At 44.8% G+C, this 60,948-nt stretch overlaps 1 long non-coding RNA gene across 1 annotated transcript; it reads right to left on the bottom strand.

Moving 5' to 3' along the window:
• Positions 1-8,084: 8,084 nt before the first annotated feature.
• LOC128316310 (uncharacterized) lies at positions 8,085-21,159 on the bottom strand. Its single transcript, XR_008299966.1, has 3 exons — positions 17,344-21,159; positions 15,668-15,795; positions 8,085-11,460 (listed from the first exon to the last, which is right to left on the bottom strand). It is a non-coding gene; the product is annotated as an uncharacterized LOC128316310 (long non-coding RNA).
• Positions 21,160-60,948: the final 39,789 nt, after the last annotated feature.

The following is a 60,948-nucleotide window of genomic DNA, read 5'->3' as shown; positions in this document are numbered from 1 at the left end:
CACATTCTGTCTCTCTTTCTCTCTCTCTCTCTCTCTGGCTCTCTCTCTCAAAATAAATAAATAAACTTTTTAAAAAGTCTGTAAATCAGAGGACCCCTGTGAGGACGAAATAAAGTACACGAATGAAGAGCTGAGCACAGTATCCGGCCTGTAGGAAACACTGGAGAAATGTTAGCTAAGACTCCTATGATCACCATCCCCATCCCCATCACTGCTGCTACCCATGAGGACCACAGAACAGAATGTTCCAATGTGGAACTTGCCTGACTAGGGAAGAAACACACACAATCAAGGACCGGCTGAGCTATCATGAGTCCTGCACCCCCTCAAGTATAGCTGAAGGGAAACCCTTATCTCCTCAAATTCAGTAACAAATGTTTCTCCGGTGAAAACGGGGGGGGGGGGGGGGGGGGAAGGAAAGTAGAATATTCATTCTGTCGTTAGTTGTATTGGAAGCATTTAAAAACCCGTGCTCATCAGAACATGCCCTCCTCTCGTTAGAGACGTAATTCGAGAAATTGCACTAAAGCATTTGAGAAGGAAAGAAAGGCAAAAAGGGCGGGAAGCCTACCCTGGGAACTGCACGGGAAATCTTGAAAAAGCTATCCATGTCCTGGGGGGAGAAAGATAACCCTCGAGAGCTGAGACGGGGACTCACAGATAAGGGAGGAAGAGATGGGCCCTGGGACAAAAGGGAAACGGAGCAATAAATAGCAAGAGAAATCTAAGTGACAGAAAACACGCAAAGAGCATGGACACAAGTCGTCTGTTGGGAGGCGGCACCTGTTCCCACAAGAAGGACGATGTAATCAGCACCCAGCTAAGGAAAAGTCGGGACTTAAACCCCACTCAGGGCCCCTTTGCTCTTGTCCTACCTTTTACAGCTGAAACAGGAAGCTCCTCTGGGTGGTGAACAAAAGAGCGAGTGAAAAGCGTAACACTCGAGCTGCCAGGCACTCTGGGAAATTAGAATAAAGTTGGAAAAAATCCCCAGACATGGTGCCGGCACCTGTAGTAAGAGATTCTCTGGCAACGCTTGTTTTGAAGAGGAAGGGAGGCTCTTTGACTCCAAAGGACAGGAAGGTCAGCGTACCCCAGGGTGAGTCCCAGCTGGAAGAAAGAGATGTGGACTCCCCCCTGGGGGTGCCGGGAAAAGGGGGTCCTGCTCAGAGGACTTACAGTGTTCCCCAGGGCGAAGCTGTGCCTGGATAGAGGGGGCCATGTGGCAGCCTTCCACCATTTGCCACCCTCACCCCCAGTGGACAAGAAGAGCTGGTAGGAGGAGGGATAGAAAGGTAACGCCACGTTCACTCACTCACGTGTGCCTGGTTTCAGCCCAGCTGTCAAGAAGGGGCATCACTACCACCACCCTGGTTCTGGCCCTCATTATTCGCCCCGGGACCCCTATGATCAGCCTCCTTAGCGGTCTTCTTTGACGTATCCCTTCCCACCTAACTCTCCCTCCACCCCCCAGCCTCTGCCACCAGAGCAATCTTTCCAATGTTCAAATCTGATTATGTCACTTCCTGCTGAAACGCCTCCAGTCATAGGGTGCCTGGGTGGCTCAGTTGGTTGAGCATATGATTCTTGGCTTCGGCTCAGGTCTCAGTCTCACAGTTTGTGGGTTCAAGCCCCGTATCAGGCTCCACGCTGACAGTGCAGAGCCTCCTTGGGATTCTCTCGCTCCCTCTCTCTCTGCCCCTCTCCAACTTGTGCGCGCACGCTTTCTCTCTCTCTCTCTCTCTCTCTCGTCTCTCTCTCTCAAAATAAATAAGTAAACTTAGAAAAAAGTCTCCAATGGCCGGGCGCCTGGGTGGCTCAGTCGGGTGAGCGTCCGGCTTCGGCTCAGGTCATGCTCATGCAGTTTGTGAGTTCAAGCCCCTCATAGGGCTCTATGCTGACAGCTCAGCGCCTGGAAATGCTTCAGATTCTATGTCTTCCTCTCTCTCTCTGTCCCTCCCCTGCTCACTCCCTGTCTTTCTATCTCTCTCAAAAATAAACATTAAAAAAAAAATGGCAATGCAAGCTAGTGGAGCCACTGTGGAAAACAGTATGGAAGTTCCTCAAAATATTAACAATAGAATCACCCTATAAACCCATAATCACACTGCTACCTGAAGAAAATGAAAACACCAATTTGAGAAGAAATATGCACCTTTATGTTTATGGCAGCATTATTGACAATAGCCAAGATATGGAAGCAACCTAAATATCCATTGATACATGAGTGGATAAAGGAGTGGGGTGTGTGTGTGTGTGTGTGTGTGCGCGCGTGCGTGTGCGTGTGCATGATGGAATATTATTCAGCCACAAAAAAGAATGAAACCTTGGCATTTGCCATGACATGTCTAGAGTATAATGTTAAATGAAATAAGTCAGTCAGAGAAAGACAAACCCCATATGATTTCACTCATATGTGGAAGTTAAGGAAGAAAACAAATGAACAAAGAAAAAAAAGAGACAAACCAAGAAACAGACTCCACAATAGAGAACAAACTGGACGTTACCAGAGGGGAGGCGGGTGGAGGGATGGGTGAAGGGGATTAAGAGTACACTCATCACGACGAGCCCTGAAAAATGTATAGAATTGTTGAATCATTATATTGTACGCCTAAAACTGACATAACACTGCATGATAACTACACCTAAATTTTTTTAAAGTAAAACAAAAGTCTCCAATGGCTTCTCATCATCTATGCGGGTCAGCAACTATGACCTGTGAGCTAAGTCCAGTCTGCAAGTTAAGAATGGTTTTTGCAGGGCGCCTGGGTGGCTCAGTCGGTTGAGCCTCTGACTTGGGCTCAGGTCACGATCTCGCGGTTCGTGGATTCGAGCCCCACGTCAGGCTCTGTGCTGACAACTCAGAGCCTGGAACCTGCTTCGAATCTGTGTCTCCCTCTCTCTCTGTCCCTCCCCCACTCACACTCTGTCTCTCTGTTTCTCAAAAAGAAAACGTTAAAAAAATTTTAAGAATTCAAAAAATTTTAAAAAGAATGGTTATTGCATGGTTAAGGACCGTACAAAAACAAAAAAAAAGGTATATGTGCATACAGAGATATATGTTGCCTGCAAAACCTAAAGCATCTAGTATGTGGTTCTTTACAGAAAGTCTGTCAATGCTTCTAATCCTGGTAAAAAAAAAATCGACACACGTACAAGATCTTTCATGATCTTGCCCCATCTGTTTTTCAACTTCCTTGCCCACTTTGGTCTTTGCGCTTTTTTTTTCTTTTTTAATTTTTTTTTAATCATTTATTTATTTTTGAGACAGAGAGAGACAAAGCATGAACGGGGGGAGGGCCAGAGAGAGAGGGAGACACAGAATCTGAAGCAGGCTCCAGGCTCTGAGCTGTCAGCACAGAGCCTGATGCGGGGCTCGAACTCACGGACCGTGAGATCGTGACCCGAACGAAGTCGGACGCTCAACCGACTGAGCCACCCAGGCGCCCGGGTCTTTGCTCTTTACGCTCCACGGCTACAGAGCCACACATGGACCCTGCAAATGCCGAGTGTTTCCACCGTGTTCTGTCTCCCTTGTCCTGAGATGCCAGCTCCTGGCCAACAGTAACACATCTGTCTCAGTTCGTTCACGGCCCCGCGCACTGTCTGAGACTGGTCGTTTATTTACCCAGGAGCGTGGCTTCTCGAACCCGGTCCCCTTGCCCACCCTTCTCGACAGCAGTTTGTAACTGGGAGCTCCTTGAGGGCAGGCCGTGTCTTCTCATCTCTGCAGCCCACCCCCCTCCCCCACTGCCCTGCTCGAGGCCTGGCCTGTGTCCACGCGCTGCAGGTATTTCCTGGGCTTCATCGGCTGCACTTGTTACTGAACATGAGCTCATCTCACCCACAGCAACCTCAGTTTCCTCATTACTGAAAGGAGAAGTTTGAGCCCAATGATTTGGAAGTCCTTGTAGCTCTGAACTGATATTACGCTCTGAGAAATCGACCTTAATGTTTATTTATTTTTGAGACAGAGAGAGACAGAGCATGAACGGGGGAGGATCAGAGAGAGAGGGAGACACAGAATCAGAAGCAGGCTCCAGGCTCTGAGCTGTCAGCACAGAGCCCGACACGGGGCTCGAACTCACAGACCGTGAGATCGTGACCTGAGCCGAATTCGGAAGCTCAACCGACTGAGCCACCCAGGCGCCCCAGAAATCGACCTTAAAATGGAATGGAAACCAGGAGACATCTCTTGCCTGGGTGTCCTCAAAGAATTTCGAAAAACAGTGCTGTCTCAGAGCTCAGGATATAGTTTGCTTTGCTTTCTGATGAATCTTGGCCGAGAGCCACTTTCAAGAGGCTTAAAGGCCCAAGAGCACTGATTGTACAGAAGATAGGTGTGGAGGAAAGTAGTCGTGTAACAAAAACCGAGTATGTCTGCCCACCACAGCAAAGCCAAAGACATCAGGTTTGCAGCCAGGAAGAGGCAGCTAAACCGGGACCCTGCATGGCCAGCCTCAAATCCGCCTCCCCGCAGAGGGAGAGAACAAGCCTTCTATGATCATAGGGGTTGAGATGACAAACACAGTGATGAAAAGGGTGGGGAAATGTGGCTAGCCTCGGGGACGGATAGAGCATGTGCATTAAACAAACGTATATGTAACATACATCCCATGTTCATTCTGGGTGGAGACCTCACATCAGAAGGAGGCTAAATTCAGCCCCTGAGTCAGGAGATTATTTTAGGACGAGGAGCAGGAGCTATGGGCGTGCTGTGAGAGCCAATATAAACTGGATGGGGTCTTGGGCTCCTTATCTCTGGTAAGGAATCCAAGGCCTTCCTCGTTAGTTGGTAGGCTGGAACCATTATCAGCTGACCTTGAGTCCGGGCTTCTGCAGAGACAGTGGATTCGTTAAGGGCTCTGAAAAAAGACACAACAGCTGACTGGGGAGAAACAGTTCTCTGCAAAACAAGCTTTAAACTTTCTTCTAGTTTCAACCTCCTTAACCCTGTGAGGCACGGTTTCAGCTGGTTCTCACATGGAGTCTTAAAGGTAAAAGGCGAGTCAGTGTTCCATACTCTTGACACTGAAAACCAGTTTGGTGATTGTCCTTCAACTTGTTTTTTCCTAACCCTCTTTTACTTTTACTTCGGATTCTGTGTCTCCCTCTCTCTCTCTGTCCCTCCCCAGCTCATGCTTGTACTCTGTCTCTGTCAAAAATAAATGAATTAAAAAAAAATTTTTTTTTAAAAAGATAGTCTATATAAATTCAAGAGTATAGATTAGATACCTATCCCGCCTTTTTTTTAACACAAATGATAGTGTCCCATTCACGCTGTTATGTACCTTGCTCTATGCTTGCCTAAAAGTATATTCTAGTTTGTAAGACTAAATTATAGCCTCCCAAAGCTGTCCACATGCTAATTTCCAAAACCTATAAGCCTTATTTGGCAAACAGGACTGTGTACGTATGATTGAATAAAGGCCCCTGAGAAGAGATCATTCCGGAATTGCATGGATTATCCTGGTGGGCCCAGGGCAGGGCGGAGGCAGAGTCTTTAAAGATCATGGAAGGTGATGGAAGGTGCAGGTCAGAAAGTCAAAGATTTGAGATCAAGGCAGGACCTACAAGCCAAGGAACAAGGGTGGCCCTAGAAGCTGAAAAGAAAATGGATTCTTCCCTGGAAACTCCAGAAGGAATCAACCGTGCCAATGCCTTGACTCCGGTTCAATGAACCTGATACTAGACTTCCAACCTCTATCTATGTAATATAAGAAAGTTGTTTGTTTTAAGGCACTAAGTTTGTGGCCCTTCCTTACTACCATTAAATAGGAAACGAATACACCTGGGAATTATTCCATACATATGGATCCATGACCATGCTTTCCACTGTGCACACAGTGTTCATGTGTGTGACTGAGCATTTGGGTTCATGAGCGTTTAGGTTGTTTCCGTATTTTACCATCGCAAGTAATGCTGCAAGGAATGTCCCTGTACATAAATATGTGCACATCCATGTGAGAACATTTGCAGGAAAAAGTGAAACCTGCTGCACTAATTTTTTTTTTAAAGTAAGCTTTACAGGGGCGCCTGAGTGGCTCAGTCAGTTGAGCGTCCAACTTCAGCTCAGGTCAAGATCTCACAGTTCCGAGAGTTCAAAGCCTGACTCGGGCTCTGTGCTGACAGCTCAGAGCCTGGAGCCTGCTTCAGATTCTGTGTCTCCCTGTCTCTCTCTACCCCTCCCCACTCACACTCAGTCACTCTCTCTGAAAAATAGATAAACATTAAAAAAAAAAAAAAAGTAAGCTCTGTGCCCAACGTGGGGCTTGAACTCACCACCCTGAGGTCAAGAGGTGCATGCTCCAGCAACTGACCCAGCCAGGCACCCCTAAATTTTAATAAATATTGTCAAATTTTCTTAAATTACATTTTATCTATTGTGTGTTCCAATAAAACTTTATTTATGGAAATTAGAATCTCACATCATTTTCACATGTCACAAAAGAGTCTTCTTTTGCTTTTTCTCAATCAGTTAACAATTTTAGTCTCAGATCAGAGGTTGTATAAATCAGGTGATCAACCAGATTTAGTCAACTAGCTATAGTTGGCCAAGCCCTAGTTTAGTCTATACAAACTAAATGTAAAATAAAGGGTGAATTTGCACTTATTCCCAACTGAAAAGTGTTATTTAAAAAAGACATGTTTTAGACTTATTCAAAATGTTTCTCAATAAAAAATCACACATTATAGGGGCGCCTGGGTGGCTCAGTCAGTTGAGCGTCCAACTTCGGCTCAGGTCATGATCTCACGGTTCGTGAGTTCGAGCCCCACGTCAGGCTCAGTGCTGATGGCTCAGAGCCTGGAGCCTGCTTCGGGTTCTGTATCTCCCTCTCTCTCTCTCTGCCCCTCTCCTGCTCACACTGTCTCTCTCTCAAGAATAAATAAACATTTGGGGCGCCTGGGTGGCTCAGTCGGTTGGGCGGCCGACTTCGGCTCAGGTCATGATCTCACAGTCCGTGAGTTCGAGCCCCTCGTCGGGCTCGGTGCGGACAGCTCAGAGCCTGGAGCCTGTTTCAGATTCTGTGTCTCCCTCTCTCTGACCCTCCCCCGTTCATGCTCTGTCTCTCTCTGTCTCAAAAATAAATAAACGTTAAAAAAAAATTTTTTTTTAATAAATAAATAAATAAACAAACATTAAAAAAAAAAATCACACATTATATCCAGTCTAACGCAAGTCACTCTGAACAACATTTTTACCAATTAGTTTGAAAAAACTTTCAGTGTGGCAATGTCAGTTGCAAAGGTCAGTAATTCCAGACTCTTCTCTGAGTCTATACCAAGTTCAGGAAAATTGTGGTATGTGAGACAATCCTTGAGGTTATTTACACTTATCAACTCCCAAACTTTCTGCCTGTGCTGAACTTTTTTTTTTGATGTTTATTTATTTATTTTGAGAGAGAGAGAGAGAGAGAGAGAATGAGTGGGGGACTGGCAGAGAGAGAGGAAGAGAAAATCCCAAGCAGTCTCCGCACTGTCAGTGCAGAGCCTGATAGGGGGCTCGATCGCACGACTGTGAGATCACGATTTGAGCGGAAATCAAGAGTTGGATACTCCACCGACCAAGCCACCCAGGCACCCCTCTGTTGAACTAATGAAACTGTGGGGTGCGGTCCAGGTGGGAATCAGGGAGGCACCAGAGGAAAAGTAGTCGATCTGGCTTTTGTCTTATTTCGCCCAAAGCATCAGAGATGTATAGGTTTATCATTCTCTCTCTAAACTGAATTAACACTTGCTCTAGTTTCCTTGAAGTCTTCCCATTTGAAGCAGCGGTCACCTCCTCCAGGCTTTACTGTCTGGCTGCGTAAGAGAAATCTCTCCTGTCTGGCCTGTGAGGGATCCCACAGCTGGGCAGACCATTTCTGCGGGTACCCCCGTTTCGCACCTTTTGTCTCCTCTTGGGAGGGAATTTTTTCTCTTTTTAATTTTTATTTCTTTTTGAGAGAGAGCAAGTGGGGGAGGGGCAGAGAGAGAGACAGAGGATCTGAAGCAGGCTCTGCCCTGAGGCTAGAGAGCCGGATGGGGGACTCGGACTCACCAACCATGAGATCATGAGATCATGGGTGCTGCAGACCCATGAGCTCATGGGTGCTTCAGACTCATGAGATCATGGGTGCTTCATGACTTCAGACTCAGTCAAGAAGTCCACTCACCGCCTTTGGGGCTCCGGGAGCGTCAGTCACACGGTGGGGGTGTGCAGAATAAGATGTCTGCGGCATTGGGGTGCCCACGGGCCAGCCGGGGAGAGCCGCGGGCAAAGTGTCCTTGGTGGCTTGTGGGTGGACTTCTTGACTGAGTCTGAAAAGCAGTTCGTAGAATTCCGGTCCCACTGATGCCCTCTGAGAGCCCCTAGCCCTTCTCTGCACCCCCACCCAAGGCCCACGGCCCCCCTCACATTCTGGATGGGGAGAGAAGGAAAGACCAATGCCCCACCTCCGTGGGGAAGGCAGGCGCTCCCTCCCGTGCTCTCATCTTTTCCTTCTGGAGAAATCGCTGGTGAGAAGGGCTCCCTTGGCACTTGACCGAAGGGTCAGAGGTAAAATGAAATTGTTCCTCTTACCCTCTTCGGTGTGTCCAGTCCCGGATGGTGTTTTGTTCTCGCGGGGTGCTGGAACGCCTCTGCTAGACTCCCAGATTCCCGCAAAGGTGGTCTCGTCTGTGCCAATTGTCAAAATGAGTGTTCTGCGTGGCGTATGGCAGAAAACTGCCCCCTTTTCGATGGGGTCACTCTCCTCGATGACATTTTAATATCATCTGTGGCTTTCCTTTGTGACTCGCCTGATCTAATTCACATGAAGGCTCAAGAGTACAGTGGCCAGACTTGGTTCTGTCTTGTTTTTACTTCAATCATAAAGAAGCATCTTTGGGACCTATCGGTGAGATGCTCAAAAAAAGTCACCTCAAAGTTTCAGCCCATCGCCATCACTGCATGAAGCCCCTTCCTTGAACTAGAGAAGCATTGAGCAGCAGAAACCACAAGTGAGCCGAGTGATGCCTGTAGCCAGTGGCCTTCACGTCCTCGTAGAAAGTCCTGGAACTGTTTTCTTGGGGTGGGCTCTCGTTTCCTAGTTGAAGCCGCTAGGGGTTAGTCACAATCCCTAGTCAACTCCCCCTGCCAAAGAGCACACACCAGAGTTTGGGTTCTGCCCTAACTGAGCTGCCTCTTTGAACAGTATTCCCAAAGGGCTTCACCAAAGGAAGAAAATCATCTCTGAAAATTCAAAATAGAAAAGGATCGGAGTGTTTCAAATCTTGACTCTTGCTGACTTAGATGTTAGAGTTCACTGCAAAATAAATGTGAATTTGAAGCTGTGTTTTTTTAAAAAAAAACATTTCTGAAACATACAAGGAAAATATGATACCTATAGATACCTATATGTCTAAGAAAACTCAGCTAATTAAAAAAAAAAAAGAGAGAGAGGGGTACCTGAGTGGCTCAGTCGGTTAAGCTCCTGACTTCGGCTCGGGCCATGATCTCACAGTGTGTGGGTTCGAGCCCCGCATAGGGCTCTGGGCTGACAGCACAGAGCCTGCTTGAGATTCTCTCTCTCCCTCTCTGTCTGCCCCTCCCACTCATGCTCACTCACTCTCTCTCTCTCTCAAAAATAAACATTAAAAAAAATTTTTTTTAAGAAGAAAAGAAAACTCAGCTAATTCACCACTGCTTCCTGATCAGGAAAATAAGGCTAAGGAGGAAGGTTAAGTGACTTGTTGAAGGGCATATACTATTTAAAAAAAAAAAAAATTTTAATGTTTATTTATTTTTGAGAGACAGAGACAAAGCATTAGTGGGGGAGGGGCAGAGAGACAGGGAGACACAGAATCCGAAGCAGTTTCCAGGCTCTGAGCTTTCCGCACAGAGCCTGACGTGAGGCCTTGAACTCACGAACCATGAGATCATGACCTGAGCCAAAGTCAGACGCTTAACTGACTGAGCCACCCAGGCGCCCCTGAAGAGCATATGCTATTTAATGACAAATTATATTTTTATATATATGCAAATATACACACATAATTTTATTTATATATACATATAAATTTATATTTTATATATGGAAACATACACATGATTTTATATAAAACATATTTAAATATAAGTACAAAATTATATTTTTTATGTGCAAATATATAAACAAATATACATATGTGTGTATATATATATATATATATACACACACATGTATGTATATATGCTTTACAGAGAAAGATATAGATTGGTTTCCTCTAGTATGCCCATTGGTAAAACTTTACTAAGGGACTGTTAGGTCTGTCTCTCAGAAGCTTAAGACGTAGACAAGTTAAATGAGGTCCCAACGTAGGTTACAGTCTTTGATAGACACATGAATCTCTAGATATCCCTCATCATCCATTTGATTGGTGGAGTGGTCAGTAAGAATAATTAAGAGCACTAAAAGTTGAAAAAGACAGGCAATAGCTTTGGTTGTGAGGCAGAGAAGTCAAGATCAGGGACCTCGCAGACCTAGCTGGGATTCACCAGCAGTTGCTGCACATAAAAGAGACATGCAACTGACGAGCCGACCCTGAAGTCCTTCTGTGATTGTTATTCTACATCATTCTGGGCTTCCACTCTACAAAAGTGTTTAAAATCAAAGTTAACTGACAACACAGGGAGAACAAAATGCACCCAGGCTGTACATTATTTGCTCTTATAAAGAAAGACGACTCCAAGAAACAAGGTCTCCAGTAATCCTGTCTAACTGCTAATGCGATTAGCCTGGAGTGGGTGCCTCAAAGGAGGGTGGACCAGATGATTTCCCCGAGAGAAGGAGAAATCACAGAGGTTTTCCACAAATCTCCTCTGCTGGCAATTTAAAAACCAGAAGGAGATAAATGAGGGACAGACCCAACCATGCCTGTCTGCTCTGTGACTAAGCCAGGACTACCATCCCCTCTAATCAGCAGGAGGTAATATCCTTTCTCTTTTAATGAGGTCACAATCACTAGTCACTCCAGTGTTAACACCTGCGATTCTGTTATAGGCAGAGATGAGGTGTGGCGGTCTTGAACGACATCAGAATGACAACCCCCACTGCTTTCTTGGTGAACTAAGCTTGAACAAGCTTGGGCTCCACCCCAGAACCCAGCTTTCAGACAGGCAGTCACTCCCCCATGCCAAGCTACTGAGAACAGTTTTCTTCACTGCACACAGATAATTATAAGCCCTTGACCCAAGCACAAGGAGGTAAATGGCTCCATCAGAACCTTCTCCTCACCTGTCCCCTTGTCGACCCTCAGGAAAAGTCTTCTGTAACCACAGCCCAAGTGATGAATAGTTGCCCTCTTCAAGATCCAAGATCCAAGCCAAGTTTCCCCACACATTGCTCTCTTTCTGGCTGCAAACGAGATCTGTCTCAGCCTTTATGCCTTGAGAGGAAAAGATGAGGAAAATTCTTGTCCAGCTCATCCCCTCTGATGACTCCATAGAGTAGACTGGATCTGTTGATGGAGTTTTCAAAGTTAGTGAGTTTTTCTTTTTTGTTTTTTTGAGCCAGACCCTCTATCAGTCACAATTTTTTAACTTTAGACTATTTTAGCATTTTCAATGCATCCCACCCCCGATGCCACATTATCTTCACGTGGCCCCTGACTCTTCCAGCCTATTGTCTATGACCTGGCAGTATATATTACCTGTGTCTCTCATCCTGGCACCTAGCTAGACTCTGCTTGGCAGTACTTATAACTACTTCATGAGGGTCGGTCTTGTCTGAAATTGGGTTATTAATTCCTTGAGGACAAAATGTTCATTCTCCACCGCTTTCATATGGACGTCCACGCTTACCCTTCCTTGCCTCCCATTTTCACATGTGGAAAATTACAAACTTCTTTTTAAACCTGAAATGACTCCCAACAAGGCAGCAATAAATATGAAAGTGCTTCTGTAGCTTTCCCTTTGTGATCTTTTCAATTTGTACTACGTTCCAAGATATATGATTTAAAGCCGGGTCATTTATTTTTTCTGCTGGTCCAACATTTAGGGAAATTTTCATGTAAAGAATGAGATCTAGAGACTTGGAAAAATTATTCGAATTCCATTTTCCCAGCAGCTGATATTCTATTCAGTCTAGGACAGTCTCTATGATCACGCCTACCATCAGTGAGGTATGCTTTTATCATAATCATAGCAAACGTTTCATTGACTCATTACTATATGCTAGACACCATGCTAAGTGCTTTACATGCATTATCTCATTGAATCCTCACAACAATCCAAGAAAATAGGAACTGAATAAGCCTTATGTTACAGGTGAACAAACCCAGATACACAAAAATTAAGTAACTTAGGCAAACTCATCGACCTGCAATGGGTACAACCAAAATTCAACTCCAAGGTTTGCTACACTTGACCAACAGCATCAGCACCCTGTGGAACTTGTTAGAAATGCAAATCCTCCACTCCCACCTGAGACTTACTGAATCAAGTGCTCTGAGGGTGGGGCCCAACAATTGGGAATTTAACAAGTTCACGAGGTGATTCTGATGCTCTAAAGGAGTCTTTTTTTTCCTAAAGGCCCATAGAGTAAATATTTTGGAATTGCAGGCTATATACAGAAACAGCCATAGTGGGCACATAAACAAATGTATGCGACTGTTCCAATAAAACTTTATTTATAAAATTTTACTTACAAACTTTATTTACAAACCTAAGGGATATAGTCTGCCCACCTCTGTAATTCTTACATAAGTGTTCTGAGAGTAGCTAGAGCAAAACTTTACCTTATTAAAGATAGGTAATACTCTCAGTGTGAAAGTTTTAATTAACACTATATAAACCACACTTCAATAAAAAAGAAAAAAATGTTTTTAATCATACACATACAGAACAGGGAGTCCCTGGAAGAAAGGAGGGAAAAGATTTTAATCAACAAAGGTTAGAATGGTTCAGAAAAAAAGTTTATAAAATTTTGCCAATTTTTTTTCCATTAACTTGCCCAGTGAAAAATTATAAAAATGTTTTTCACAAATTGACTTTACTACTGATGACAAGTTAAAACATGTTTTGTTTAATAGCCTTAAGTTTTAAATTAATAAAGTCTCTAGCCTTGAATGGATTTTCTATAGGATTTTTTAAATATTGTTTTGTAATTAAAGCAATACTTGTATGTGATAGAAAATTCAAAGTATAAAGAAAGAAAAGTTCAGGACCCGTGGGTGGCTCCGTTGGTTAAGCTTCTGACTCTTGGTTTCAGCTCAGGTCATGACCTGACAGTTTGTGAGTTCAAGGCCCACATCGGGCTCTGTGCTGACAGTGCAGAGCCTGATTGGGATTCTCTCTCTCCCTCTCTCTCTTTCCCTCCTGTGCGCTCTCTCACTCTCTCTTGCTCTATCTCTCAAATAAACTTAGAAAGAAAGAAAGAAAGAAAGAAAGAAAGAAAGAAAGAAAAGTTCAATTCTGCCATCGCCCTCACTTTCACTCACCAGAGTTAATAGCCATTGTTTATTTAGCCCTCCAGGTGATGGCCATTATAGCTCTAAACAGTACACATGTACATGTATTCCTTGATTCCACTCTCCTTTTACCAAAGGTAAGAAATTTTATGCACTTTCACTATTTCCCACTTTGCCTCCTACCTTAATCACCCAATTTTGTTAATTATATTATTTTTAGTTTGTCAAAGTCATTTAGTGATTATGACAATGCTATCAGTACTGTGTCCACTGATTGGCTCTAAAGTTTTGATTTCATAATACAGTACTTACAACATTAAGATTATATAAATATGACTCCAGGCAGAACTAATTAATATGATTGAGTCCTTAGAGAAGGAAGGATAATCAATGCTAGGTCATAAAGCTACTGCCACTTTAAGGAGAATGTTCCAAATTTCTAAGTCATGCTCAGCTGCCACTGTTTCTTCTACTTCATGTCATCCTCATTTATTCCTTTTTTCTTTTGCTTAAACAAAACTTCTTAAGTATTATTTTTTTCACATCGTTATGAAACTTTGAGGTTTTTTTCTTGCCTGGAAATATCTCTATTTTGCCCTCATCCTTGGTTGATGGTTTAGCTGGGTATAGAAGTCTATATTCCAAAGCAAGTGTTGGCAAACCATAGCACACTGGTGCAATCCACCCCACCACCTGTTTTTGTAAATAAAGTTTTGGTAGAACACAGCATTATGTCTTTATTTCATGCTACAATGGCAGAGTTGAATAGCTGCAAGAGACCACATGACCCACAAAATGTGAAATATTTACTATCTTGCCCCATACAGAAAAAGTCTGCCTCCCTCTATTTAAAATCCTATCTCAAAATGTCAAAGCATTGCTCCACTGTTTTCTTGCTGATGAGGACTTGGAGGGCTTTGCTCTATTGTCCTATGTTGCTGGTGTGAGTCTCATTATTAAGCATCTATAATAAGCTTGCTTTTTTTCTCTCTAGAAACTCATGTGATGTTTTTCTTTACCCTTGTATATGTCAAGTATCACTAGTTGTTGTTGTTTTAATTTACCTGTTTTAATATTTGGTGTTTTTGCTTGATTGTTTTTGTTCTTCAGGGGTTTTTTTGTTTTGTTTTTTTGTTTTCCTTTTTAATGTAATTTATTGTTAAGTTAGCTAACATACAGAGTATACAGTGTGCTCTTGGCTTTGGGGATACATTCCTGTGATTCATCACTTACATACAACACCCAGTGCTCATCCCAAGTGTCTTACTCAATGCCCATCACCCATTTTCCCCTCCCCCTACCTTCTCCCCCATTTTAATATTTGGTCAGACTTTTCCAATTCAAGATTCATGTCTTCCTTTATATAAGGAAATTTTCCTCTACTATTTTTTAATTTATCCTTTTTATTTTCTCTATTAGCTATTTCTTTCCTATGAGATGGATATTGAATCTACTGCTGTCTTCATAATTGCTAACTTCTCTCTCATTCAAATGTATGGCCTTTTTGCTTATTGGAAGACTTCCTTTAGTTTTCTTCTAAGATATTTCTTTAGCCCTGCCAACATATTTTTCAGTCCAGCTATTGATTTCTTATTCTATAAGTCATATTTTAATCATCCAGAGCTCTTCTTATCTTCTGATTGCTCTTGCGTCATAACAACTTATTCTTATTTTAAGGATCCTGGGGTGCCTGGGTGGCTCAGTCTATTAAGTGTCCAACGTTGGCTCAGGTCATGATCTCACAGTTTGTGAGTTTAAGCCCCACATAGAGCTTTTCTGATGGTGCAGAGCCTGCTTGGGATTCTCTCTCCCTCTCTCTCTCTCTCTCTCTGTCTCTGGTCCTCCCCCACTCTAAATAAACAAATAAAAACTTTTTTAAAAATTTAGATGATATAATATCATCCTGAATTATGAGAATGCAGAAAATATTTTTTTTAAGTTCTTTTCAGTTCTCTGAGTTATATCTATTTTCTTCAGGATCAGTTGTTCTGTTATTTATGTTAATCTTTCTATTTCAGGAATTGGTATTATCAAAAATCTAGTGTTATATTTATTATTGAAGGACAAAGCTGACCACACAGGAGTATAAGTTTCTTAGGATTCTTTGTTAAGTGACAGACTTCTGTGCAGACACCTTGTGAGCAAGAGTGTTGACAGGCAGGACTCCCTACTGTAAAAAGCAGGCAATCCGGAGACCCTCGGGGTTGTGTAGGGCTTGAAGAACTTTGGCATCGACGTCTGACCAAAGCTGCCTTACCTCAGCATTTGCTATGGAAGCCTGGGGTTACCTCCACCTCTTTTCTTTAGGCTCAGGATCCACGTTGCCTTACTCTTCAGTCTTTAAAAGTTCTTTGGTTCTATCCAGGTGATACAGTTTGCCCATGTCTGTTTTGACATTGAAGAGTAGAGAGAGAAGAGGAGCTGTAGTTGAAGAAAGGGATCTCAAGGATCTGAATTCAAAACTTTAAATCAACACTCCAATAAGTATAATCTGCCACCCACTCTTATCCTTTATGTTTGACAACCCCAAGCTTGGAGCTTCTCCAGTGGTCCCTTATCTCTGGAATCCCCTTCTCTGCTTTTATTTTTGTTTGCTTTTCATGTAAGTCCATCTCCTCTCTAACAACTAGCTTGTATTCACCCTCTGTGGTTCCTTTATTGATGGCCAGCATTGCTGTGCTTTCATTAGATAGATTTTTACATGGACGCACATTGGACATTTAATAGTTTCAATGGGACCTTGAGAAAGGGTGAAGGTTGATATGCCATCAGTGTGCCATCTTGAACTGGACACTCACCAAAGTTTAAAGTTTATAGAATTTGTCTTTGGGGGAGGAGTCTTTACCTTTCCCTCCTTCCCCCCATCAAATTAGATTTTCAGGAAATTGTATGATAAATATATCATTCAATAAATATTTTTTTATATGCACACACACGAAGAGAATGGAGAAGTTTAGAAGTTAAATTTTAAGAGAAACAAAAGCCTTTGGCTTAAAAAAAATGAAGCTACTACTTTAGAATTTTAGGCACCTTGAAAGTACAGACATGCAAACATTCTATGGAAATCTTCCTTTTATGGGGAATTCGATCGCCTGAGATGAGTAAATTCTCAATACGAACATTCCTAAACCCCAATACGTCTCCCAATCAGGGGAACTAATGACTTTTTGGTGATATTTTTGATCAACTAGGGAAGCAAGGTAGTATTTTAAGAAAGGCCATAGGGGCGCCTGGGTGGCGCAGTCGGTTAAGCGTCCGACTTCAGCCAGGTCACGATCTCGCGGTCTGTGAGTTCGAGCCCCGCGTCGGGCTCTGGGATGATGGCTCAGACCCTGGAGCCTGTTTCCAATTCTGTGTCTCCCTCTCTCTCTGCCCCTCCCCCGTTCATGCTCTGTCTCTCTCTGTCCCAAAAATAAATAAACGTTGGAAAAAAAAAATTAAAAAAAAAAAAAAGGAAAAGAAAGGCCATAGACCATACCAAGCTAACCACATCAAGGTAATTTTAGACATCTCATTTTTCAAACCATCTAATACTGTAGGAATCTTTGAAAAATGCGTAGAAAAGAATTATACATACATACATTTCAAAGAAACTTCTAAGCCAAATATCCTGCCTGATCATAAATAATACCTTCTCCAGATGTGAAAAAACCAGAAGCAGAACATATAGAGCTGGAAAGGATAAAGGTGGGCAACACATGTAAACAAACAGTTCCAGGGTAATGGCCAAAAGAAAAACCACACTTCAATTATTAACTCTCACTTTTACTCTAAACATAAAAGAAAGCACATAGGCTAACACTAATAGTTGAATCTTTGTAATTTCAGCCATTATTCAAAACATACTTGGTTTTATTGTAACAGACATGTATTATAATACATTAGTATAAGCTATTATAAAGAGCAATTATAGGACAATTAAGATATAGGAACCTTTTTAAAAGTTGACAGTGGCATTCTTTGGTCCGCTTCACTTTGCAAATAAGTTTGGAAAAAAATTGCTTAGCTCCCAACCTAATCTTAAATTCGGAACCTTTTTGACTTCGAAGCTCTCTTGCCTCTTTTTCACGCATGTGCGTGCACACACATCCCCTTGCTTTCCATATCAGTGGTCGGATGGACGAGGCCTATGGCCAGATTCAGCCACACTCTACAGTTATCAAGCATGACAGAGCTGGAGGGAAAACATCTGGTCCAAGGTTGCCGCTTGCCTTTGTAGCAGAGAATGTTCTTTGATCTCCAGCTGGAGTTCCCTATCGAGTCTAGCAGATCAATTAGTTAATAGACCTTTCCCACTGGTAGTCTCACTAGCTGACTACCTAGGGTAGAAATAAGTTCTATTTATCAGGCCTTCTTTTCCCCTTTATACTTGAGGCAGATCTTTTTTTTTTTCCCCCTTGAAATAACATAATTATTAAACCACTTCAGTCACTTCTGTGGTTAATGATTCCCTTTCGTTGGTTCCGCTCTCAGGCTGAAACCTCTTGGTGGGTTTTAAATACACCACTCCATGACTACAGTGTTACCCCATACCACAATTAAGCTTAGGAACAGCTTGAAATACCATTATTAAAACCAACATCTTGTCCAGGTTTTCTTCATTCCCGCGGGGAATTGAAATTATCATCTTAGTATCTGTTTCTCCAAAACTTCAGAGAAATAATAGAACATTTCACCTGGATTTCATTCTAACAAACTTGGATGATTTTCCTGACATTACGAAGATCTGATCTAGGAATTTAAACAAGCATGTATAATCTTTCCCTAATAACCTTTTTATCCCATTTACAATGACATTACTATCAGTGCTATTTAGAAAAAATAATTACTTGTCAGAAAACCAAACTGAATTACTTTGGGTCTTACATATAGAAATCCAACTGGTTTTAATGATTCTAGTGGGGCCCAAATAACATAACCGAACTGGATTTTTCACCTGAACACAAAAACATTATCTGGCACTGCATTTACCAGTCAAAAAAAAAAAAAAAAAAAATGCTCCGGAATAATTTCTTTTCTTAAAAACAAGATTAGCCAATCGACTGTACTCTTTAGGCACAATTAAAGCAGTTTTGCACAGGGGACAGACACATAATGCTCCAGTGAGCTGACATTTGCCACCCTGCTCAGTACATTTTACTGCAAAAGAACCCGGTCTAATTTATACACTGGAGCCAAAATCAAACTGTGCACTATTCACCTTGGCCATGACTGAAATACCTAGCTGGGGATAAAACATGGCGGCTGTTTCCCAGGGTCAGCAACACCCCAGGCAATTGAGAGTGCTTCACCCAGATGAAATTGCAAAGGGAATTTCAGGAGGCAGAATGTAATTATCCCCTTTGGAGTTTGGCATGGACAGAAGGATTAAACAGTGCTGTCCTTTGTCCCCAAAACAAAATGTGCCAGCAGATCTATGACAGACACAGCCAGGAATATGAGGAAGGAGCCTGGAGTCTTGTTTGCTTTCAGTGCCCTATTTTTCTCCTCCATAGATCACCAGTTCCTATGTCCCCCCAAAACCAGGACGGGCCTCACTGTGGCCCCTCGTATGTCACGTTACTACTGCTTTAAATGCTTTTTAGATGAGACTAGATTTAATGCTCGGCCATTGCCCTGTGAGCCACTGTCTCTGAGCTCAGTTAAAAGGAAGAACTACTTAGAACACAAGTCTCCAAGCTTTCCCTCACAGAAAGCAGAAAGCTCAATCCTGGGCTTTGGTACAGAACCTTCCAAAGTCCATTTTAGATGGTGAGCGCTCATGTAATTATTCTCTAAAATAGAAATAAGACAGCTGTAGACCCCAAAGGGTGTCTTATGTCTCTTTTCCATACATTTTATACTAACTAACACTTGTAATTAAGGTTGGTAGGAAATTAACTGCCGGATGTGGGTCTTGACAGGGTGCCCGCTGGGTACCTTCAGAAACTTGTTCAATGTCAGTTAGTTGCTTGATTGATGCCAAAGTTCACCCACAAGAGCAGCAAGCCCAGGACAATGGAGAAGGTGGCTTGCACCCTTACAGCCTATGCTTTCCATTGGTGTTTACTGACTCGACTCCACTCCCTTGCTCAAGACATCCTTGACATGACTTTCTTTCCCACTTTTTCATTCCTACTGACCCTTCTGAGAAGGTCACCAGCCTAAATGACTTCATCCCAGGATGTGACACTCACGCCTTCTAACATCTTTTGACATTGGTGCAACCAGTCCCCCCCAGTGACAAGATGACTCAAGGCACAACTTGTTGATGAAAGCCAGGAAACAGAATTCTAGAAACCCTGAGCTAACTCCAACCAACACCCAAGTCCTGACTTTCAAATCCATCAGTTCCCAAAAAGAAAAAAATGTTTCCAAACTTCCCCATCATAGTTAGTCCTGAGCCACCTAGTTCTGATACGTTATAAACGAGCGAAATAGAAGCCAAACCTAGATCAGATCTCTGAGGTGACACACTTTCCGTTAGTGTTCGTTCTAGATAACAGATATCCTCTTGAGGATGGAACGAGTGAATTCCTCTTCCCCAAGAGCCACCCTTCACCAAGTGGCCCAGGTCAGATTTTATGATGTGCAAACCCGGTAGGGAATAAACATCTAGAAGTTAGTGCATTTCTTACTCGGGAATAAACATCATCTAGAAGTCAGTACATTTCTTACTCAGGAAATTTTGTCACCTCCAGTAAAAATGTTTTGGGTCACTTTCCTCCAAGAAGAGTAAAACTGTAATTCCGAGTAAGTCCTAAATAAGGTCTCTTCTTCTGGCCTTTCGGGTCAATATTTTGCTACCCCACTTTGAATGTTTTTAAAGCAAAAACCCTGAAGTTTTTTCCAATCCAGAAAATGAAGTGCTTAAAATAGGCAACAGCTCGCTTCCACATGATGGTCCCAAGTCTGTTTGACTCCAAAACGCAACATCTTCCCTCACTACCTCCCAGTTACCTGCTGTGAGAAATCCTTTTGAAAGACACTTGCCTGGTGATGAGGATTTAACTGCTCTCCATAAACAGGAAAAAAAAAAAAAAGAGCCAGGTATCCAAACTTTTAAACGACTCGCGAGAGGTAGAACGTGAATGTGAAACAGCTGTACACATGTCCTCTTTCTCTGTGAAGCCATGATCCGATGGAGCTCTTTGGAGACGCTGACGGTAGGCCAGACAGGGTGACCAGAACTTTCCACCCTGATGCAACTAAAGCCCCCCAATTTCTCTCGTGACGTCCTGTCTCCAACTCTCTCATTACGTAGTCTCTGGGGGTCTGTCTCTAGTCAGGTCTGCGCTTCTGAACGTTCATTTCCTGCACCTTGGGAACGTTCTGTGTGGTGTTTATTTCTCTCAGGCTTCATAGGATACTCTCTGAGCATGGAATCTCATCAACGTGTACTCAGCTGAGAGGTCCACTTAGCAAAACTCCTCAGGTTCCTGGGCCCTGTCTGGAAAGCCCTCTGTGAAGTCGGCCTACCTTGAACGGGACTCCTGCTTCCCGCTTTGGCCAAAGCCAGGTTCCCTTTCCCTCAGCAGCCACAGAAACATTAGGGTTTCTTCATCCAAAGTTCACAATGGGCAACGTTTCTTTCTCACACTTGCTCAACACGCTTGTCTGGTTCTGAGGAGAACTTGTCATTCACATGTGACAGGGTGACACGTAACCTAGGAAAATACACTCAACTCTAATTTATGGGTGAAGGGGAGACTCCGAACTTAAAACAAGCTTTTAAAGGAAGACGAGAGGCTCCCCAAGAGCCCTAGGGTTTGGCTGGGACTGCCTCTGTTTTCCACACTTTTTTTTTTTTTTTAATTTATTGCTTCGTGTTATTTTTTTTTTTTTAAGTTCATGTACTTATCTTGAGAGAGAGAGAGAGAGGGAGAGAACGTGCGAACTGGGGAGGGGCAGAGAGAGAGAAAGAGACTCCCAAGCAAGCTCCATGCTGCCAGCACAGAGCCCGATGTGGGGCTCAAACCCGCGAACCATGAGATCGTGACCTGAGCTGAAATGAAGAGTCAGATGCCTAACTGACTGAGCCACCCAGGCACCCCTGTTATCCACACTTCTATTGTCCAGCTTCTGCTCGGCCCTGGATGCACCTCCATGAAGCAGGGGACATCAGGGCGTTACCATAACTCACCCAGCAGGAAACTACATTTTGGCTCTAGCTGAACAATAGTCCTTTTTGAAAGTAGTTAGATATCACCTGGCCGTCAAGATTCAAACGAGGGGAAGGGGCGCCTGGGTGGCGCAGTCGGTCAAGCGTCCGACTTCAGCTCAGGTCACGATCTCACGGTCCGGGAGTTCGAGCCCCGCGTCGGGCTCTGGGCTGACGGCTCAGAGCCTGGAGCCTGTTTCCGATTCTGTGTCTCCCTCTCTCTCTGCCCCTCCCCCGTTCATGCTCTGTCTCTCTCTGTCTCAAAAATAAATCAACGTTAAAAAAAAATTAAAAAAAAAAGATTCAAACGAGGGGCAAAGGCCACATTCTTGTTTGCGACGAGTGTCCCGGTGTCCTCAGTTTTGATGGAAACTTATAAATTCGTCACTAATGCTTTACACACACAGCAATCATTAACAACTATCCAGCGCAGATAAGCATTCAGCCCACAAACGATGGGAAACCCTACCTTCCAGACTCCACCTTGATGCCAGCTACCCAGTTGTCCTTGGGGAAGTGCCACAACCAATCTGGACCTCAGTTTACTCACCTACGAAAACAGCCTTTCAACAGAGTGATTTCCTAGGTGCCTACACCCTTGAGAAAGTTGAATGGCTCCGTATCCGCCTCGACATCCGCCACCCCACACCCGATGCAAGTTGGGGACCGGCCCCTTTGTCCCCATAGCACCCACCCCAGAAACTGGAGGGAATCTAGACGCTTGCTCCTCAAACAAAAACATCCACATGTAAAAGCCTGCCTTGGACAAATTAAGGTAAACATCTCTTGGATCTGTTGCTGTTGACAGCATGTTTTCAATTTGCAACGCAAATGCGTCGGAAGCCTTTCTGCTGGGGAACCGGATGGCCCAGGGAATTGGTAATTGGTAATGAGTCGTGCAGCCTCTCGGGTCTCAGTTACCATTCTGAATGGAGCCCTGCTAATCGTGAATTACCTGATACTGTTGGAAACCTTTGCAACATGAGCCAAACCCCTGGATTCATTCCCTAGCTTAAAACAAGAGTGAAAACTGTCTGATTGGCATTCATAAGGGGAATCAGGGGGACGGAAGTGAACGATGAGAGAACCAGCTAGGGGGTTCTCTTCCGAAGCCTGAGGGGTTTTTTTTCCCCCTCCAGGATACGCCAGGGGAAGTTTCCCAGGAATGTCAGGCCTTGGGAAGCGGAATGAATGTACACCTCACATTCTGCAAGGGTCAAAAATTCCGGCCTTGGAATTTTCATTTCTGCCTCGTCGCTGTCCCCGTCCAGAGGCTCAAAGTAGTCTTGTAGCAATTTTCAAGACGAAACAGATTTTGCTATTTATCGCGAGCCCGGCTTTTCTTTGAAAACAAAACAAAAGAAGCTTATTATCAGAGCCTTACAAACTAACCCAAACAATGCATCTTCTTTTCTGAGAGGTACCAATATTAATGTCTATGTTACGATCTGGTCCGCTGCATTTTACTTCCAGTATGTGCAGTCATCCTAAGGGAACCATCTAGCAGAAAAACAGAACTTTTACATCACTCGCTTTCCCGGCCTATTCCAGCTCCATATTTATATCACTGCTTTTCCTTTACACTCTTTGGTTTATAGTAGCAATAATTTTCCCTCATATATAGTCCAACGAACAACCAATTAACAAATGCCCAGAGCGGCAAGCATTCTTGGCTGTCTTGCCTAGTCAGTCATTAATTTGGTGAAGGAAGGGCTAACAAACTCATAAAGGGGAACGTGAATTTTAGAAGTTAGTTCCATTTTACATTATTAAAAAGGAAAATGTAGTAAAAATAATAAGAGCTTTGCCAAAACTCTACAGCAAAGTCAATTAGTCTCACAAAGAGCCGGGGAGTCTACGATCTGAACTTGCATTTGGAACCACTTAGCCTATTAAAACAACTCCAAACTTCATCTCTTGCAAATCATATTTCAGTGCTCACGGCTGGATCCTAATGAGTAAGATTCTTTCACCATCCTGGGATGCAACACAATTTAAAGAATTCCGTGTGTCTGCGTATTTCCACTACACACGTGTGACTTCACACATGGCTAATTTCTCACATGTATATGTACACACCTATCATGTAAATTGCATGCACCAGTCTAGTTCTCTACAACACAGAGCAAGCTAGGTGCTGCATCATATAGTGATATAGTATATACTTTTAGGATGCCTTTAAAAGAAAACAAATTTCAAACAGAAAACTAGCAACACAGACATCACAAGCCTGCCTGTGGCAAAAACAAAACGTGTCTCAACCAGAAGCGAAAACATTTTCACAACTTTCACTGTATTTCAAGTGTGAGGGGAATGCTGTTTCTTCAGTTAAGACAATTTGGTAATTGACTCAAGACAGGCCGTTCGTTCAATCAGTGTATCACCCTGAGCAATAAAGATTTGGTTTTGCTCTGATCAGTGGGACAAAGTTAAAATGCTAAGTGAGATTAGTTTCGTAGATAATTCTGCCAAGTAATGTTTTCCAATCAATTACATGAAGTCGCCGATAGGGCTTTTTTTTTTTTAAGAAAAACATATCTTATTTCATTGAAATCCAATGTTCCCCAAATGAAAACGAAGTTATCCCCTTTCAGACCCATGGCTCTCAACTCGCAGCCTCTATAAAAATCCCAAGCAATTTCTATAGGTTTTCCAAGGAAGATTCAGCTCTAATTAACTACAATTTTGTCCATATTTTGTTTTCCTACTGCACTGAAAGAATAGCAGGGGGTTAGCCCTGCAGAAAAGAAGATTATTAAAACTTTAATAACCTGAGCCTTTGAACCTTTCCAAATTCTTTACAATTTTCCCACATTTCCAGCCCAGATGTCTGCGTGCGGTTATAGTGGCAACGTGAACGTTTTGTTTACAATGTTATTCACCTTATTTATGACCTCCTTTTAAAAAAAAAGCAGCAGAACACACAGTAATTTTGTAGTTCTCCTAGGCAAAGGAATCCAGTTGTTCTTAAAAGCAAATTTGCAAGCATGATTTTTATTCACGTTTAAGTTAAATCTTCCCAGTCACGTCTTCCCTGCTGCTAGAGGTGAATTGTTAGACAGCCTAGCAACGTGGCCGCTGAACCACGGCGTTCTTTTCAATCAAGCTACCCGGCTTCAAAAGACTGAAAAGAGACTTCACTTGAACTCTTGAGATTGTCACCAAAGGACTAAGAGGGTGGCATCCTTTAACATAATCAGCTGCCAGCCGGTTTACCAGAGAGGGATATTTGCATACAACAAAAGCCACAACAGAATTGCCTCCCATAGAACCCAATACAGCAGTTGTATTATCCCAGTCCCAGATACCGACAGTTCCCCCCAATAGTCAGTTAGGACTTTTAAGTTAAAAAAAAAAATTATTCTAGCAAACCCACTGCCACCTAAATGATTGCGTTTCACAAACATCTGTGCTCTGTGATCGAGTGCTAGCAAAGGAAACGTGAGGAGGTGTGTTGAATGGTACTTTCAGGAAGTTTGCCAAAAGGGAGCCGACTGACCTTCTTCCCTTCCTCTTTGTGCTGAATAGAATTTTAGAGTGATGGCTGGAGCTCTGGCAGCCATCTTGGACCACAAGTCCAAGGAGCAAAAGCTAAGGAAGACAGAGCACGGACATAGCAGGAGCCCAGGTCCCTGGGAATCATGGAGCTACCTTTCCCGTTACACAAGGCCTGCTCTTAGAACTGTTTTATATATGAAAAAGAGATAAACCTCATTATTGTTTAAGCCGCTGTTATTTGGGGATGCTTTATGTTTAATATGACAAAATCTAGTCCTAAGTAACGTATCATAACTTGATTTAAAAGGCTCTATTTATAGTTATATTCTGCTAGCTGAGAAAGAGAAAAGCCATCCCTGACATCTAGGAGCTGGCCTGGTGCTGTTAGCCGGGGCTTGGTGTTGCTAGAAGCTACCCTGGTATTCACAACTAGGCGTTGGTGCTGTCCTGTTGAACGTAAGCAATTTCACAAAACATCAGCCTCAGACAAGGGCGCTCTGTGACCGTGAAGGATAAGACAAAAGGAAGACCATTCCATATCATGTCTGAGCACCGACGAAGCATTAACTTTGTCCAAACCACAAAATCCCGAATCCCTCCCTATCCTGGCTAATATGAGCGACCGCTGTTTTTACCAATCACAGGTCTTGCATGGCTATGTTCCTCTCGCCCTCCCGCCTTCTAGATAACATTGATTAAGATGCCCAATTCTAGAGTTCATTCTACTTCCTGAGAGCATCCAATTCAGACCAAAACTTCACCTCTTTGAATCCTTTCCCAAATCACCTAACACTGTCCTAATCCTAGAACACCTTTTCTAACACCCGCCTACAGACGCTCCCACAGTTTCCCATTGTGTGTTCTCCCCCATTGCAGTGAGTCAGTAAAACCCAGTTTGTTCAACTACAGGTTTGTTCCTGGAGGTCTCTGGCTGGTGGCCATTGGTGTAGCTATGTTTGTCTCCCTACGGCAGAAAACTAAAGCAAAAACAAAAACTTAAAACAATAAACCCACCCACCATATCAATCCATAATTCAAATGATCTCACCCCTAAATGGAAAGCCCCAAGTTTTCAATAGACTTCAATCCCTAAAAAACCTAATCAGCACTTTGTGATCATCAGACTCATTGAAATGATCCCCCTGTGCTATTGCCACAGCTTGGAACAGACTCAGCCTGAGCCCCCGTCATGTACCAAGTTCACAGTAACTATAGCCCAGTTCAGCTCAATCAATGCGCAAAGAGGTAAATGCCTACTCTGTCTACTTCTTCTCCCTTTCTTCCCTTCCTGCTTTTTTTTTTTTTTTTCCTCCCAGCTCCTTCTCTCTCTCTCTCCTTTTTGACCTCTCCACCATCAGACTCCAAACTTTTCGGTGGTTCCTGGGCTGGGTTCGCTCAGAGCTGTAAGGAGCTCTGTGCGGGACTAAGTTCTTCAATCACATTTGTCACATCCATCACTCAATGGCAGCTCTTGTTGCTGTCCTGTCGGCCACCCTGCCACTCGGAACTTGTCCCTGCCACACTTCTTTCTGCTCTTTACCTCTTAAAAATGACCATTGCTTACCTCATTTTCTCAAGCAAAGTAATAATCTCTTTATTTGAATGATCGAGTGTTCTAAGAAATGAAAGCTAAAAGTAACAACGTCTCTTCTAATTTCTTCTTTTACCCCTTATCCCTTCCCCAACCCACAAGCTACATTCAAAAGTAAACTCCCAGGGATAATGCCCTTGCTTTCATAGCTCAAATCAAAGGCATCACTCTCAAGATTGACAAACAGAATGGGAATACAATTTGCTTATCATTAGGCAAATGTTTTATAGCAAGTAGTGTCTTAAGATGTGTTTCTTCCTCAACCCAAATAGGTATCAATGCTAAACTTACCACTACATTATGTGATTCTTGAGATTCTTTGAATCTCTGGTTCCACCTAAATGCCTAGGATAAAAGTAGGTGGTAAACAAAACTGTTAGGATGATTTAATTAATTAATCATCTGTGTCAAAACCCAGTGCAACCCCCATTATCTAAACAGAAGAAAAATCAACAGAGTGGGCAAGGAAGAAAATGACATGGACCAAAGACAAAAGGTCATCGTACAATATATTTTTAGAGGTTTACAAGGAATCACCTTGAAATTTGAGGTGTAAAGAAATAAGCAAGAGTTGAGGCGTCTGGTTGCACAGGTCTTCAGAAAATCGGAAGTTTCCTTGTATTTTACTTCCATTTTTTTTTTTTTTTAAGTAGGCTTCACATTCAGCATGGAGCCCAACACAGGGCTTGAACTCATGACCCTGAGATCAAGACCTGAGCTGAGATCAAGAGTCGGCCGTTTAGCTGACTGAGCCACCCAGGCACCTGTTGTTTTTCTTTTTTTTTTTTTTTAAATAAATATATATTTGAAAGCTAATGCATACACAGGAAAGTGCACAAATCCTGAGTTCATAAAGCTCAATGAAGTGTCTCAAAGTGAACATACCTGTGTAAGCACCGTCCAGGTCAAGAAATAGAACATCACCCATTTCAAAGAATAACCAAAGACCACAGTAGAGTCTATATTGAGGCTGATAATGAGGCTGAATCCACAAGCTTACGAAGCAAGGGAGAGTTACATCACTCTGGAAGGAGATCATTAGTCTCTCTTAGGGTGTGTGTGAGAATATACAAGGAGGGGAAAAAAGTTTCTTCCAAATAACATAGGCTTCCCAAAGACACTTTGCAATTGATTACAGAATATAATTGATAAATCTCTCCTAAGTATTAGTCCTCACCACAGCGTGATATTATTTAGGCAGGCAGTATACCACACCTAGCTCTAAACAGGTTCAAGTTGAGGTAAGGCTCAAGCCGACTTAGGGTCATCCAACAGCCAAGCCCTAACAGACAAGCACAAGGTTCTAAGAGGATGTGGCTGTGATTTTCACACACCTAAGCCACTCCTCATACCTCTTGCCAACCACTACCTTAACTTCTGACTCCAAAAATTATTTTTGCCTGTTCTTTAACTCAAGACGGGTACTAATACACCAAGTATTCTTTTTCTTTTTATTGAGGTAAAATTCAAATAGCATTATCTTCAAACCATCCAACAATCTAGTCCGCCTATTCAAATCTCCCATTGAACCTTCTCTAGTGGATCTTTCACTTTAGCTACTGTACTTTTCAGCTGCAGAATTCCTATTTGGTTCTGGTTTATAATTTCTATCTCTTTATTAATATTCCCTATTTGTTCATACCTCACTCTCCTGGTTTTCTTCAGCTCTTTGATTATATTCAAGCCCAATTTAGAGTCTTTGTCTAGTAAGCCCAATATCTGAGCTTTCTCAGTGACCGTTTCTGTCATTTTTTTTTTTTCTGTGAATGGGCTATACTTTCTTGTTTCTTTGCATGCCTTGTAATTTCTTTTTTTTTAATTGGACATTTTAAATAGTATAATGTGTTAATTCTAGAAATCAGATTCTCTCTTTCCCCAGGATTTGCTGTTAATTACCAATGGCGGCAGTCATCCATTTGTTTGGGGACTTTTCCAAACTACTTTTTTTTTTTAAGATTGTATTCCTTGTCGTGTGTTGTCACTGAAGTCACTGTTCCATTATCTCATTGGTCAACCAGTGACATGACAGAGAATTCCTTAAATACTCGAGGCCAAAGAGAAAAATACATACTCTGAGCTAAGCCAGGCCACTTGTAGCTCTGTGTTAGCCTTTACTTCCTATAATTACTTCCACATACACACCATGGGTGCAAGCATAGGGTCCTCTCAGGTCTTTTCTACACATGTGCCCAGCCCTATGCATACATGTTTCACCCTGCCTCCCCAGTTATATGTGAGAGTCCTTCCAAGCCTTTATTCTCCAAGACACTTTCTCCTCAGCCTCGTCTTTTCCAGGCCGTTGTGTCTGTCTAATGCTTGCCCCGTGCCTTACTCCAAGTGACTACAGATAGTCTTTTAAACCTTTTCTTTTTCCTTAAGCTAAACATTGTGAAATTCATTCTTATTGTTGCAGATAGCCAGAGTTGAATTTTTCAACAAATTCGGCTGCTGCCCAGAAAACCCTTCTGGCCTGAGGTAGGCAGAAGAAAGGTCAGCGGCCTCTCTGCCAGACCATCACATAATTACCAGAGAGGTTAATACACACGACCGTAGTATCTTAAGAACAAAGTCTGCGTTAAGTCCCAGGCACGGGCATGTCCCATCAGGAACAATAGCCACTGTCCCCATGGGTGCCACCGTGCTAGGAAATAGAGGGTGTCAGGCAGATGAGCAGAAAGAGCACCATGTTTTCTTAACCGAAATTCAGCTTCCTTTCTCTTCGTTAAACATTCCCTTCATTGCTAAACATTTTTTATTAGATTCCACAGCTCTGAAAAAGTTTTCATATGCATAAACATCAGATGTTTTAAACACTAACAGCTGAGTCAAGTCATAAGCAAAACACTGACACCTCTCATGGAGCCTCTTCATCGTGATACGGAGCATTTGGCCTCCTTGAACCCATGTCGTCAGATTTTTTTTTTTCTTTTGAAGAGTCATTTCTTAAATCTCCACCACTCGCATGATTTCCTGCTATTATCCCACACATGTGACCTTCTTTTGCAGGGAAAATACGCATCTCCCGAAGATATGGAGCATTCTGGAGCTTTCCACATTTTTCAGCCAGGAAAGTATCTGGGGAAAAAAACGGGATATCTTTATCAGACTTGGGCGTAAACGATCATAATGCAAAACGACTCCTCAATCACTTCATAGCCCATGAGCCTCTATAGACAAGTGGATTTACCTATATATGTCGAGAAACGTGACTGCTTTTGAAACCAACCCGCAGGTTCTTATAGTCCAAAATTTGAGTGGACATCTAGCAATCTTAACCCAAATAAAGGTGACAGTTCAGACAGTAGGGTTAAATTTATCATTGTAACTTCTAGCCAAGCATGTGCTAACTGTGTATTCATTTGAACAAGAACCATATGCACGTATAAGATGTTAGCCTTCTGGTTGGAGACATATGTAGTCTTAAAAATCACCACAGGAACAGCTCAGCAACTGTCCCGCTTCAAAGTGCAGGGACTGGGCCACCTCAGGGATACAAAATGTGTCACCACAGCCTCTGGGACAGACCCTCCGCGTTGTTCAGGAATAAGGCATCTGCTTCTATGCATTGTCTCAAGAATGCTGAGCTCCTGGTAGAAATGCAAGAGAGAGCAGTAGAATCAGATGGTTGCCAAACAGAGGCACTAGCTCATGCTGCCCTTTTCTGACATCTCCCTCTTTGCTCTCAGGTGTTTATTTTCACCTACTTTGAACCGTACGATTCAGCTGGAAGGTGGAATGGGTAAAAAAAAACCAGACTGGGTATGCCTGTTTACCTCTTTTTTTCTCTAGGTCCGTTTTTCTCAAGTGACTCAACAGAGGTTATTGTTTGCTTGTTTGTCTGTTTGTTTTGTTTTGGTTTGGTCTTTTGTTTTACGTAGAGCCAGGTCCTTCCACGGGAGTCTAACAGAGAGATATAAGAAGCTTCCAGTTCAGGCTTCCCCTTCGCCTTTTGTCTCATTGTAGTTCCCCGCCAGCTTTCAAAATGATCGAACATCTGCTTTTCCTTAGCTAAAACCCTAGCCACACTCTGGCCCCCTGACAAAGAACAAACCACAAAGACCCTCATCCTGTTGAGCAAAGTCTATTACAATGAATAGCCCATGATAGACAAAAGCCATCTGTGTCTGTCACAGGTATTACTTTAGAGTAGACCACAGGTATTACCAATAGACTTGGAGGGAACCCACAGATGAGATTTCCATCAATAACGTAGTAGTATTTCTGAGAAAAGAGGTTTCCTAAAGTCATTACTTATATCAGATGCCTTGCAATTGGTCAACATGCCCCTTGGGCAGCACTCCACATTCTCTCAACCTCACCTGTTTCTTTTTGCAAGCCCTGCTGTTGGGACTAGTTCTTTGTAGGCTCTGACCAGCAGGTGCAACCTGACAGCACCCGGGCTAAGCTCCAGTGTGGCGGGTGAGGTGTGAGAACCAGCTTGGCATTTGTGTATGTGCAAACTGGGAGGCGAAGAGACCATTAATGCCCGGTGGGGGCAACCCTTTGACCACGGAAGGAACAGAACTGTGTAAAAACACATTCTCCTCTCTTCCCCTAGGCTGACGGTCCCAAGACCCATCTCAGGCAACCCCACAGGGTCAGCCACAGAAGCTGTGCCAAGCTCAACAACAACATATCTTTGAAATTGGCTCTCTTGCTTTTCTTCCTCACTTCATACCCTGTCCTTCACGTCTGCTCCTGGGTCACACTCCCCAGTAAAGTACATGCCCTTGAGCACGGACTATGTTGCCATCCATATCTGTTTTCTGGAAAATTCAGGCCACGGCACCAGTCTATCAGCAATTTCCTTGTATCTCTCATTGAGCTTTCATTATGTCATGTTTTGGGAGACAGACAGACAGACCTGACCCCCAAAATTCTATATCCTCAAGATATATATTTTCCTCCACTTTCCTGAGGGTGAAGGCAGCGGCCTGTGGATTAAATCGGCTCTGCAGCCGTTGAATACTAGTATCACGTGGGAACTTCAAAAAAACCCTACACAATACTCCATCGGTCCCACCCCCTGCCTGTGTGCCTCCTGCTATGCGGTGGGCGTGTCCTCTTCCAATCGCTTCCGCCCCAAACCTGGGTCATCCTGACATGCCCGGTCCATCCGCAGACCCCACTGCTCCACCTTCCGGCTATACTCCAATATAATTCTTGCCACTCTGGTCTGAACCACCACCAGCCCTTCCCCTGAACTGTGTGTGAATAGCCTGCAAAATGATCATCATCCCTCCCGCCTATTTTCAACACAGCAGCTTGTGCAGTCTCATTAAAACCAAAGCCAGGGGCGCCTGGGGGGGGGGGGGGGGGGACGGGGTGGGGCGCTCAGTCGGTTGAGTTTCTGACTCCTGATTTCGGCTCAGGCTCTGATCCCAGGGTCGTGGGATTGAGCCCTGAGTCGGGCTCCATGCTGAGTGCGGAGCCTGTTTGAGAGTCCCTCTCTCCCTCTAAAGTAAAAATGAATGAATGAATGAATGAATGAATGAATGAATTTAAAAAACATAAGCCAGATCATGTCACTCTCCGTTCAGAAGTTTTCACTGGACCCCCACTCCTATGGAGCAAAAGCCAAAGTCCATAAAATGTCCTAAGGCCTCGTCCTGTCAGGTTAAGGAGAGGACCCAGGACCACATCCGGGTTCAATGACACGTTAGAAGGACTCACAGGAGTCACCGACAGTCATTCTACTCATGGTTACAGTTTAGCGTAGCAGGAAGATACGGCTTAAATTAGCCGAGAGAAGAGGCGCGTGGGGCAGAGTCCAGGAGACTTATGCACACACAGCCTCCACTTGGCGTCTCCCAGTGGAGTCACGGGACAGTGTGGACTTCTCCTGGCAATGACATGTGACGAGACACACAGAGTACTGTCACTAGGAGAAGCCGACCTGAGACCTGGAATCTGGATTTGTTACTGGGTCTCAATCACATGGACATGACCGACTGCCTGCATGGTTGAGCTTTAGTCTCCAGCCCCTGCAGAGATCCATTTGGCACCATGTGACCCAAAGCCCCATCCCAAATCACATCATTAGGCCATCCAGTGTGTCCCCAGACCCCAAGTGAAAAGACATTCTACCCAAGACTTTACAGATCACCTCCCGGGAGTCAAGGGCAAAGACCAGAACTGTCTTTGGGTAGGATAAGTCTTTACTACACAAGGCCTTGTGAAAGTGAGGCTCTCTACTGCCTCGCAGGCTCCCTCCCGCCACTGTCCCCTTGGTCACTTCCCTCTGGCCGTACTGGCCTCCTTGCCATGTCCAACATGCTCGGGCTCCCACTCACAGCCTTTGCCCTGTTGTCCCTCCCAGCTGTACACGTGCTTTGCTTCCTCATGTCGTTCCAGGCCTCTGCTCAGCATCCCCTGCTAGTAAGCACGTCCCCCATCCCCCTACTTAAAATAGCAACCTAGGGGCGCCTGGGTGGCTCAGTCAGTCAAGCGTCGGACTTCAGCTCAGGTCACGATCTCACAGCTCATGAGTTCAAACCCCGCATCAGGCTCGGTGCTGACAGCTCAGAGCCGGGAGCCTGCTTCGGATTCCGCGTCTCTGTCTCTCTCTGCCCTCCCCCGCTCGCACTCTCTCTCACTCTCTTTCTCCCTCTCTCTCTCTGTCTCTCAAAAATAAACATTAAAAAAATAAAAAATTTAAGAAAAGAAAATAGCAACCTCACCTGCACACACGAGCTTCCAACCGGCGAGCCCTTGTCCACTGTGCATTTGTTTACTGTCACACCTTGCTGGGCTCCCGCTGGCTAGGATCCTTTCCTGTCTTGTTCACCAGTCTTCTCTACAATCTAGAACACTGCCTCGCACATAGTAGGTGCCCAGTAAATATTCAGTGAATGAATGAGCCTATGCCTCTGGAGCATGAATGAGGAACCAGCTTCCTCCAGAAGTTGCCTTTGTGTCTTTTAGACATTAACCAGATCAAATCTTTTCTCAGTGCTAACGAAAGAACTACTGTCATAACCCGATTTTATACGGAACTTCCCTCCTGTTGGAATCTGCCCATCCTCGGAGCCTGGAAGTCCCTGGTCCGTTTTATTTCGTTCTCTTCTTTCTCCCTTCATTTACCTGCTGGTGATTTTCCAGGGAATTTACAAATGACGCCAATATTTGACAGACGGGAGAACTGGGCTGGCTGATCCGGCAGGTCCGGACCGGCTGTTACAGTCCGGGTTCAAGTTCAGGAACTATTCCTTTTGTACCTTTCTTCCCTGCAACTGGTGCTAAGCTGTCCTCCCTCTCTCACTGTCCAGCTGCCCCCTTACATCTCCCTATAGCAGCCCCCCGCAGCTGAGGGCCCCCGTGACATGGTGGCTGTATCTAAGGGGTGGGTGGAAAGGAATGGTCGCCTGACTGCTTCACCAAGCACCGGCTTTCTCTTCTTGGACCCTGGGAGTCTCTGAGGTGAAGGCAGAGTCTGATAACTGCTGTATCCTTCAGAAGCCACCTTTATGGCCCCATGGGAAAAATTACCAGGTCTCAGGGCTTGATCACCCAGCGATGCCCCCTGCATCGCCCCCAAATCCTCGGGCCGCTGGCCGGCTGCTGGTCCACAGCCAGTTCCCCTCCATCCTGAGAACTCTGATGTCGGGACTGTCCCAGACCAACGGAATCACCGTTTCGGGGGCAGAAGGGGATGGGGCGGGGCACAAGGGTCCGGCCTTGGTGTGGACAGAGTTGTCCAGGGGAGCCAGTGTGTGGCCCAGGAGAGAGCCCTGACCACTGCTGCAGGGAGGCGTCTACAACAGGCCCTCTGGGGGCTTCTTGGAGACACAAATACCTCAACCTGCCAAAGGCCGAATATCCTGTTCCTGGCTCTGGACTGAACCCTCAGTCCAGCCAATGGGCTCAGCTCTCACCTTGGCACCTCTGTGCGGTGGCCCAAGGGACATTTTGGTAGGAAGAGGGCTCAAAACAATATCCTTTCATAAAGGCTTTAGTTGTCGGCCCCCCCACAAACCCCTCCTTACCCACCACACCTCACCTCACCCGGGAGACTATGGGCCAGTAGTCTTGGTCGTAAAATACGGAAAACCATCCCAGTGGTGACAGCAATGAATCTCTAGGCGTATCTGTCTGCACTGTCCTCTCAGGTGGCATCGGGAAACGTTGTCACCTAGATGGCCCCGTGTCCAGCAGCACTGCTGTCGTGGACCAAAAACTACAGTCAAAACGACACACAGAACTCTTAGAGACGGGGATGTAGCCCACCAAACCAGCCAAAGCATCCTAAGCAGAACGGGAGAGTACGTCTTGTAGCCAAACCACCCTGACACCATTGATTTGGACTTCAAGGGTTTCTCTGCCGACCGTGCAGACTGGGACCAGAGGTCGGACCCCTGGGGGCTGTCCTGGCCTCCTGATGGGACTGACGCATTACACGTGTATAGGATACGAAAGAGCAGCAGACAGGAGACAGCGAAAAGGCAGCTCAATATTGCCTCATTCTTTTCCTTTAGACTGCTCAAATGATATTCGACACTGCCTTTCTCACATAAAATACAATTCTGAAAAGCAGTTTCTTACTGGTAAGGGTGTGCACGTGTGTATGTGTGTGCGTGTGCGTGGCCAACGGGCATAAACTTATCCAAACGCCAGCCCCCACACTTGCCCCTGACCCGTGTTTGTCCTCACCTTTTTCATTGTCAACTCTGTTGACTGGCCCTCCTTGGTCATTACAACATTTGACAGTGATGACTGTGCCCTTCTTGAAACTTGCTCTCCCATGGTTTCTGTGGTGTCACTCTTTCCTGGATCTCCCCAGATTTCTTTGGTGGCTCCCACTCGGTACTCTGCCTTCCCTTTCCATGTTGGTGCTCTCCGTGTTCTGCCTTTAGTTCCGGGGGACTTTACTTACGCCCATGGCTTCCCGCACCTCCTGTGCTGATGACTTAATACCTTTTCTCTCCCGGCCACCTGAAGACCAGAACGATATCCCCCCAGAGTCAACTGCTCCTCTTCCTGCGTCTTCCAGCTCAGGCAAGAGCGTGAGTTCCATCCAGTAGCCCAGGAGAACCCCGAGAATCATTCTAGTCTCCTACACATCCCAACACACCCCCGTCTAGTCAGGGACCTGGTCCTGCCATGCCTGGCTCTTTAGAATCTCTCAGGTCCCTTACCCTCCCACCCTCCTCCTCCATCAGCACAAATACCCACCTCTGAGCCTCATCATCTCTCTCCTGGACTATTGTGATTGTCTCCAACCAAGGTCTCCCTCCCAGTATCGGCATCTACCATGCTTCTCCACATTTAATCAAAGTAATCATTCCAAGGAGCAAATCTTGACATGCTCCTCTTCAGCCTGGGATCCTACTTAGAAGCCTTGCAAGGGGAAGCAGCACCGGGGCATGTACGTGTTATCGTGTCATAAATGTTACTGCATCTGAGTGGGAAGGGGTGCGGTGGGTCAGTCCGGTTCAGCCCAGAAAATGAAAAACAATTCCAGATATTCCAAGCAGAGGGGATATAATACAGAGAAGGGGTCATGCATGTGTTTGAAGATCTGGAGACCCAGAAGAGAGGGAGGCAATCAAGAGATTAGCGTGAAGGACAGCAAACAGGCAAATGACTAACATAAAGCGTAGGACATTTATACAGCTGCAGGTTGTTTGTTTGTTTGTTTTCATGGATGGAAAACTCAGTCACAGGACCGATTCCACACGGGACCTCTGGTAACCTGCCACTTTATCAGCAGGTATGGTTTGCACACTTACCCTTCCCAAACCTCTTCACGCGTGTCAAATCCCGTGTTTGTCCCCTGAATGTGAAATGAATAGCTCTCGGTTCCGATCATTTCCTCCTGCCTGGATTCTACTTATTTAAATCCATCCCATCTTTGAAATCCCACCTTAATTCCTGTCTCTTTCCCTAGCATTTCCAGACCACTACCATCACGATGGGGCAGACAAGGAGTAGCAACAACGGCTGAACCTGGGGTGGCTAAAACGTGGCAGGAGGCACAATTAAAATCTGTCCACAGTAATATTAGAGGGACTTCTTGTGTGTACTTCCACGTGAGAGGGCTTCCGTGAATGTAACTTCTGGCCCCTCTCCACCTCTTACCCCCTCGGTTCAAGAGGCGGGAAGACTTCTGAGAAGACTTAGAGGTATTCTGGGTTCTGCTCTATCGTTTTGTCTCTTGGGAGCAAAGTTACCTGCAGGCACCGGGGGTCCTTCATACTCTCACCTGTTCCACGCCCACATGCATGGGGGGTAAGTATGTGAACTTCTGGAATTACTTTGCAGGCCCATCTGGTTCTCACAAGACGCTGTGGCTTGTATCTTAGCCTTCAACAAAAATAAAGAGGGTCGGGGAGAGGAGAAAATGGGTGATGGGCATCGAGGAGGGCACTTGTTGGGATGAGCGCTGGGTGTTGACAGTAAATTGTATTTTAAAAAAATAAAGAAATGTTGCGGTTTCATCTGATGCTCTGGGTCTCTCGGTTTTTTCAAAACCTGAGCAGGACAGAGGGTGCTATTCATCGGTCCCCCTAAGGAACTCTAACATATGTCTTTTATCTCAGCCTCCCATTTATAGATTCCTTGGTATCTAATTCTTTGTTTTTGAATGCAATACACCCCTGCCTAACTCCGACTTGATCCTTTCTGGACTTTGGCTCTGACCTAGCATTTTTCTGGCTTGAAATGTCAGCAAAATAGAACCTCAACTCCCCATCAGTTCCCGCCTCCTTGCTTTTTATGACCCACCCCATGGGAACAAGTCATTTTCACCCCACCGTGATTCTGACTCTTTTGAGCTCTCAGTGAGGCATCTTAACAAGGTTGCTAAGAACATGGGCTCTGGAGCCAGACTGCTTTGCCTTTAAATGGTCTCCCCACTTAACAGCTGTCTAGCCTGGGGCAAGATACTTAAACTCCCTATATTATATAGCATTACATAATAATTGATGTTCATAAAGATGATGTGAATCATCAAGCCAAAATTCAAAATCTGCTGAATGTGCTGTTTAAGAAGATAGAAAAACATATCACACATTCTAGAAATACTTAGATCTACAATGGTTTTCAGATTGTTGGTGCTTGAAGGGCTAAGATTTGATTATCTTGAAAAACAACTTAGAAAGGACGTGTCACTTCCTGACATAGCTATGTAATTGAAGAAAAATAGTGAAACTTCCGGGGAGGCAAAAAAGGACAGTGGAAGAGGTCTGAATTCAAAAGCAGACCTGAGTTTGAATCCCCTGTCTGCCCTCAAATTCATGTAAGGTATTTGACCTTCTGAAGCACCTGTGTCTGTATGTGAAAGTGGGCATAAAAATTACTACCTTGCAAAATCATCATGAAGCTTAAATGAAATAATGTAGGTGTGAGTAGATGTGTGGGCCCTGACTCTGGGCAAGGGAGGGTTCTTCACAGTAACACCCCCAATCCACTGGTGTTTGACCCATGAATGCTGTTGAGTAGAGTCAGATAGAATTCTTCTGCCCATCAACTTATTGGCCCCATTGAAACAGGAAGAGCCCTTGGAGGAAAAAAAAGACATCTTCCCTTTGCTATTCAAAACCATTAAAATATGTCTGATGGGCTTGGAAACACCAACCAAATCCTGATTACACGGAGCACAGATTTGTAAGGTCCCTGAGAATTCTTCATGAGGGTTGGAGATGAAATGCAAATCCTCTCATTAAGGGCTGAGAAACAATGGTGAGCATTCATCCTGAGTCTGTGTGGTTCAAACACTGTCCTGACCCAGCCACCCTGATGACATGCTTATGCCTAGGAAAGAGGCCATATGAGTCAATATGAAGAACGCTAATGAAGCCAGATAATACCCACAAAGCACATCCAAAGCAGTGCTCAGGGGGAAATGTATAGCCTTAAATACTTACGAGAAAAATTGAAACAAATAAAGCATTTAACTCAGGTAAAAGCAGAGAAAAAGAATTATAAAGATATAAAAGCAGGAATAAATGTAAACTTAAAAAGTCATAGAACTAGTAAATATGTCCAAGAGCCCATCATAGAATGAAATGCTCTTTTTTCTATACCTGTTGGTTGTGAATGTATTACATAATCAAAAATTAAATTATCCATCTATCACTAGATAGATACATAGATGATAGATAGACAGATAGGATAGAGACAGAGGGAGAGAGGAAGACAGGAAGGGAGGAAGGAAGGAAGAAAGGAAGGAAGGGAAGGAGGGAGGGAAGGAGGGTTGTAACCCCTACCCTTCTCCTCTGTACTCACTAAGGTCTGAACACTGGCCACTTGCACACTCCCATCGGCTGCCTTTGCCTTTGTGACTCCCTCACATCCTTTAGCTCTTGGATCAAACGCCAATTTACCAGTGAGACCTCTCCTGTCTACCTATTTCTAACAGCAGTTTCACCCCTCCACACTCGCAGGCAATCTTAGCCCGTCTGAGAGTAGCCAGTGCATTCTTCCCCGACTATTTTCCTCCTCAGGTCTTAGACATACCATTTACTGCATTTGCTTATTTGTTTCCTACCTCCTTCTATTAGAATGTAATTTCCAAAGAGCAGAGGCCAATGTCTTGTTCATTGTGTCCCCAGTGGCTGGAACCATTTATGGCACATTGGAGGAGACGATTAGCAAATATAAGAAACTGTGTGGATGAAGAATGAATGAATGAATGAATGAATGAATGAGTGAATATGCCTGTTGTGAAATCAAGAGTACCACTATGATAAGTGTCTGGACACTTTGGACATCTAACTCCCTGGGCTTTCTATTTCCTTCCTGATTTAATCACAGTCTAGTCACAAGGAGCCATGTTCTACTCACTTTGTGGGAGGATTCAACGGATGACGATGTAGGAACTTTCCAGATATAGGCACACAGGGTCCAAGGCAACAGCAGCAGCACTGGTACCAGCTTGGTACCTCCAGACCAACCCAGATCCACACTCATGGAGTCACCAGCCTCAAGGGATGCATTAAGTGTTTGCTTTCCTAGCAAGAGGCCAATATAACCAAGGCCAATATAACCAAGTCCACTGTGAGTGAGCTTCTCTGGGAATTCTTGAGCATATTCTGTTGGGAGCCCCAACAAGCCTGACTCAGTAGACATGCGTAAGCATTTGCTGAATAAATGATGAAGGAAACACTGAATTTCCTGCTAATTTGAGCAGATAAAAATCTAGAGTCGCATGTAGGTTGCCAATAAAAGGGAAATACTATTTTGGCCCTAACGTGTAAATATTTTTTATATATCTTTTTAGTGTCCCTGAGGTAAAACTCCCTCTGTAAATATTGGTACCTTCTTTTTGTAGCCCCCAAAATGTCTAGCGCCATCGTGGATTATGTGCACCACTCCTCACCCAGTATGGACACACACCTCTTATTAACTGAGTACATTAAGGTTCTCCAGAGAACCAGGACCGATAGGATATATCGAGATATATAGAAAAAGATTATTATGAGGAACTGAGTCACGAGATTATGGAGGCTGAGAAGTCCCGTGACCTGCCATCTGCAAGTTGGGGGCCCAGGAAAGCCAGCGGTCCAAACCCACAGAGCACCTTTGTTTGCGGGCAGAAGACCTCAGCTCTAGCAAAAAGAGCAAATTCACCCTTTCTCTGCCTTTTTGTTCTATTCAGGCCCTCAAAGGATTGGGATGAGTCTCGCTCATTTGAGTGAAGGCAATCTTCTTAGCTCAGTGTATTCATTGAAATGTTGTTAATCTCTTCTGTAAACACCCTTAAACACACACACCCTGAGATAATGTTTCACCAACGGTCTGGGCAGACCTTAGCCCAGTCAACTGACATATAAAATTAACCACCATACCAAATGAATAGTAATCATAATATATTTTTTCCCATAGTAGTAGATCCAAGGGAGAGCCTCTCATAATCTCTTGCCCAATATAATAGGACAAGACAACAGAAACACAAATGTCTTTTGGCCTGGTACATTTAGTTATCAACTCTGAACTGCCCTCATAACCTGATGTTAAATATGGCCTCTATGGCCAATAGATGATAGAATCATTTCTCTCTTGTCTCTGCAACTTGATTCTGAACAGCTTGGAAAGAGGCATCATTCCGAAGACTCTCTAGGATTTGACGTTGGGCTCAGGAGATAACAGGAGCTTCAGCCATTGGTCTCCAGCATTTCCTTGGGTCTGTATATTGGGTTGGTTTTTCTCTGAAATCTGTCCTCAGACTCTTTAACCGTAGAAGGCCTTACCCACAATGCAAGGGTTCTAGGCACGTAGTGATCATTTTTATGTACATTTATGGGTTTTTCTGCTGTTGAAAGTCACTCAAGTAATATGTGTTCCCCTGGTTCCTTCATGCCAATTATCCCCCTCCGCACCCCCCCCCCCCCCCCGCCACAACTCCTCCACTAAGGGACATTTTAAATACAACAACAGAAACAGTAGAAACAAAAAACAGATCTTAAGCAAAGTCCTCAGCCTTTAAGGGGAGTTTTGGGAAGCAAGGAGACTGGAAGAGGTTGAATCAGCTTCCCAGTCTGCAAAGTAAAACTCAGCTTAACCATTTGGTTTCGGTTTCCGTCTTACTCCCCCTGCATCACTGAACTCTGGCAACAGGGATAGAGCCAGAATCCCTCACATACTGCTCCCCCTACACCCTCAGTCTTTGCCAGCTCCCCCCCCCACCCCGCCGCCCCCCACAGACACAGACACCAGGCTGAAACAGCCCCATGCTAATGGCTCACACTCCAGTGTAAAATCCATTGTTCTCCTCAAAAGAGAAAGTCGTGCAAACTGAAAGAAAACTAGCATTCAAGAGGCCTTAGGCAGGCAGCTCTTCAGAAACAATTATCCTCACCAACTGTGGATGCGCCCTTTTTTTAAATTTCTTTCTACTTTTTGGCAAGCAGGAGCCTTTAAGAAAAGTGACTTACTGTTGCCTAACAGGATTAAATTCTTAACTGAAGCATTTTCGTCTAATCCATCCACTACTTTCTAATCTCCCCCTGAGTCAGAATGTTAAGGAAAGGTTTCTATTTTGACTCAAAACCTACATTCTTAGAAGTCCCCATGCCCTTGCACGCTTTAAGGCAACCCCCCACACACCGACCCCCCAGCTGAAGGCCGGGGCAGTATTTGCAAAGGCACCTTCTCCCTCAGTCCTGGTTTTGCTCTGTAACTACTGCTTGACCTTGCCTTAGGCCTTGACTTTTTCCTTTTTCTTTCTTTCTTTCTCTTTCTTTCTTCTTTCTTTCCTTTCTTTCTTTCTTTCTTTCTTTCTTTCTTCTTTCCTTTCTTTCTTTCCTTCCTTCCTTCTTTCTTTCTTTTTCTTTTCTTCTTTCTTTCTCTCTTTCTTTCTTTCCTTCTTTCTTTCTTTGTTTCTTTCCTTCTTCCTAAACGTATGCACATCAGGGATGCTTCTCCTTGAGGCAGATAACATGCCCGAGGCCTTTAAAGGAAAAGGCTCCGTGGAGTAGTGTCCAGTGGGAGAACTCACAGCTTCATTCTATGATCCTTATTTTTGTTGTTGTTGTTTATGTTTATTTATTTATTTTGAGAGAGAGAGAAAGTGAGAGAGATAGAGAACTTGAACAGGGAAGCAGCAGAGAGAAAGGGAAAGAGAGACGATCCCAAGCAGGTTCCTCATGCTCAACACAAAGCCCGATGTGGGGTTCAAACTCACGAACTGTGAGATCATGACCCGAGCCAAAATCAAGAGTTGGATGCTCAACCGACTGAGCCACCCAGGTGCCCCCTTGATACTGATTTTATTTTGAACGTCTTAACCAGAAACTCATAAAGCAACACCAACTCATTCTAATGTATTTCCTATTCGTGGCACTGTAATAAAAATATGGAAGTCAGAATTAAAATACCTAGGCTTTAAACCCTGTTCTCCTACCTACCGGCTGAATTACTTACTATTTCCAAACCTCGGTTTTCTCATCCCTAAGAGGGGGCTAATCATACCTACCCAAGAATCCTCACAGATGGGGAGGACAAGCATATGACTTTGCGTATGACGGCATCTCACAAGCTACCCTGCACTCTACAAATATAAGCCATTCGTATTTCTCACTTTGAACCTTGCCCTTGTTTGGATCGCATGCTGTCCCCTTTGGTTGATATAAACACAGCATGTTATTCTAGGGTTATCTTCTTCAGAGTCTCCCCAGCCGCACAAATTCTTGTTATCACTGGTCCTCTGGACAATCCTACTGGCCTACCAAAAATAATATTAATGTTATTTAATCCAGGATTACCAGGGGTTTTCTGTTTGGCAGGTGTTACTGCCATGTTGGTGGTATTAGATTAGACTATTAGGCAAGGTGAATGTTTTGCAGAAGTATTTCTTTCTCTAGCAGAGCAGGAATTTGCACAATGAATTCACTGCAAAGATTCAGAGGGATGTATGATATGATAAGACTCTTCTCCATGAAATACTGCCATGGCAAAGCAAAGCAGTAACACTGATCCTTACGAATTGAGAAGCGTTTTGGAGTCCCATTTATGCAATGTGAGGGAGGAGAAATTTGTTCCGGATTTCCGAAGCGTTGCTAGAATCGGAGTTCCTGGCTTCTCTGCACTCCACCGACTAGTCATCTAGTCCACGGGACGCTCAGTGGCTTTGGTGTGTCCCCAGCCTCAAACCTAGAGCACTCAGATCCATGTGCCTTTTTACCGCAGCTTTTCGCCAAGGCACTTAACACTGCTTGAGCACAAGAACAGGTGCAATGACAAAGTACCTCTGGGCAGGAAGCCAGGCGAACTCCAGGCCTCCCAGGCCACCAGGTGATGTGTCCTGGGATGTCAGGGCGCAGGCTCTCCTCCCCTCCTCCCTCCGGTTGGATGAGAGAATGTTCTGGCTGACTTGAGGGTAAATTTGTCAAAGTACAAGATCCAGAGAGTCCCAGCTGCATTCATACCCCTCCTCGATCACAGAGGCACTTGCAAAGGCAAATGCCCTCTGAAAGAAGGGCTTGCAAGGCTGAGAGCTACAGCCTGGGCGTCTCCAGGGGAAGCGGTTGGTCTACCAATGGAAAGATAACCTTCTCTCCTGAACCAAGAAAATGGAGCACTGTTCCTTGATTGCCTTTATTGAAATATGTCTTCAGGTGGGGGGCGTCTGGGGGGCTCAGTCGGTTAAGCGTCCAACTTCGGCTCAGGGCATGATCTCACGGTTCACGAGTTCGAGCCCGGCGTGGAGCTCTGTGCTGACAGCTCAGAGCCTGGAGCCTGCCTCGGATTCTGTGTCTCCCTCTCTCTCCGCCCCTCCCCAGCTTGCAGTCTGCCTCTCTCCCTCCCTCTCTCTCAAAAATAAATAAACATTAAAAAAAAATTCTTTTGATACAATAAAATGTGTCTTCACAGAGTTTTATTCCACTCGTGCCCTCTATAAAAGATGAATGAGTAGAGAAGAATCTTTGCTGATTCCAACACTCTGGAAAGAAGGTACTTGACAAGAAAAGGCGGCTCTGTGTAGAGCATACTGTAGGTTAATAAAACGTTGCTCTGTGGAGGCCTGTAGGGAACCTGTTCTGACATCGAGGTTACATAAATCGTATGTATCCTCTCGAGGGTTTATCTGTATCTGAACACAAGATGTGTGTGTTCCCTTTCATCATCCTGGCCTAACTATGGGCAATCCTTAGTTTTCTCAGCAAAGTGTGTCAAATATGCAGACGTAAGCTTCAGCCTGGCGTCTTTTCAACCTGATTCATCCCCAAACCTGGCTTTCTGGGGTTTGAATTAATGAGGTATTATCGTGACCGAGCCAATAAGCACCAGGGACTCGATCTGTGCGCCCGAGTGTTTGATGTCAGATGTTTGAGCTCCACATGAATCATTTACCCGTGTGTCCTAAGGCATGTTCTACTTTGGAGGATACATGAAATTACTAATCCTTACATCTTTTAATGGCATAAAATTTAAAACCCACAGAATATTAATACCAGATTCTCGTTTATTGTTTCATTATTTCTGAAATCATGTTCTGTAGTGAAGGCTTCCAAATATCTTAATATTAATGGGCCACCCTGGGGGGGGAAAAAGCAACAAAACTGAAATTGTCCTAAAACTATACGTGGCACAAGAAAAATCATTTCCTACACAATTAGCCCCTGTAACAATTGTCCGCTGATGCCTGCTTTTGACCGCGGAGCCTGTAGACCATCTTAATCGTCCTCGCTGGCATTTTCTTCACCGGGTTGCCAAATTCCTGCAAACAGTTACAGTCCACAGACCTTTCTTCCGAACTCTTTTGATCACGGGTTTACCTGAGCCCATTTCTACCACAATACATTCTGCTCTCTTCCGAAGAAAAGATGCCAAATCCCTGAGGGAAGGCTGGCGGTGGCCGTGTTTAAGGGATCTTTATGTGTGCAGGGGTGAGGAGGGGAGGATTCGGAAAGGGGTCACTGTTAGCCCCTTTAAAATATGCCAATGCGGATACAAGCTGTTCCCGGAAAATGGGGGAAGAGTTCGCCTACCGAGATTGTTTTCTTTTTTTCATTCAAAATCTACCATAAACCAGAAGGCACCTGCTTCTCCACACGGGGCCATTCCTTAAGTACATCAGATGATAGGAGCCCTTTTGGTCCATTTCGTAGGGCTCTCAAATGTCCAAACTCCAAAGCTCCCAACTTAATGCCTTCAATCTGTTTTCTTCTTACCATCATTTAAAAGCACTGTTGTTATTAATTTGGTTTGGGGGAAGGATTGGGAGGAGAGAAAGCGCTACACTCTGTTTTAACATTAAATGCGTACATTAGATTCAGCTTTTTCCACTGCCCGGTAGTCTACAAAACTTCGCTAATTAAATGTCCGCCTAGTCACAGGAGATAATGCTATGAATCTTATAAGCTTAACTTTCTTTTATGCTCGCTATTTAATGACCTCACATACAGCGCTGCAAAATGCTTTCTTGGCTAGCACCCATAGCCTGCCACTGTATGTCGCTGACAGATTGTTAATCCGATGAGAGAACACCCACTACATGAAGAGCTCTACTGAGCTCAGGTATAACTAGTTCACGTCCTGGCCTGTGTCCGGGTTGGCAACACAGGTCAGTGGAAATAACCAAGCTAGACTCCATCCACGGGTAGTTTCAAACCTCATTTCCATTGGCATAAGCAAAGGTAAGCCCAGCGCCTAAACAATCTTGGCCTTCTCTTGCCCATCCAGGAATTGGAATTAAATGCACAAACTCTTTTCAAGAAGATTAAAGAGGAAGGTAGGAGGCTAAAATATTAGATAAGACTGCCCTTTGCAAAGCGTGACACCATATCACTACCAAAAGCATCACCTCACAGGGGGAAAGATGGATGGTGATTTATGTATAGCCTCATCAACGTTGAGAATATGGATGAATAGTCCATAGAAAATCCATTGCACCTTAATGCGGAGAGCATATCATTCATTTAGATTGTAAATTTCCTAGGTCAAAATATTTTCCTAAACAAACAAACAAACAAACATATGGAGATACTCTGGGGGGGGGGCAGGAGTTAATTCTTCAACATCAAAGGGAAACCTGTAATTGTAGAAATGTGGCCCAAGTTCATCAACTTGGAAAATTAATTCAGTGGCCAGATTGTATTGACTTCATCTGCTATTTCTTCTCCAGAACAAGTTAGAAACACTGAAGATTTTGCAAACAAAGAACTCGCCTACTTTTTAACTGATCAAGAAGTGTGTGTGGGGGGGGTCTCTTTCAGTTTACATGAAATGACCGATTTCAACACTCTGAAAAATCCCCCCATATTTTCAAAAGAAATCCAAAGGTCACTTGGCCTGGGTCAAATGAAAAGAAAGATATTTTTTAATTAAGAAATCAATGCAAAAGCGAAATGCCTTTGGTCTAACTTCCCCTCCAGTCGCTAAGAGACGCGGGGAAACGCCGTGAGGGCTAAGCTATCTTTAATAACACAAATTCTTTAGCAAGCCCCTCCTAGGTGGGCTTGTCCACAGCTCCCTCGCCCCAAGAGCGGCTCCTGTGCGGAAATGAACGTTGACCCCACGTGGCTGCAGCCGAGAGGCGTGGCCTGCAGTGCAGGGAAGCCACCGCGGGTGGCGTCTGAAGCCACGTGTGCAGAGTCCCTTGCACCTGGCGCTGGAATGGGCGGCGCCCACCTGGCGCTTGCAGAAGCGCACCTGGGGAGGAACGTCCTTGACCGTGATGTTGGCCGGAGCGGCTCCGGCATCGCTCCGTTTGCCACGCGTCAGAGGGATCTCGCGGCAGCCGCCCCCCCCCCCTTTCAATTACTGAGGCTGGGGCGCCTCCGTCCAGCCTTGAGAGGGGGCGAGGCGCGCCGCGGCGACAGGGCTGCGGGGCCTCGGAGGACGAAGGGGTCGCGCGGGGCCGCGCTCTCGGAAGGGGAGGCCCCGGCGTGTGCCTTCCAGACGCTGAGACGTGTCTATTTCGAGACTGTCTGCGCAGAGGCCGAGTTTGCCACATCAGTGACGGCCGGCCTGGGAAGGTTTTTCTAAAATAGCCTCCCGCTTGTACTCAAAATGAAGCTGAACCCATTAATTCAAAACACAGCTCGGAGCTTCCTCCCGCCGCCCCTGTCCCGACAGACGCTGCCCCAGCGGAACGAACCCTTGCATTTGGGAGCCTGAATGGCTCCGGAGCGCGGAGCCCGGCTTGGGAGTTTGTCTAAACAGCTCCCAGCAGTGGCTTTCATTACAGGGAGAGCCCCACGCAAACAGACAACCCCGCTTCCTTTAAACACAGCAATTTGGGCTCATCTGTTGCTCTCTGCTCCTTTTTTTAATCATTTGGACTGTAAAGTAATTAGAGGGATAGACATTCCAAAAATAAAAAGATCAACAGCTGAGCTTTATAATTCTAATGTAAGCACACATATCATTTCAGACTCTCCCAGGAACCCTGGGCAGGTACGATTTCAATAATCAAAGCGTTTTGCATACATTTTCTAATTACCACTCTTGCCCCTGGATTTTTGTTTTGAACTCCCGAGCTCGCCAGTGCCACAAAGGGTGGGCTCCACCCCCACCCCCACCCCCACCCCTGCCACCACCCGGGCTTCTCTTCTTGCTCTCATCCCGGGCCTTCCCCAGCCCAGAGCACAACCTCCGCGTGTCCTGTCCCTATCAAAGCACTGCACGGCAAAGAAAAATAGTGTTTGGGGGGGAAAGAGTAAGGAGTGGTAATTACATTCCTAATCATATGTAATTTAAGAGAAAATGAGTAGATGCGAGAGGCCATTTAGCTCTTGACTCGGTGTAATTTTGCAGTCTGAGACCACAGGCACCCCACTGTCACCTGGGTGTCTTTCAAAGCCACCCTCAGCTCAGCAGCCAAACGGTTAATTACAAGGGAGGTGCTGCTTCCCAGCATCTGCCGCCCAACTCAGGAAACCGTCATTAGACAGTAATGGCAGCCTGTCCCCAGACCCAGAGCCTTCCTCCACCAAATGCTCCCCCCCCAACCCCGTTCTCTGCCCCATTTCCCAAGTGGAGAAGGCAGCAGGGAGGGAAGAATGGACAAGGGCAGCATACAGGTACGCAGCACCCACCTGTGCTGAGTGCTTGGTCTGAGTACTTCAGATATATAACTCATTCGCTTGGGACGATTCAATTAATGAGCAAACGAATAATTTATTGAGCACCGACTCACATGGACAACACTGTGCGAAGCAGTCATCTATGTTAGCTCACCCCGGGGAAACAGAGCAGAGTACCTCTCATCAAGGACAGCTGGGGACCCGATGCAGTAATGCAGGTAAAACCCTGAACGCTCCGGCTAAATACTATCGACCAATGCTTCAGATTCAGTGACTGCGAGTTCTGTGTCCAGTGTGTCCCATTTGTTATCTTATTTAATATTTACAACAACATTATGAAGAAGACTCTGTTCTTGTTGACATTTCACAGAAAAGCAAACTGAGATTCAGATTTTAAAATGTGCCAAGGTCCACTTAGGAGGAGGATTTAAACTCAGGAAATTTGACTCAGCAGCCTATTATTAAATCAAAACATCACTTTCTTTCTCTCCTTCCGGGTCCCCACCACTTTCTTATCTTCTATGTATAAAGACTATGTAACGTAGAACACGTTTAAATAAGAAACTTCATACAAACAACCCTGCTGTTAGAACCTAAGGGTTATTTTCCTCAAAGAGATTCCCTTTCCTTAAATTGCAGAGCATTTATTTCACATGATATATTTGTATGTATTTGTATATACATAGAGTTAGATTTATATATCATTAAATTACACATACCTTTTTATTACAAGATATGTTTTATTTATATCTGCCATCCCCCAAATCATACTTTAAACCCCTTTATAACAGCACCATACTTTTTCTCCTGTACACACCCCCATAGGTTGCATTTCTGTGCAGTGGAAATGTAATATATAGTGAACGTTAATTAAATTCCAAACAAATCAAATACACATCAAGTAACAATGGAAGGCACTTTTCACCATTTCCTCTTCATCCAGGGAAATGTGACATACCCAGAAAGAAAGAATAAAGATAACTGCCAACATTTTTGGTAATCAGAACCAATGAGAGTCTCTCAACTAAATGTCCTTATTTTTTAATTCAGTGATAATTTTTTAGACTGATATGGAGGAGGAACATATGCAAACACCCAACCTGGCATGCACAGCCACACTCCATTAAGTGCAGTTCTAATAATCCATCGACATGTGTGGGGAAAAGTGCGGAAAGGGACGCGAGAGGGGAGCGACGTGTGGTCGGTGTTGCCCTCATATGTTATGGTGGCTAAAGATGAAGGGAAATTATAAAGGTGAAAGTCAGGACCTGTGTATTCAATGCATAAGTGCTCATTATCAGTTGGAGGGAATCTTTGGGATTATCATCGAAGGGAAGACAAAGAAGTTTAAGACGCGATGCTAGCCTTTCAAAAGCTCACCATCAAACTGGGGGAAAACACACAGAGAACAATACCTTGCAGCTGTCTGATGCTTCTCGCACTTTACAAAGCCCTTTCACGTATATTATCCAACTGAAGCACAACAGTGAAAGCTGAGTCTCTTCGCGGGTGGCGTGACTATGATGGCTTATGGGGCCTTACCTTCCTTCAATTCCAGGGAAGCCTTGAGGAAGATTTTGCCCTGCGCAGCCTGGATCCGACCATGACCAAGTGAGGCTCTGTTCCTTGGCCATCTTCTGGCCCAGAAGGCAAAACAGAAGGCCGTGTGTTATTACAAGAGTTCGGAGGCCTAGAATCTTCCACCCAAGCGCGTGATCCATCCAGTGTCCTCCACGCATCAATTAGACACACTTTTCTTAAGCATCCGCTAGAGCCGGCTGGCTATGATGTTGGAAGACGGGCACACAAAGAGACTAAGACGCTGTCCCTCTGCTCAAGGAGCTCAGAGCCCAGTGGTAGAGATGAACGTGTAAACAGTGGCTGTACAATGTGGTTGGTTGACAGGCAGAACAGGGGAGGCCACCACTCTGCTCTGAGGAGCCAAGAAGCTTAGCAGAGAAGGGGACATGTGAACAGGGTCCGGAAGGCTCTAGGGGAGAGGGTCTGGTGAAGCGGGAGAAGGGCTTTCCCGCAACAGCAGCGTGAACACACAAAACAATACTAATAAAGCATAACAAAGCATTCTCACAGTTCACCGGGCAACTCAGGAGGTAGGAAGGACAAATATCATTATCCCCATTTTATAAAAGTGGAAGCTGAGGACCAAGACATTTCCCCTTCCTGAAAATTAGCAGCATCAGGCTAGTCACCTCCAAGCCCAGCGCTCCTTTACCTAAGACAGACATGAGCCTCTGAAAACCTGGACGAAATGTCGTCCCCGAGAGGAATACCTTGACTGTTTCAAAGCCGGAAGCTGGCGATGGTAGAAGGGGCGGGGGACGCTCATGATTTCACGGGGCCGCAGGTAGACGGTGAAGGGTCTCTGGTTGGATGTGCCAGCCGCCTCACCTCTAAATCCACGCGTCATAAAGGAAAGGAGGACCACTTCATCAACAGTGCTTTCGCTATCCCCAGAAGGGGCTGCACTCTGACATAAAAGGTGGTTTGAACTCCAGGACTTGCTTGGGTTTGGCCTCGGGCCAGCGCATAACAATTAACAAGTCGATGTTATCTATCATTTGCACCCTCCCCAGCACTTGCAGGCTCTTCTTCAAATTCATCCTTGAAGAGCCATCTTCCTTCAATGCTCGCAAGATCTGGACATCTAGACAAAGGACACATGTTTATATCCATTAATGCAAAAGTGAGGCACGCTCTTTATCAGCTCTCCGGAAGTAGGACTGTTGAAACCTGAATTCGGTTACGCGCTGATGACATCAGAGTGGTTGGATTTTGAGGCCACTAAATCAGACACAACTCGTTACGGGGCACCTGGGTGACTCAGTCGGTTGAGCAGCTGACTCCTTTTTTTTTTTAATGTTTATTTATTTATATTAAAAAAAATTTTTTTTTAACGTTTATTTATTTTTGAGACAGAGAGAGACACAGCACGAACGGGGGAGGGTCAGAGAGAGAGGGAGACACAGAATCTGCAACAGGCTCCAGGCTCTGAGCTGTATTTATTTATATTTTAGAGAGAGAGAGCAAGCAGGGAAGAGGCAGAGAGAGGGGGAGAGATAAAGTCCCAAGCAGGCTCCATGCTGTCAGCACAGAGCCGAACACGGGGCCTGAACTCAACAACTGTGAGATCACAACCTGAGCCAAAACCAAGAGTCAGATGCTTAACCGTCTTTGGCACCCGCGTGCCCCTGACTCTGGTTTTTTTTTTTTTTTTTTTTTTTTTTTGTCAATGTTTCTTTTATTTTGAGAGAGAGAGGGAAACAGGGCACAAGTGGGGGGAGGGGCAGGAGAGAAGGAGAGAGAGAATCTCAAGCAGGCTCCACACTCTCTGTGCAGAACCCCATGCCAGGCTCAATCCCACAAAACGTGAGATCACAACCCGAGCCAAAATCAAGAATCGGATGCTTAACCGACTAACCACCCAGGCACCCCGAACATCTGACTCTTGATTTCAGCTCCAGTCACGGTCCCAGGGTCATGGGTGGAGCCTCGCACTGAGTGTGGAGACTGCTTGGAATTCTCTCTACCCGTCCCTCTGCCCCTCTCCCCCAACCGAGCTCTCTCTCTCTAATTGGGAGGAGGGGAGGGAGGGAGGAAGGAAGAAGGGAAATAATTTGTTAAAATGAACCTTTGGCTAATAGTGACTTCCCACTCCAAAAAAACTAGTCAGAGGTGGTGTTCTCAGTTTGGTACCCCAGAAGAAAATCCCATAACCCTCCACCTCCCCCCCCCCCAAATCCAAGACTTTTGCTTAAAATTTAACTTTCTGGGCATCAGAAAATTACAGCAAGGGTTTCTTCCCCTTCAGTTTGACTCAACTGTGAAACTTGCTCTACAGCTGAAAGGACTCCCTAAAATACACCACTGTCACTTGCACACATGTGAGCAGCCCCTGCCCCACTGCCGGGAGGAGACCTATGGCACAGACTACCAGCCATCTGACCAGACTCCTCCCAAAGTGCTCTAAGCCTCTCCTACGAACACTAGAGAATGCGCCGACATAAAATCTCTTAATTGCTCACCAACTAGGTAAGCCTTTTTGCAACAGGCAATGCCAGTCCGTTTCCTCAGACTCAGAAAATGAGGACTGAGGTTCGCACGCTCCCAAGTTGGACTTCCTGCCTTCAAGTTAAAAAAGTCGTTCTTGTATTCTCCTAGACAAGGGTAACATCAAGTTCATACAGCAGCTAGAAACGTGATAAATCCACCAGGGCCGCGGCGATTCCTGCCTAAACTAACAATTCATTTCACTGCTACAGCTCACTGCTGTTGCCATCACTTACATGCCTCTAATTACCTGACATCTGTTTTATGTTTGAAGTTTACAACACTTGCCCACTTTGGCTACACTAGTTTGCATCTAACACCAAACACATGTTTATGTTTACCACATACCAGCTCTGCATTCTTGGACTTAAAATTATATCAATTTATAATCCCATTAATGGAAAACTTATGAGAAGGATCCGGCTCCTTTAATAAAACTAGAAAGAACCACCATTTGGATGCTGTTAAGGACAAGCCCGTACCGAAGGCTAAATGCTTCAATTAGATGCACCCTGCTCAGATAAGTGGGCTTCGTGAAACACTATCTTGGCTGCCGAGTCCGGACTACAGGCCTGGAGGAACCCGATGGTCTTCCGGTTTCTCCAGCATGCTGAAATCCCCATCTTCAATGAAAAGGAATGATCGAGGAGAATTTGGGTGTGCTTTGTACAAAATACATCCAATGTGAATCAGCATCCTTGGGCTTGGCGTTTTTCAGGTCAAGGTGGTGAATAAAAAAAAATAAAGCCTTCTATCTAGAATAAACTCGTGAGAGGTGACTGGTCTAGCAGTCCGGATGATAAGAGCAGTAGTTGCTCCAGGGAAAAGCACTAGGCAGGCTGAAGATTATTAAGTATCACATGTTTTGCAAACACCTCACCTGGACAGACATCAGGCCGTAGGGAGCTATCCCCAGGTACGCAACAATTTTACGTTAAAAATCTCAGACAACAGATGGAAGCAGATGAGCCTTTCTAAGAAGGGGCTGACCGAAAAGCTACTCGGAATGTGTCTGAACTTCGCGGTCAGATGCCTCTCCCGTTCACGTAGCACACAGCTCAGCCAACACGAAATCCAGGCAGCGCTTTTACCCTTTGGGGTTGTTGCTGGCCCTGGACATCTCCCCACTTGGCAGGAAGTCCCAACTCCTTGCTCGTGTGGGGCGCCAGACTTCTCTGGGTCCGCTTCACCCACATACCGCCTGCTCTGAATCAATCCATAATAAAGATGTGCTCTGCAGCACAGGGACGGGGACGGGAGGGAATGAGGGGGACCGGTGTCTCTTCATTGCACTCAGCAGCCTGAGCCCTGGGACGTCACATCACTTAATTCATGCTCACACAGCAATAGAAGAGGTTGCATCTGGGATCCTTTCCTTACACCCTGGGGATATAAGTGGGAACCAAAAGATCCTTTAGGAGCCTACGGCCTTCTTAGAAATCCTGCTTTGACCTAAGAGGACTGTCCTGTTTGGTCCGAGGTGGGATGAATTTATCTTGGGCTGTGGACCAACTCAGCAGCGTTTTGGTGCGGTTCAAGCTCAAGCCTTACAATGCTTTACGAAAGGTGGCCAGAATGCCCCACAGCACCCTCCCCACTGTCCGCTCTCTGTGAAGGTGCACACACATGCACACACAGGCATCATTCTTGCAGAACCAGATCACGTACTCAGCTACCTGCAGATACCTGTCAGGCGGTGTGAATAGGTGAAGTCAGCCATGATGAATTTCACCACAGCCGTGGTCTCATCTACATGTGAGGCTTTCTCTGCCCTTGACATGACCCACTTTCAGAATCGTGCTAAAGCAGGACCCCGTGGAGTGGTCTAATGACGCTTCTCACCGCCAGGAACGATATCCAGTTTCCCTTGGCCACTTAGCAAGACCTTCTCTGTCAACTTCCAGGTGACAGTCTGATGGTAGAAAAGCAACCAGGCCTGGTGCTGTCCCAGCTCGGCCACCGACTCAGCAGCCGTGGGGAAGTGCGATGGCCTTGCCCTCAGATTCCTAATTGCACAATGGAGGGATTACACTAAACCAGTGTTTCCCAGATTCTTGGATTTTACAGCAAAATTTCTGAAAGAGAGCTTTTTTGAAAAACATTTTATATTTTATCTCAAAAAGACACCTTAAAAAAAATCATCTCCCGGGGGCACCTGGGTGGCTCAGCCGGTTGAGCGTCCGACTTCGGCTCAGGTCATGATCTCGCAGTTTGTGGGTTCGAGCCCTGCGTGGGGCTCTGTGCTGACAGCTCGGAGCCTGGAGCCTGCTTCAGATTCTATGTGTCCCTCTCTCTCTGCCCCTCCCCTGCTCATGCTCTGTCTCTCTCACTCTCAAAAATGAATAAATGTTAAAAAAAAAAGTTTTTTAATAAATAAATAAACATTTAAAGAAATCATCCCCTTACAGAACATAATTTACACGAAAAGGAGAGAAAGAACAAAATCTCAGAGGAAAGACTAGTACTTCAGGGGTGCCTGGGTGGCTCAGTCAGTTAAGCATCTGGCTCGGTTTGGGCTCAGGTTATGATCTCACAGTTCCGTGAGTTCGAGCCCCGTGTCAGGCTCTTTGCTGGCATCGAGGAGCCTGCTTGGGATTCTCTTTCTCTCCCCCTCTCCCTGCCCCTCCCCCACTCATGCTCTCTCTCTCTCTCTCTCTCTCTCTCAAAATAAATAAACTTTAAAAAAAAAGAAAAAGAACAAAAAGTTTTAAAAGACTAGTAATTTAAAATGAAAAATGTAGTTTGATGGGAAAACTCACTACAGCCTTAATCTTTCCTCTGGAGATGGGAGTAGTAAGGCGTTCTGGCCTGGAGTGAACCCGGAGATACCTTCCAGCAGGGTGTCCTGGGGAAGGAAAAATGAAAAGCAAGCCTTTAGCACAGAGTCGGGGAAGTTCCTTTAAAGCTGAGGAGGATGTTTTAGAACTCAGGACAATTTCAGGCTCCACACGTCAGCAAAGGCTTTGCCATCCAGTAAGACTTTAAGAAAAGGATTTACAAATCCATCTGTTTGCTTTGGGGGATTCGGAGTGAGAGGGGAGTTTCAAACTGATCGGCTCATCCTATTATACCACCTTCATTAGGCAACAAAGGAGAAAACAGTTGAGTGTATGTTTGAGGCTTGCTCTGGTCTCTCATTTATACAGCTTTTAGGAAACTCACTTTCTATACCCCCAGCTGGAACGGCCCCTCCAAAGCTGTTCCCCAGATTGAATAATTGTTCATTACGTCTTCAGGGAGGGTTCCATCTGCAGTCACGAATCCCCATGAAAATTTGTGGGAAAATATCCCTGCTCTCTCATTACATCTAAAATGTGATCACCCGATATTAAAACACAAACGAGCGGTTACATTTTAAAGGTGAACTACAAAACTAAATTGAGAGTTGACTTAATCCCATTTTTATGGGCTGATTAATGTCCCGAGTAACCAGGCTGGGAAGGAAAGTTAATGCTTGCTTCCTTTAATGGAATGCCTCATGCTTCTTGGCTTTTATCATGACAGCACATCACTGCCACCGCGGATTCATACAGAACACGGTTCAAAGCCATCGTCAGAACTTTCTTGTGCCAGATGGACCCAAATCTATTTACTCACCAAAATTCCTACCAGCCGGTGCTTTAATCCACAAGGGGGAGAAAACGTGAAATAAATCGGAAGTTGGGATTTCTTCACAAGAGGCTGGGGAGGATGTTGGCTAATGGTGTCTATTTGTCACTGCTGGAATCTGAGTTACATTCAAAAGACATAGTAACTCTGCCTCAATAGTAATAGTAATAAGCATGTAGTAAGGAGCAAAATATTGTGCCAAGTGCTTAGCATATTTTTTCCTTATTTAGTCCTCTGATGGGGCAGATATGAGTCCCAAGGAGGGTAAGCAACCTGTCCAAGGAGTAGACCTAGGCTTGCTTGACTCATGAGGCCATGCTGCTCCTCCTCTCTGTGCAGCCTCCATCTACCTCGGTAGGTGGTCGGCTTAGCTTACCTGCCCTTGTGCAGTGGTTTAAAGACATCCTTGGGGCACCTGGTTGGCTCAGTCGACTGAGCAGCCAACTCTTGATTTTGGCTCAGGTCATGGTCCCAAGGTCATGGGTTCCAGCCTCGCATTGGGCTCCATGCTCTCTCTAGAAAGCACAGTCAGAGTCTCTCTCTCCCTGTCTCCCTCTGCCCCTCTGCCCCTCTGCCCCACTCCCTCTAAAATAAAAAAATAAAATAAAATTCATTATCACCATAGTATTACCAAAACATTTTTATAGCCCCTTACATGTCAAAGAACCTTTTCCCATAAGTTATTTCATTTGGCAAATTACCTCAAATGGAGGGAGGGAAATAAATCATTAAAGTAGAGATTTGGTTTGGGAGAGCAGCATTTATGGAGAGTATCCAGACCCACAAGGCATGGAAATGGTTCACCTATGGTTGTTATGGAATTCAAAATGGTGACAGGTTGCTGTCACTTGATTGTAGATTATTCTGGTTTCCAGTACCTCCCGTATTAGACTGAACTGTAAAAAAAGGTACCATCTTCCAACATATCTGCCCTTGAATTCTGAATCTTTTTCTCCCCATTGCAGTATCTCCAGTACCCGTCTCACCCCAGCTCCTTCCTCTATCCTCCACCCCCATTAAAATGCATTTGCAAGAAAGAATAGAACCTGTTTGGGTTAACTGTAACTGATAATGAACCAAACATTAGCTCTTGCCTCAGGATTTTTATTGATAGGGATTTGGCGTCTTATGTAAAGGAATTGTTTCCACAGATCAGACATTTGCCAACAGTAAGGAGAAACCGAAGGGGAGAGAGTGGCAGAGCTTCTGGAATTACAGAACATACAGCCCCTGACTGTGCTTTCTAGTAGAGCCCAGTGATTTTTTTTTGCCTCTAATCAAGTGAGGCAGTCCTGACCAGAACAAAACCAGAGGGTGTATGCTTCCCCTCCCTCCCAGATTCAACCTGGCTGCCACATACAGCCTCCACCAAAGACCTAACCAGGAGCCAGGATGGGTGTTTTGTCAAAGTCTCTAACTGCCCCGGAAGCGAGGGGGCTCACAAAGCTAGAACCGCTTCAGACTCCCAGTAATCTAGCAGCCAAGTTGCTCAAGGTTTGGGGCAAAAAGGGACTCGGCCACCAGTGCTATCTCCCATTTCCATCCCAACTGGTTGTATTAAAAGTGTGGCAAAAAGGGGCGCCTGGGTGGCTCAGTCGGTTGAGCGTCCGACTTCGGCTCAGGTCACGATCTCGCGGTCCGTGAGTTCGAGCCCCGCGTCGGGCTCTGGGCTGATGGCTCGGAGCCTGGAGCCTGCTTCCGATTCTGTGTCTCCCTCTCTCTCTGCCCCTCCCCCGTTCATGCTCTGTCTCTGTCTCAAAAATAAATAAATGTTAAAAAAAAAAATTAAAAAAAAAAAGTGTGGCAAATGGGAAGAGGTCACATCGGCCTTTTTTTTTTTCTTTTTTTAAATTTTTTTTTTTAACGTTTATTTATTCTTGAGACAGAGAGACAGAGCATGAACGGGGGAGGGTCAGAGAGAGAGGGAGACACAGAATCGGAAGCAGGCTCCAGGCTCTGAGCCATCAGCCCAGAGCCTGACGCGGGGCTCGAACTCACGGACCGCGAGATCGTGACCCGGGCTGAAGTTGGGGCAGATAGGAGTCCCAAAGAGGGTAAGCAACCTGTCCAAGGAGTAGACCTAGGCTTGCTCAACCGACTGAGCCACCCAGGCGCCCTGCCTTTTTTTTTTTTTTCTTAATGACTGTTACCCTTAAAACGAACAACCGCTAATAATAGCTAGCAGCATACATTTAATATTTACTATGTGCCAAGCACTGTTTGAAACACGTATTAACTAAGTTAATCCTTGCAACAGGCCTTTGATGTAGGTACTATGATTATCCACACTTTCTAGACAATAAAACTGAGGCTCAGTGAGGTTAGGTGGCTTTCCCAATGGCACATAGTTAGAAAGTGACCACTTGGATCCAGAGGAAACCTAACTGAAGTATTCTAGTCCTAGCAATTCTACTGAGTAGCTCTGTGACCTTGGGCCAGTCACTCAACCTCTCTGGGCCCATCAGAAAAGGGTATAGGACTAGTTTACCTCTGGCTATACTTGGCTCTACGATTTGATGAATCTAAGCTCGGGTGAGAAGTCCCTCGTGCCACCCCTGAGAACTGAAAATGAATTCATTCTCTTAGTAGGAGGTGTGAATCAGATCCTCTTCCGTTAAAGCCCAGTGGAATCCCAGGCATGAAATGCATTCTGTGAAGTGCTACCATGATTACTGCTGCTTTAATGGGAAACATCAGCACGCATTTCCCCAAGCCGCTTCGGGGGTTGGTCTTATCCCTGGATCCTTTCTCATTCCCCATTTAGATGACAGCAAGGGAAAACATTTTATTATTTGTGTGCAGGCATCTGGCTTTGGGCTCTCTCCCTACTCCCCAAACTACCTCTCCCCTTCTCCCACCCCTCCCAGTGATGGATTATTTATCCCCACAGTGACTGCCTTTTCCATCCCAAGCTTACAAAAAGGAGGAAGATAGCTACATTTTCTTCCAACTCATGGTCACTTGTCTGATTCATTTTCTCATCTGCAAGCTTTCCTTCTCTTTTTCAGGCAGCATTTCTGCTTGAAGAGTTTTACCCTTAAACTTGCCATAAGGCCTTTGGCCATCTGTGAGGCTCCCACACCCAATCGTCTTTCTTTTCTGATTTTGGTACCAAAAGTCTGGAGTAGATTGGACATTATTTTAATGGTCTGCAGGTTGCGGGGGGGGGGGGGGGCTTTTGTTTGGTTTTTTATTGTTTGTTTTGCTTTGATTTGTTTTTGTCTTTTCGCCTGAAGTAAGTACCCCAGTGGCCAAGTGGGAGGGTCTAGGATGTCTCACACGAAGCAAATGCAGTGGAGTCCATCTGAAACCCCTCTCCCAGTGAGTGAGGGAAGCATCCGCACTGTTTGGCACCCCCAGCTGATTACTGTAGAGGTACAACTACTGTAATGTCCACACGCACAGAAAGACACATCTGGTTTCGTCCTTTGTGGTGAAGCTTTGCGCAAACGCGTTTAAAGGTGACAACAAATGGAAAAGGAGAAGGCATTCGTGAACCGGATTGCCACTCAAAATGACACCTTGCTCCCCGCAAAGGGAAACTTCTGGAGCAATTCACAGAGCAAGAAGTGATCTATGGCAGCAAATAGAGACTATCTTCTCACGCAGGGGGTCGGCCTCTCGAAGTGCATCATAAGGAACATCCAGATTTGCAGAGGATATAATTAGCAAATAATAGATAATTAGACAATAATTAGCGAAATCCCCAAATTTGAAGTATTGAGTAAGAGACTGCCTTTACCAAACTCCACTTTTTTGGGAACAGGTTTGACAGAGTCCGTTGGAAACCTTCCAGAGATTGAAGAAGGTAAGTCAGAAGAAGTAATGGCAAACTCAGTCTCTTGAGCCATCTTCATGCTCACAGAATTCTAAAAGTGGATACATAAACGTGGCTTCCCTGGAAGAGAACAAGACCAAAGGTCAGAACACTAAAATCACTGATGTCTGAAACTACACAAATCAAAACTGCTAATTTGAAGCTTGGACCAGAAGGTGGAAGAAAAAGTTACCACAGATCCTCACTGGACATCACCAGGAATCTTATAGATGGCTCATTATTCAGCAAACCAGTTCTAAAAGGAGAAGAAGAAGAAGAAGAAGAAGAAGAAGAAGAAGAAGAAGAAGTTGTTTAAATATGTTGGGCATTCTTAACCTCTCTCTAGTACAGATAATTCTGTATGAAACTGAACTGAATCTGAAGCATAATTGTGTCCCATCTGTCAGTCTTTGATTTGTCCAGATCAGCCGGGGTCTCTCTGCTGGCCTCTCACCATTTCCACACCAGGCCTGACCAGAGCGAGGTTCCTCTTGGGAGGCCCATCCAGCAGCAGTTAGAATCTGGAAAATATTTTGCCCTTGTGATGGTTAATTTCATGTGGCAGCTTGACTGGTTCACGGGGTGCCCAGACGCTTGGTTAAATATTATTTCCGGGTATGTCTGTGAAGGTGTTTCTGGATGAGATTAGCATTTGAATCGGTAGACTTGAGTAAAGCAGCTTGCCCTCCCCGATGCGCCTTCTTGAATCGTGCGGTATTTCTCCATTTGAGTCTAGCTTATTTCATTTAGCATAATAGTTTCAAGGTTGATCCATGTTATAGCCTGTGTCAGAACTTCATTCCTTCCATAGATGAATAACATGCTATTGTATGTATATGCTACATTTTATTTATCCATTGGTAGACACTTGGATTGTTTCCAGCGTTGGGCTATTGTGAATAATGCCCCTCTGAACACTAGTGTACCCGTATCTATTTGAATCCTTGCATTCAGTTCTTTTGGGTATATACCTAGGAAGTGGAAATCCTGGATCATATGCTAATTCTGTTTCACTTTTGGAAGAACCACCAAAATATTTTCCACGCTGGCTGCACCATTTTACATTCCCACCAGCAACGCACTAGGACACCAATTTCTCCACGTCTTCACCAACATTTGGTTTCCACTTTCTTATTGTTGTCGTTGCTGCTATTGTTATTGTTGTTTTTAAGACCAGGCATCCCAATGGGTGTGTCTATCTCATTATGCTGTTGACTTGCATTTCCCTCTTGGCTAGAGTACTGTTGAGCATCTTTTCATGTGCGTATTAGGCATTCGGCAAACACTTTTGATTTCTCGCTCATCTGAGGTGTTCGGGCACCAGGGTTCTGAATTTACTCTGAGAAAT

Source organism: Acinonyx jubatus, chromosome B4 (genome assembly GCF_027475565.1).
Source record: "Acinonyx jubatus isolate Ajub_Pintada_27869175 chromosome B4, VMU_Ajub_asm_v1.0, whole genome shotgun sequence".
Taxonomy (NCBI): domain Eukaryota; kingdom Metazoa; phylum Chordata; class Mammalia; order Carnivora; family Felidae; genus Acinonyx; species Acinonyx jubatus.
This window is presented reverse-complemented; position numbering and strand designations above follow the sequence as displayed.